Source organism: Arvicanthis niloticus, chromosome 9, assembly GCF_011762505.2.
Source record: "Arvicanthis niloticus isolate mArvNil1 chromosome 9, mArvNil1.pat.X, whole genome shotgun sequence".
NCBI lineage: Eukaryota > Metazoa > Chordata > Mammalia > Rodentia > Muridae > Arvicanthis > Arvicanthis niloticus.
In genome coordinates, this window is record NC_047666.1 from 71,759,933 (window position 1) to 71,831,627 (window position 71,695).

Below are 71,695 nucleotides of genomic sequence, written 5' to 3' on the forward strand. Positions count from 1 at the left end.
AACTGTGCCTGTTGCCCAGGTCTGCCTAGAATGTACTCAACCAGCACACCTTTTAAATTCCTCAACTCACTAGGGGTGCCCTTTTGAAAAGTATGCAAAATAATGGCATTTTACAGCTGGTTTTAAGCCAAGGAGGTGTGTCTCTTCTACTCCCTGCTCAGTGGCATCGGTTTGGTGGTTATTCAGCAATGGTAGAGGTGTGTGTACTCTGTGGATATCAGTGAATGCTGCAGACCATGGACAGTCAGTCTCTGATGCGCCACTGAAAATGGCCAAAATGCAGGTCAGTACAGCTCAGAACGGTACATCTGAGACACAGAATATAGGGCAGAGATCTGGCTGGAGGAACTCAGAGTCTGTAAACAGCATGGAGCTGTCCAGAAGGTCAGGTTATGTCACAGGACAGATTGTAGCTGTGATTCAGAAACTGTTGCATCTCCATTCCACTCTGGGGACCAAAGTCAGAAGATCAGATGTCTTTCTTTTTCTTTTCTATCTGTATTTGAACAGGGTCTCACTATGCAGCCCTGGCTGGCCTGGAACTCGATATGTAAAACAGGCTGTCCTTGAATTTACTGAGATCAACATGCCTTGTCTCTTGAGTGCTGGGATTAAAGGGCTGGGCTACTACAGCCAGCCTTCAGTTGAATTTTTAATCTTGGGGTCACCACAAACTCAACTAATCCACTACTGTGCTTGTAACAGGGTCCCAACACTGCAGGGCTGGGCTGGGGTGGGTGGGAGTTAGGCAGTGAGGCCGACAGACCATTCTGTTGGATAGAGAGCTGAACTGGGAAAGCCCAGTCCAGTCTTGTGCCCCCTCAGCCATCCCTTTCTGGAAAGCACTTTTAAAACTAGTGAATCTGAGTCTGAAGGCCAGGACAGCTCAGAGTCAAACAGAGCACAAACCACCCAAATCCACACCCAGAACACCACTGCTGGGGCTACAGGTGAGAATACAGGGCCTAAGGCAACAAACAGGAAATGACCCTCATTAAACTTGTCAGGCCCCTTTTAGCTAAAGATAGAAGGTTCATTCTCAGCAGCATCACAAGTTTGGGGTCAAATGGCTATAAGAGATGCCAACTCAAAAAAACAGAAAAGACAAATGCATAGTGAGTTTTGGGCCAGACAGGACTATATACAGAGATCTTGTCTTAAAATAACAAAACAGAAACAAAACACTGACAGAAAACGGCTGTTCAAGCTGGAGCAGCAAGCCCAACAGCCACACAGGAAGAGAAAAGGACATCAAAAAGACACACCAAACACCCCTTCACTTCACTCCTCGGCTGGAAGGCAGGCCTCTTCTGTGAAGGCTGAGAGGAGATGCAAACTGGGAAAGGCCCGGACCTTGTTAGAGTAACTCTCACCGTTTACTAGCCCAAAAAGGAAAACCCATGAGAACAGGAGCTTTTTCTGCCAGAGAGACTAGGAACCCTGCCTAGCATGGGAAAAATAAAGTCTTTGAAAACTCTAAAGCCTCCTCCTGGAGTGGGACAATCATGAAAGGGTCTGGAGGACAAATGAAAAACAGCTAATTTGAGAAAGACAATTCAAAAAGCTAGGCATTCAGCTCAGTGGTTAGAGCGCTTGTCTGGCAGACAACAGCTCAGATAATCCCCAACACTACACAAACAGGGTGTGAACACCAGCAATCCCCAGCACTCAGGAGGTGGAGCATCAGAGGTTCAAAGTTACCCTGAGCAGGGTTCCAGGGACTGTGATAGACTCTCAAAAGGAGGGAGAGGGGTGAGAGGGAGAGAGGGTGAACCCAACAAATGAGTCACCAGACAGGAATTCATTAAGCAGGGGGCGGGTAGCCAGGCAGACTTGAGGCATGGAGTAAGAAAGATTATCATCAGGTCTTTCTTTGTCAATCTTCTGCACCTTCTTTGGTTTCCGGCCATCAGGTTCCAGGGATCCTCTCGTGTCACCTCCCCGGTGCTGGGTTTAGAGATGGGAACCATAGCCAGGTCACCATGATTACACAAAAGAACACTATCCACCTTACTGCAATGTCACTGAAACTTTTCCTTAAAGGAGTGTTAGTCTTCTGTATCTAAGCTTTGGTGAGTAAACAGCTGGAAGGCCTATTACCTGTTGCTTCCAACCCAGATGATGTCCTCAGACCTCCAGATCTGCCTCCTCAGCCCGACACATGACATGCACTTGGTCACCCTGCAGAACCAAGATCCGAGTCCTTCAAGTCTGAAGTCAATCCAAATCTGATGGAGAGTCGCTAATGCAGTGTCTTTGTTCTGACTTGGTCTGGTTTGGTTTTTGTTTTCCCACCACTCCTGTAGCCAATCCTGGCCTAACTCTCTTGTCTCTACCTCCCACACGCTGGGGTTATAGGCATGGGATACTGTGATGGTTGGTGTGGTCAATTTGACAGAATCTAAGATCGCCTGGAAGATGGGCCTCCAAGTGGATCTATGTAGGGGATTATGATCCGGATTGCTTTATTTAAAGTGGAAAAGCCTGCCCACCATGGGTGATACAATTCCTCCTACAGAAAATCCTGGACTGAATAAAAAGACAAAGTGAAGTGATCTAAGCAAGGGTCTCTCTCTCTCTCTCTCTCTCTGTCTCTGTCTCTCTCTCTCTCACGCACGCACGCACGCACGCACGCACACACGCACACACACACGCACACACACTCACACCTCGTCACAGCACACATAGAGATCAGAGTTCAACCTGTGGGAATCTGTTTTCTCCTACCTTGAGGGTTTAGGAGATCAAACTCAGGTCTCAGGCTTGGTGTCAAGCACCTTTAAACATTGAATCATCTCACTGGACTCCAAAAACACTTTAAAAAGAGGCTTCTGAGAAAGAACAGATAGCACTTCTTGACTTTGGGAAAAAGTCCAGAACTGCTCAGATTGTAGCAGCTCAAAAAACTAAAGATGGTCTGAGAGGCCTGAGGTCGATGAGACAGGCCTGAGCTGATTTCATTCCACACCAAGTTTAACTGTCTATTTAACCCTGCACATGTGCAGCCACTCAGGGGAAACGAGCGTGTATTGCCATGAAGACATCTGCACATTCTCTGAACCAAATTATGAAAGCCGCAGAGGGGAGGCTGGAGCTCAGTCTGTATAGTGATTACTGAGCGTGCACAAAGTCCTGGGTTTGCTGCCGGCAATGAAAAAAGTCAGGTGTGGTGACGCGTGCCTGTAATCCCAGGACTGAGGATGTAGAGGCAGGAGGATCAGGGAGTTCAAAGCCAGCCTAGATACATGAGACGCTGACTTAAAAAGAAAGAAAAGGAACAGAAAACGGAGAGGCCACGGTAAGTGCTGTGGGTTTTGGTGGTCTGTTGGGGCTGTTTGAGCATGGTCACATTTGTAAAATGGTTTAAAACAATATTTTGAGTAGCGATTTCGCGCCTGTAACGGGTATTATTTGCTGGGGAATTTCCTCTGATGTTTAGAAGCTTTGCGTTTTGAGCACACTGATTGATTAACCCACAGCTGAGTCTGGGTCCTCTGCAAGCTTGGCTGTGTGGTTGCTAAGAGACCAAGATTTCTCTGAATTCCGATGAGTAGCTTGGTGACGAGAGGACTCTACCCGTTACCCACAGCGCCCCCAAGCGGCGTCCCGCAGAACTGCGTCCGGGTTCTTCAGCCTTCCTTTCCTGATGAATTTGAACAAAGGCTTCCTTTCAAGGTCTGCGCGCAGCGAGGACAATTTTTCTCCAACACATGAATTGTGTTGCAGTAAGCAGAAGAGACACAGAACTGGTTACCAAATTAAACATAAATATTAAATAAAATTTATTGGGGGAGGGATTCAAGAACCATATAGCAGGTGTGTGGTGAGGACAACTTTCTGGAGCTGGCTCCTTCTGTTCAGGGACAGAACTCAGTCAAATTGGTGGCAAACACCTTTCTTTACCTGCTGAGCCATCTCACCCACTCAGTTTGCCAGGAATCACCCTTAACTTTATTTATTAGCTTGATTTCAATCTTCTAAAAGGTAATAAGAGGCTTCCTTCTGCTCTGGGGGAAAAATGTATGTAATTTAAATTAGTATTTTTAAAATTTATTTTTATTTTATGTACATTGGTGTTCTGGGTGTATGTATGTCTGTGTGAGGGTGTCAGATCTCCCGGAACAGGAACTAGACCGTTGTGAGCTGCCATGTGGGTGCTGGGAATTGAACCCAGGTCCTTTGGAAGAACACCCAGTGTTCTTTTACCATTAAATTAATATTGCATTTATTTGTTGACTTTTTATGAGACATAATCTCATTTTGTAACCTAGGCTGGCCTGGAACTCAACTATTAGAGTCCAGGCTGCCCTCAAACTTAGGACAGTCTTCAACCTCCTAAGAGCCAAAGCGTGAACCAGCAAACCTGCCTAAATCTTTGTAATTTTTAAATCGGGGGGGGGGGGGGGGCGCGGGTAGGGGCATGTTGGGGACTAATCCTAATTCTTATATGTTAGAGCATCACTTTGCCATTGGGTTATCCTCTTCCTCTTCCTTCTCCTTCTCTTCCTCCTCTTCCTCCTCTTCTTCCTCCTCTTCTTTTAATTTTAAGACGGAGAGTGTGCTGGCATATGACTTTAACCCCAGCACTCTGGAGGCAGAGGCAGGCAGATCTGTATGAGATCTTGCCTGGTCTACATAGTGACACATAACCCCCTCAAAAAAAAAAAAAAAAAGATTACATTTTTAAAAACATAAAACAGAGCTTGGTGTGGTGCTGCAAACTGGTGTAACCCCAGTATTTGGAAAGTAAAAACAGGAGAGTCAGGAGTTCAAGGCTAACCTTGTCTTTATATAAAGTTCTAAACCAGCTTAGGCTACTTGAGACTGTATCAGAAAAAAAAATCTGTAAGTAAATAAAGTTGGGCAACTGTGACGGTTATTTTTTGTCAACTTGACAGAAGCTAGAGTCATCTGGAAAGAGGAACCTGAAGTAAGAAAATGTCTCCATCAGACTAGCCTGGAAGCAGATGTCTCCATCAGACTAGCCTGGAAGCAAATCTGTTGGAGTATTTTCTTGACAGGTGATTGATAAGTAAAGCCTAGCCCACTGGGTTGGTGGTCCTGTACTGTAGAAATAAGCAAGTTCAGCAAACCATGGGAGCAAGCCAGTACATAGCATTATTCCCTGGTCTCTGTTTCAGTTTCTGACTCCAGATTCCTGCCTTGACTTCCTTTCATGATAGACTGTGATAGGGACATGAAAGGGGGGGGGGGGGGTGAGGACCTTTCCTCCCCAAGTAACTTTTGGTCATGGTGTTTATCACAGGAACAGAAGCAAGCTAAGTCACTTGCTTGCTGAGTGAGCTTGGTATGAGTATGTATACACACACACACCATACATACACACACACCATACATACACACACACCATACATACACACAATAACATTAAATTAAACAGGGTCTGAAGAGATAGCTCAACAATTAAGAGCATCGGCTGTTCTCCTAGAAGACCCAGGTTCAATTCCCTGCATCCACCCAGCTGCTCACAACCATCTGCAATTCCAGCCCCAGAGGATCTGATGTCCTCTTCTGGCCTCCACAGTCACCTGTACACAACTAGAATACACAGACTGACTGTACACACACACACATGCATACACACATGCATACACCCATGCACGCGCACATGCGCACAAATAAAAATACAATAAATCTTGAAAATAAATAAATGCCTGGCAATGGGCAGAGGCAGGTGGATCTTTGAGTTCAAGGCCAGCCTGGTCCTGGAGGACAGCCAGGACTATAGAGAAACCTTGTCTTGAAAAGCAGAACAAAAGCAAAATGAAACAAGCAAAAAAAATCAATCAACCACTCAAGGAAACAACTTAGAAGGGCCTTTTCTACTTTAAAGTCTGAACCATAAAGTGCAAGGGCCAAGTGAGACGTGTCTGACTCAGTTCATTTGAGCGACATCTACCAAGCATGTGAAGGAAGAAAGGGGAGAAAGGAAAACACTAGTTTTGTTTTATTAGCCTTTTGCATTGGTCCCTTGAAGGAAGCATCTCAACCTAAAAGCATGCCTGAGGATACTTTTTTCTTGTCCCTTATTGTTGACAACAGTCTCACTATGTGACCCTGCTGGCCTGGAGCTTACTGTATAGACCAGGCTAACCTTGAGATTCCAGATCCTCCTGCCTCTGCCTCCTGAGTGCTGATAAAAAAGGTATGCAAGCATGTTAGCTTCTGTAGATGTTTGCAGAGCAGAATCTAATTGTTCTGTTTGGAGTTTCCCTTGCCTTTGAGACTGGCTCTACCTATGTAGCCCTGGCTGGCTACATAGACCAGAATGGCCTAAACACAGACCAGCCTGTTTCTGCCTCCTGAGTGCTGGGATTTGAAGTGTGTGCCCCACACCTGGCCTGCACTGATGTTCTTTGTCATCAATACTAAACATAATCTTGTACTATTTGCTGGTGTTTGTGAGACAGGAGGGAGAGACGACCTCTGGATTTCAAATCATTCGGCACCAGAGGACAAGGAGCCAATCTATATGGCTAAGAGAAAGATGTGAGCCAGCTCATTAAACTCCATCTTGACATCATCAGAACAGCCAGCTTATTTCAGACTGTACAGTTCTACTGAGGTTGTGATCAGGCCTACAGGGCATGTATGTCTAGGTGGGGGCCGCTCATGTTCTCTAAGAAGACAGCTGAAATGGTGAGGAACACGCCACAGGGTTGTAGGAAGGCCTGAGTCAGAATACCAGCTGTCACACTCCAGCCTGACAAGCTGCCTCACAGAGAAGTCCAGTCTCATCATCTGGTAAACAGAGACAATCAAACTCATCACAGGTAAGGCTGAAGCAGGATCACCTTGAATATGTAGCCAGCCTGGGCTATAAACTCAATTAAAAACAACAAAAAAAAGAAAACCCATAAATACATCCTGGAAATATTGTGGAAAGGACAAGCTAATACAGGTAAGACTGCTACACAGTGAATTATTATATGCAGCTCATGCTGCCTATGAAAATGCAAACCAGGCTTGTCTGTAAGTCCTTATTCCATTAAAATAAATTCCTTTTGTCTTGTGCTGTTTTGCTTTTGACACAAAGTCTCAGCCCAAGCTGGTGTCCATCTTGGTGTGTAGCCTTGGACTCCTCTTTCTTCTGCCTCCATCTCCAGGGGGCTGGGATTAGGAGTGTGTGTTACCATACCCAGTAATGAAAAAGAAATGATTCTCTAAATGTACTGGTTCATTTCTAAATAAAATATAGATTGCAAACAACACCTGGGAACCAAGGAACAAGTCATGAGTCACGCGGACAATGGAGAGTTTGAGTAGCCAACAAGTTGTGGTTCAATCCGGAGAGAGAAGGGGTTGTCTGACAGAGATGAACTTCATGGGGCTGAAAGGATAGCTCACCATTCAGGATCACATACTGTGCTTGTACGGAGACCCCCAGTTTGATTCCCAGCACCTGTTAGGTAGCTTACAAAGGTCTTAATTCCAACCTCAGGATCCAATGCCCTTTTCTGGCCTCTGTGGGCACCCCAACACACGAATGTGTGTAAGTATGGGGAAAAAAATGTAATTACAATAAAAGGCCTCATGTCTGAATTTATAGGAGAAAATGAAATCAAATCTTGCCCTTGGTGATCTTGTGGGTCACAGTAGGGCCACAGTTGGAGGTCTCTGTGATTGATTTCCTGTGAGCACAGGAAAGTGTCATTCCTCTCTTTGGCAAGCCTACCAAGGTCACTTGCTCCTTTGCCTGCATATGACTCAGAGGTTGATATGTGTCCTAGGCACAGTGTGGATGGGTCACAGGTATGAGGGAAATAGCATAGAGTACTTTCAAGGCTTAGTCCAGTAAGAAGGTTCAGTGGGAGAAGGTGCCTGTAGTCAAGTCTAAAGACCTAAGTTCAAGCCCCAGAACCTACCATGATGGAAGGTAAGAACTGATTCCTGAAAGCTGTACTCTCATCTCTACCAATGCACCCTACCACCACCACCAATAAACAAAATGAATTTAAATAAAAGAATGTTTAAGACTTCACCAGTTGTATGGATTAGGATGAAAACAAGAATAGGCAAGGAATGTAGATGACTAAGCACTCTCTCCCAAAGAATGATTAAACTTGTCACAGCCAGCTTCCCATGCCGCCCTCCACCCCTTTCCAGAAGGTAATATGCAAATGCGTACTGTGCTGCTTGGCTGGGAAAAGTGAGTTGTTTTGTGGTTTTTGTTTGTTTGGTTGGTTTTGGTTTTTCAAGACAGGGTTTCTCTGTGTAGCCCTGGCTGTCCTGGAACTCACTCTGTAGACCAGGCTGGCCTCAAACTCAGAAATCCGCCTGCCTCTGCCTCCCAAGTGCTGGGATTAAAGGCGTGCGCCACCACTGCCTGGCTAAGTAAAGTATTGAAATATAATGCTTATGGGATTTCAGTGGATTAGTAGGCCACAGGTAGAAAAGTTGAGCAGGCTGCCAGGCAGTGGTGCGCACGCCTTTATTCTCAGCGCTTGGGAGGTAGGGGCAGGCAGATTTCTGTGAGTTTGAGGCCAGCCTGATCTACAGAATGAGTTCCAGAACAGCCAGGGATACAAAGAGAAACCCTGTCTCAAAAAAACCAGAAAAAAAAAAAGAGAGAAAAACAAAGAAACAAAGAAAAGAGAGAGAGAGAGAGAGAGAGAGAGAGAGAGAGAGAGAGAGAGAGAGAAACAAACATTCAGTAGGGAAAAGAAAATAAAAACAAAATATAGCAAGACAGAACCAAAAATAGAAAACTGTGTGTATTAACCTGATGATAGAACAAAAATAGCAAAGGGTTTTCAATTTTTCTTTTACATTTACTGTGTGTGTGTGTGTGTGTGTGTGTGTGTGTGTGTGTGTGTGCTCGCACGCACGTGCGCTTGTGTGTGCTCATGTGCATGGGTGCCACAACACTTGTGTGGAGATCAGAGACAACTTGCAAGAGGTGGTTCTCTCCTTCCTCCATGTGGATTACAGGGATTGAACTCAAGTTCTGAAGCCAACTTACCTGCTCAGAAAAAAACTTTGAAACAAGCAAAAAATATTTAAATTTTTAAAAACTTTTATGTGTATGAATGTTTTGCTTACGTGAATGTCTGTGCACAAGTGTGTAGTGTTCCAAAGGGGCCCGAGGAGGTCATGGGATCCCCTAACCATGGAAACACAGATGGCTGTAAGCTGCTCCATGGGTGCTGGGGTCCTTGACAGGCCAAGCTGTGCTCTCAACCAGAGCCACCTCTCCGGCCCAGCAAGGAGGGTTTATGGCTCTGATAGCGGGAGTACTACTGACCAGCAAAAAGCAACCAGAACAAAATCCACAGGAACCATAATCAACAGTGAATACATTTTACAAAACGGAAGTTTAGTGAAAGCTAAGTAAATCAATTCTCTCTTTATAGTTAAAGCTGTTTAATCTCTGGCACATAACAGTGAAAGAATTCTTAGAAATTAGACAAAAGTGTTTGGTGGATTTGAGTTGATGGGCCAGGCAAGCTTCTTCTCCCTGGCCTCACGGTCAAACGAGTCATAGATGGAGTCTTTGGTTATCGTCCTGCTCACGGGAGGGATCTCCGAAATGCCCACATAGTTTCTTTTGGCCATCCTTGAGCTGGTCGTGATGGTGTAGGCATTGCTGCGGTAACATTTCATTGAGGACATGCAGAAAGTCTCTTTCATCCCTCTCCGGAAATTGGCATTATAAATGGAGTACAGAGTGGGTTTCGAGGCCGAAGAGCTGAACGATACCCACGTGACTGCCGTGAAGACAAGGGAGCTCTTCCTGTAGTCTTGCTCATGGGGGTGCCAGAGCTGGGCCACGTGGAACGGCAACCAGGAGAACAGGAACACCAGGTTCAAGAGGAGAAACATCTTGACCGTTTTCACCTTTGTCCTGGGGACAATGTTCATTGTCCTCCTCAGGGTCCGCCCGTCCGTGCCTATTCTCCAGATATACTTTATGACCTTCTGGTAAAACAGGATTATGAGGATAGAGGGAATCACAAAGCCCACCAGGAAGTGGATAACAGTGTAGGCAGTTCCCTCCCAGGAGGAAGGAAAGAAGTAGTTACAGTGACTGTCCCAGTCAGAGCCGTAGAAGAAGAAGACAGGCGTCACAAAGGCTGCATCCAAGACCCAGGAAGCGGCGATCATCTTCTTGGCCTTCTCCCGGGATACCTTGAAGCTCAGCGGGTAGACGATGGTATAGAAGCGGTCGATGCAGATGGACAGGAGCACGTAGATCTGGACACCCGGGGTGAGATACTGGAAGTAGCGGACCACCTTGCACATGGCGGTCCCGAGGGTCCACCTCCCGGTGGTGAACTGCAGCACGACAAACGGCATGCTGGCCACACTGATGAGAAGGTCAGCACACGCCATGGAGACCACAAAGTAGTTGGTGGTGGACTGAGTCCTCCGGCTCCGGTGGATGACCAGACACACCAGGGAGTTGCCGAAGATAGAGAACAACCACAAAGCGCCGAAGAAGATGCTGGCTGTGGCCACCTCTCCAGGGTTCAGCTCGTACTGAAGGTCTGTCCTATTGCTCATCCAGCCGTGCTCCTCGTGCTCCTCCATCAGGCCATGGGGCCGCAGGCCCTCAGCCGCTTCCTCGCAGCTGCGGTTCTGAAGGGGCACCAGCAGGGTAGCAGTCACCACAGGTGGCTGGTCGGTCTCCATTCTGTGAGCAAAGACCATAGTCACTCTTTCCCTCTTAGTTCTAGATAAGATAAGAAGAACGATGCCTCCTGTTAAGGCAGTGTAAATGTAAGCTGCTTCCTAACCGGACACTCCTTGTCATAATAGTTACTGGGATGTAGAGCACTACGTCTACTGCTGGGTTTCACTGAGCCAGTCTCATTCACTGAGTCATGTGCTCCACTACACTCACCCCCAGAACATGCCTCTCTCCTCTCCTGCTAGCCTGTCTGCTCCCAGAAAATCTTGCTTCTACTTCATGTCTCTCTCTCACACCTACACACAAATAAGTATATGCACCTGCACACGTGTATATGCACCTACACACATATGCATATATCACTGATTTTATGTAGCTATTCAAAATGTAAGATCCAGAGATGAGAGAAACCAAGTGATAATTGTCTGCCTGAGTTCTTCTGTTACTAGGATCTCTGCTTCCATCCACTTTCCTTTAAGTGGTGTCATGTCATTTCTTATGGCTGTGTAAGACTCTACTGTGGACGTGTGTGCATGTGTGCGTGTGCACGTGTGTGCATGTGCACGTGTGTGCATGTGCACGTGTGTGTGCGCGTGTGTGTGCATGCATGTGTGCATGTGTGCGTGTGCATGTGTGTGCATGCATGTGTGCATGCGTGTGTGCACGTGTGTGTGCATGTGTGCATGTGCATGCATGTGTGCGTGTGCATGTGCGTGTGCGACATTGTCCTTATTCATCCGCTGACAGACATCTAGGCTGATTTCATACCTTGGCTGTGGTGAGTTGTACTGCAGTAAAACGTAAGTGTGCAGGCATCTCTGTGACAGACTTAGAGTCCTCAGGGGTTATCACTACGAGTGGTAAAACCACTACCCACCTATTTGACACTGAGCCTGGTGGTCCTTGTCAATATTAGGACTTGTGCACTGGTAAGTAAACATAACTTTTTTGATTATGTCACCCTGCTAGGCCTGGAACTTGATTCTCTACGCGCTCAGTAGTTATGGGTGTTACCATGCCCACATTTATTTAAGAAGTAAACAGAGGAGAGTGAGGAAGAGAGCTTTGATGTCTGCACACAAGTGCACATCACACACACAGACACATGAATACTTTAGGAGGTATGGTTTGAAGGAAGCTACAGAAGCTGTAATATCCACGCACTACTTTCCTTTTTATTTTTACATATATTTTATATGCATGGCTATTTTCTCTACTTGTATGTATATGCACTGTATGCATGCCTGGTGTCTTCAACAGTCAGAAGGTGTCAGACCCCTAGAACTGGAGTCACAGGCAGTTATAAACCATGACATGGATACTGGGAACCAAAGCTGGGGCATCTTCATTAACAAATGCTTCTAACCACTGAACCACCTCTTCAGCCCTTCTACTGTATTTCTGACACAGGGTCTTAGACTTGCTAGCTAGCACCTCCTAAGGGTCCTCCTGTCTCTGCTCTTCACCATGAAGATAACCGTTCAGCAGTGTCCAGCCTTTTAAATGGACACCAAGTTAGGTTCTCATGCTTGCATGGTTAGTATTTTACTGACTGAGCCATCTCCCCAGCCCCCAAAGTATATGTTCTCTAAATGCTCTGCAATCAAACTGACCTGAGACTTCCCCATACTTGCAACGAGAGGTCATATTTTCTGCATTCGTGGGCTGAAATGTGATCGGGTAGTGGATTAGCCTGTCCAGAATGGCCGTGGTGCCCTGTTGATTCAGCATGTAATCCTTCTGTACGCTTTCCGAGTTTGTTTTGCTCTAGTTTAGCAATACACTAGAATTTCCCAGAGACCTCTAAATACAGATGCCTGGGTGCCATCCCCCAGCCCTGGGATTCTAATTTAATGAGTCTGGAACACAGAGGGCATCAGGGTGTTTCAAGAGTTCCCCAGGTGACCCTAATGTTCAGCTGTGATTAAGAAACAGAACTTCAGATGGCTTTCCATGTTTCTGTCTTCCCCCATTGAATTATGGGTCCTGGAGGAGGTGCTAGCCTTTTTTCCATGCTCCATGGAGTCTAACTGTAGTACTCTGCATTAATAATCGCTTATTAAATATTAACTAAATTGGACCATAAGGACAGAGGACTTAAACTCCTCCTACCCGTAGTCCTGCTACACTTCAGTGGGGGTGGACAGAAGATCATCTGTGGGTCACTGGAGACATAGGAATAGAGGAAAAGACAAGTACTGAGAAGAGATGGCAGGTGACACTGAAGCCACTGCTACACTAAGGCAGAGAAAAGGAACCTAAGAGACCTCAGACAGGTCTACCCCGAGTCAGAGGGAAGCCTGCTACTTTCCCATCTGGAGTGCCAGAGTAAAAGTTCTCAACAGCTTCTGTTAGCTTGGAAATAAATGTTCTTCAGAGAACACTTCTGAAATAAAAATGGCTGTTTAATTAATAACTATATCTAGAGTCACCTAAACATGGTAATTTTAGAAGTGACAGATACAAAAAGGTACAATGTATCTTTGTTGTTCTGCTAGGATATTCTCCACTCCCATGCTGGGAACTGAACCTAGGCCCTAGTGTACACTGGGCAAATGTTCTACACTGAGCTACCTACCCTGGGACATCCTTAAATGGGCCTCCCAAAAGATAATGTCTCTGGAAAACAAAACAAACCCATGCTTGCTTTTGCTGGTTACTATCTGAGTAGTGCCAGACTACTCAATGTAACAGTGTGAAGTTATATGTTACCTTGAATATTCCTGTCTACCTCAACAAATAACCCCAAAGGTTAGGTAGGCACTTGCTGCCTTGTAGGAAATTAACCAGTTCTGTGTCTAACCAGTTGATACTGTTTAAATGCTAACTTTTTTTTTTTTTAAGATTTAATTATTTATTATATATACAGCATTCTGTCTGCATGTATGCCTGTGGACCAGAAGAGGGCACCAGATCTCATTAGACATGGTTATGAGCCACTGTATGGAATTGCTAGGAATTGAACTCAGGACCTCTGGAAGTGCAGCCAGTGCTCTTAACCTCTGAGCCATCTCTCCAGCCCCCTAACATTTTTTTTAATGCCTCTAAGTCTGTGTTCCTTCAAATGCTCTTGGAAGTACCCTTATCTCGACGTTTCCTTCAATGGTAAGTGAATAAATCTTTCTTTCATGTTCATCATGTTTATGTAAGTTACACATTTAACTTTTTGTAACTCATATGTGGTAGAGAGAAAAGACTGGAAACTAATGAGATGAAGAAAAGGACCACAAAGAATAGAGGGGTTGTTGGTCATGATAGTACATGTCTTTGCTTTGAGGCAAGTGGATCTCTATGAGATCAAGGCCAGCCAGAGCTGCATAGTAAGACCTTGTCAAAAGAAAAATACCAGAGGAGCACACTTGATAAACGTTGTGTCCTATGGAGGGATGATCCCAGCTAAGCTGACCAATGGCTAGTTGTTTCTGTATGCATGCAACATACACCTAGAAGTTTTTAAACTCTAGAAACTGGGCTGTAGAAAATGCTCAGTGGATAAAGTGCTAGCCATATTAGTATCAAACAGGAGTTCTGGATCTCCAGAACCCACATAAATGCGCAGTGGGCACAGGCTATAATTCCAGCACTTAGGAGGCAGAGCCTCGGGATTCCCAGGACAAACTGGTCAGCTAGATTAAGCAAACCTGCTTCAGTGAGAAATCCTGTCTCAAAGAGTGACCAGAGGAAGACACCAAATGCCAACTTCTGGCCTCTGCATGCATGCGCACACGCACGCACACGTGTACACATGATACACATGCACATACACCACACACACACATACACACTCATGCCATACATAAACACATACATAAAAAATCCTAACAGTTGACCTTTTTTCTTCCTGAAATATATATACATTTTATTACAAATATTCATAAACATTTTTACTTTATAGGAAACCCATTCTTATATCTGAGATTTATTTAAAAATTTAACCTAATAGTTCTATTTAAAAAGAAAATCCAATCTTAGAGTTTTCAAAATGCTAATTTCTACATACTTTAGTTTAAAATGTTTTCTATAGACTAGTAATATAGACTATGGCACACCTACAGTTATTTGAGAAAATAGCAGTAATTCAATTACAGTGGAACTCTGACAGCAGACATCACTCACAGTGAATGCTTCTTGTGGTCCAGGATGGCCTATGTGGGATCCTCTCAGCCAGATGCTATCACTAGCCTGTCTCACAAGTGAAAAGAGCCTCCAGTTTTACCCTAGGTCATACAGTGGAAATGGTGATCACTTCACAGTTTCAGTCCAAACCAGCTTTGTGCCCAGGGAAACCACAAGGGGCCTGATCTGAATCCAGAGGTCATATGGGCTGTGCTTGGGGGTCTTTCTGGACTCCTCATCCAAAAATAGGAATACAAAGTTATTCCCCATAGCCTCTTGTCTATCCACAGAGGCGTACGTTCAATTGAAATTTGTGCTATATCCATCCTTAGGTGAGGAGCTACTGACAGCTGATGGTGACTACGGGAGGTGTCTACTGAGATACACTGGTTTTAGCTGGCTGGGCAGTGTTACAGCGTTGATGATTACAGGAGCCTGAGAATAGCACCTTGACAGTCATTTTGCCCAGAGCTCAGCCAAACTCCACAGTGTTGGACCCCAGGCCAGGGACTCAGGACAAGGCATGTAGACATCCCCTCCACCCCAAACACCGAGGGAAGGGCCATCCTTACTTAGGTGTCTCATGATGAACAATACACCAACTGTGTATTTCAGGCAGCCCTGGCCTTGGATCGCCCTCTAGTGCTAAAACCGTGGCAACGTAAAGACCACGGACTTGAGTAAACCCAGACTTAGTGCTGAAACAGCAGCACCCACAGTCACACAGGCCTATTTAAACCTAATGACAAAGTAAAAGCCATGCCAGAGCATGAAGACAGGGATGGAGAGCTAACCTTTCCATGTGCAGCCCACTCACAGGAACAAGCCGCAACAACTTTTGGGAACTAGGGCAGAGGTGCAGCAAGGTGGCTTAGCAGGGTAGTGTTTTACTTGAAAGTCTGATACTTGAGTTCCATTGCCACGACTGAAGTAAAGGGGAGAGAAGCAACTCCAAGAAGTCCTCTGCCTTCACATGTGGGCCATGACACATGAATATCACCTTCTCCAAAACAATAACAAGTAAAAACTGGTAAGCAGAACTTATAGGAAACAACAACAACAAAGAACCTGGCTGATGATATAGCAGCTATGCAGGGTTTTCTTAGCATACTCAAGAGTCTAGGGGAGGGGAGGAAATACTCAGGGTATCATGATTCACGCATGAGGGCCCAGGAACTAACCACAGAATAATGTGTGGGCATTCTCAGATAAAGAGTTACTTGACTAATTTTCTAGGGATGGAATCTTAGTCTTATGCAAATCTTTTCCACTTTAACATTTAAATGGGCATGGCGGTGCAAGCCTTCAATCCCAACACTTGGGAGTCAGAAGCAGATGGAGCTCGGTAAATTAGAAGCCATCTAGGTCTACATAGTGAGTTCCAGGCCAGGCCAGGCAGGGCTGCATAGTGAGACTCTGCCGAAATAAATAAATAAATGGAGAGAGTGAGATAGAGCATGGGAATGAGAGAGAGAGAGAGAGAGAGAGAGAGAGAGAGAGAGAGAGAGAGAAGAAGAAGAAGGAGGAGGAGGAGGAGGAGGAGGAGGAGGAGGAGGAGGAGGAGCAGGAGAGGAGAGAGAGAGAAGAGAGAGGAGAGAGAGGAGAGAGAGGAGAGAGAGAGAGGAGAGAGGAGAGAGAGGAGAGAGAGAGAGAAGAGAGAGAGGAGAGAAGAGAGAGAGGAGAGAGAGAGAGGAGAGAGAGAAGAGAGAGAGGAGAGAGAGAGGAGAGAGAGAGGAGAGAGAGAGGAGAGAGAGAGGAGAGAGAGGCGAGAGAAGAGAGAGGAGAGAGAGAGAGAGAGAGAGAGAGAGAGAGAGAGAGAGAGAGGGGAGAGAGAGTAAGTTACAGGCCAGCCTAGGCAACACAGTAAGTTACAGGCCAGTCTGAACTACATTGTGAGTTGCAGGCCAGCCTAGGCTACATAGTGAGTTATAAGATAGCCTAGGCTACAGTGTAAGAAGACACTAAGTAAAATAAACAGAATAGAGAGACTGTAAGAATAAATGAATAATTGACTATAGTAACAAAGTTGAATCTTGCTTAATTACTTAAAAACTCCCAACAAATTTGGAACTGAAAAAACACATGACAACACAGTAACAGCCAAGCACAACGAGCCAACAGTAAACAGTTCAAAGTGGGGAAAGGCTGAACCCCCTCTGTAAAACCTACAACAAGGTTGAACCCCCTCTGTAAAACCTACAACAAGGTGAGGGCGCCCGCTTCCAGCACTTTCATTTAGTGAAATATGAAAGTCCCAAGCAGAAGAAAGAACAAGGACGTACCAAGGCAGCCAGGAGCAGGTCAAGCTGTCAGTTGCTGACAACATGCTCTCATGTGAAGAAAAACTAAACTTCCCTGAAAACCATTTGAGCCAGTGAGCAAAACTACAGGGTTCAAACTCAACACAGAAAAGTCCAATCACATTATACACACCATCAGCACATTATCTAGTCTAGAATTCAAGAAAGCAAACTCAGTTATAATGGCTGCAAAACATTATCCAGGAATAAATGTAATCAAAGATGTGAAAAACGGCTGCACTGAAAACTGCAGAATACTGGTCAAAGAAATAGAAAGAGATTAGGAAGCACGAAGGCAAGGACAGGGGGATGATGGAGGAGGAAAAGAAAGGAAATATACTTTGTGTTCACAGACAGGAAGAACCAGTCTGCTAGATGTCCATAATGCTCAAGGTGGTCCACAGATTCAACACAACCTCTACCAAAACACCAATGATATTCTTTATTTTTTTTATTTTTATTTTTATTTATTTATTTATTTATTTATTTATTTATTTATTTTTTGGTTTTTCGAGACAGGGTTTCTCTGTATAGCCTTTGGCTGTCCTGGAACTCACTTGGTAGACCAGGCTGGCCTTGAACTCAGAAATCCGCCTGCCTCTGCCTCCCAAGTGCTGGGATTAAAGGCGTGCGCCACCACCGCCCGGCGATATTCTTTATAAAGTTAGGAAAAAAACAAAATTTATATCAAATCACAAAAGTCCCCAAGTAGCCAAAGCCAAGTTGTATTAATCAAGTCAGCATGGCATTGGCATTAACACACACACACACACACACACACACACACACACACACACACACACACGGAGGGGAGGTCTGGGGGCAGAAGGACTGGGTTAGATGTTCCACAGGTCAAGGCATTTGCTGCCATGCCTGATAACCCGAGTTCCATCCCTGGAACCCAGAGTAGAAGGAGAGAACTGACAGAATCCTTCCACATTCCTGCCATGGCATGGCATGCAGAGCAACACCCCAAAATAAGTGTAATAAAAATTAAAATGGAGCATTAAACACACACACGCCTACAAGGAAACTATACAACTAAACCCAACCGTTGTTTACAAAGGTGCGCAGGACACACATCAGAAGGGCCTGTCTTTTCAATAAACAATGCTGGAAAAACAGAATTATCTGTAAGAAAAAAGATGAAATTAAATTCCCATTTCTTGTCAGGTATAAAAAACAACTCAAAACGGATGAAAGTTTGAATGCTAGACCTGGACCTGAAACTGACACTTCTCAAAGGAACCAGGGATGCCTGAGGATGCTGGCACTGGCAAGAGGTTCTAAATGGCATCCTAGCTAACGCTGTGAAGTTGACACAGCCTCAGAAAGCAGTTTCAAATGAGAACGCCCAGATCAGACTGGCCTGTGGGCACGACTGTGGGACTGTCTTGATTATTCATGGAGGTGGGGGCCCAGTCCTCTGGGGGAGGCCAAATTCCTTGGCCAGGACTTCCTGGGCCGTATGAGAAAGCTGGGTAATAAGCATGGGTCAGCAAGCTAGCAGTAAGCAGTCTTTCTCATTCAGGTTCTTGCTCGAGCTCCTGCCCTGACTTCCCTCTGTGACAGACTCTAACCTGTAAGTTGAATTAAACCCCTTCTTCCCCTAAACTACTTTTGATCAGAAGGTTTTATCACAACAACAAAAAGTTAACCAGTTAAAACGGGATGCTGATGATACAGAAAGAGGCAAAAGTCAGATGCATGGATGGAGGCTGGAGAGATGATGATGGCTCAGCAGTTAAAGGACACTTGCTACACGCCTGCTGTTCTTGCAGGCCAGAGTTCTTCTGTTCTCAGGACCCACATCTGGCAGTTCACAATTACATGTAACTCTAGCTACAGGAAATCAGACGCCATCTTCTGGCCACCTGTTTGTGCAAACACATACATGTATACATATAGACAGAAATAAAAATAAAATAATCTTTAAAAAAAGAAAAGAAAAAAGGGGGAGCCCTTCAAATTACAAGGCTCTGCTAGACTTGTAGGGAAGGTAGAGGACTAGAAGCTGCACTGTGGCGTGTGCAGAAGAGTCGGGATAAAAACTGATTGCAAAGAGGAAACGCATGGGAGTTCACCAAGGGTGTGAAGGGCAGCCGGACAGTTCGGAGAATAAGAAGAGAAACTCAGCAAAAAGAACAGAGCTGCCCAAGGACCTGAAGACTGACAGTCAAGGTAAGAAGCATGAATCAACTTGCCACTTCCCCCAGAAATGAGACATCCCAGGGACGCGAATGTGAAGAACAGGGCAGCTGGGGCACAGGAGGACGTGCTGGGGCGGTGGGCCCTACAAGAGGAGGTAGCCCCCCTGAATAAGTGCTGACTCATCAGTCAAGAATCACTTTGTATTTGATAGACCTGAGTCCAGGCTCAGTTGTAGGTCAGCTTATGGGCTGACTATCAAGTCTGGGAACCCTGCAGCTCCGGTGTATCATGTGCACAGCTACACCCTACGGGAGGCTGGTGAACGTTGGCTGTCTTGAGTATGAAGACAGGTAGGTCCGACTGTACAGCACTCAGTGCTGTGGATGCCTCCCCTACACCTGACAGCTAGAACAAAAGCCACCGCAGGAGACTCTAGGGAAGGTGGGAACACCTGCCCATACAAAGCTAACTATGGCAACAGAGACCCCTGTGGTGCACCAAAGGAGAGTACTAAAGACAGCTCTGGAGGACATCTGACCCTTGTCCACTACAGGCAACACTAGCACACTTCCACTGCCCCTGCCCTCACCCATCTGACACACCCAGAAAGAAGGGGCTCCAAAATCGTCTTCCCCTCCTATTTCCTGTTCTCTTCTTTTTTTGCTGTACATATTTGCTTGCTTGCTTGCTTTCTTTTCTTTCTTTCTTTCTTTCTTTTTTTTTTTTTTTTTTTTTTTTTTTTTTTTTTTTGTTTCTCGAGACAGGGTTTCTCTGTGTAGCCCTGGCTGTCCTGGAACTCACTCTGTAGACCAGGCTGGCCTCAAACTCAGAAATCCGCCTGCCTCTGCCTCCCAAGTGCTGGGATTAAAGGCGTGTGCCACCACTGCCCGGCCATACTTTATTTCTTATGTGGACACATATGTATACGTTTGCATGTGTGTATGGAGGCAGGACAATCTCAGGTGTCTTTCTCAGGAATGCTGTCTAACTCCTTTGTGACAGTGCCATCATTGATCCGAAGCTCATCAGTGAAGCTAAAACGGCTGGCCAGCAAGGCCGTCGTGTCTCTACGTCTCTAGCACCGACATTCCATCCACGATACCCAGCATTCTTACCAAGGCCAGCATTACACAGGCGCTAGGGAGGAACTCAGGTCCGCCTACTTGCAAAGCAAGTGCTTGATTTCACTGAGACCCCCAAGCTCCTCTATTTTATTATTTTTTTATGTTTTTGTAGCTCGTTTATCAAGACAAGGGTTCATAGCTCATGCTGGCCTCAAATATGAAATGTAGCCATGGATGACCTTAAACTCCTAATCCTTCTGCCTCTGCCTCTCAAATCCTGAGATTACAAGTGTGCATCCAAGCCTAACTTTTACAAGAGTTTGTTTGTTGGGGCTAGAGAGATGGCTCAGTGGTTAAGAGCACTGGCTGCTCTTCCAGAGGTCCTGAGTTCAATTCTCAGTGGCCACATGGTGGCTCACAACCATCTGTAATGGAATCCAATGCCCTCTTCTGGTGTGTCTGAAGACAGCGACAGTGTACCCACATACATGAAATAAATAAATAAATCTTTTTTTAAAAAAGTTTGTTTGTTCCTTCCAGTGTCTGGGGCCCAGTGAGCCACCTTATGGGCTATGTGCATTTTACATATGAAGAGGTTATAGAGGCCAGGGGACGAGTGCCGGGGCTTAGGACCAGGGTACTTAGGCGGAAACTTTACCTCCCGGGAGGTACGGCAGTGTCCATAGACACTGGGTCAAATGTTACCAGTATCTGGTGAGCAGAGTCCAAGGATGCTGTGAGGCATTCTACAGTGAACCAAAGAGTGATCTGCCCCAGTGCTGACTGTGGTGAGAGACTGCTCCAGAGGAGCCTTTCTCGGTTACAACTCACAATCTGTGTGGCCTCTGGCAAGTTAACTATCCCTGTGCTTATTGTTCTCATCACTAAAATGATAGTAACTACCTGATTTGTAGTCAGAATATGAGAAAGGGGCTAAGCTAGGTGTGGGCTGCGTGCCCATAGTTCCAGCACTTGGGAGGCAGAGACAGAAGGATACGGAGTTCATCTCTAGCTCCAGGCTACATACACACACACACACACACACACACACACACACACATTTAAAAAAATAAGAAAGGAGCCAAAAACAATATCTAGAACAAAGCAAGGTCTCAACAAATAACTACTTTTAGTGATACACACTGAAAAAGAGTAAGAAATACATCAGGATTTAACAGGTTTTCTTGGTTAATACTCTACTTATTCCCAATTTACTTTAAAAAAAAATATGGAATTTTGCCAGCATGTATGCCTGTGCATTACTTTCACGCCTAGTCACTCTGAGAGTCCAGAAAAAGGCATCATATCTCATGAAACTGGAGTCACAGATTCCCACCATGAGTGCTGGGAACTGAACCTGGCTCCTGTGGAAAAGCAGGTAGTGCTCCCAACCACCAAAGCCATCTCTCCAGACACTAGTTCTCCAACTTTTGAGAACCATGTTTTTATTAGTCTGATACGTAAACACATTCTTTTTAAAGCCGGGAAGAAAGAACACTACTGGCAATATACTAGGATCCAAGGGAACTAGTTTAATGCTGGCTACTAGCAGTGATTTTAGACAAATCGGTTAATGTGTCTGAGCTGTGGTTTCCTCACTGGAAAACAGGGCTGATAATGTATACCACAGAGTTGCTATGACAGCTGCCAGGGGTCTGGGGGAGTCTTTTGCATGAAGGTTCCAGGAGATGCCTCTTTAAAGTTTCTGTCAAGGGAAAGTGACCACAAACAGAAAATAAAATCATGACAGCAACTTTCCTTCTGCTTTTAACCTATCCCCTTAGAGAACACACCTCCATTTCATCCCACCTTTTGCCGTAGCTCATGAAGGATACACTACCTACATTCTGGCCCTTGCCTCTATTCCCTGCCCCTTTGATAGAAACACTCTAGGGAGAGATGAAGCTACACCTTACAGATGAGACCTAGCTATCACTTTCTCAGATTCTGCACCTGGGTTTGCTCTCCACATAAACCCCCCAAATCAAAACCGAATTATCAGGGACTCTCCTCACAGCAACAACTCTCTACTTTCTCTTCTACCTTCTGTTCAATCGAATTCAGTGGGTTACGCCTCTCAGAGTCAAGAGAGCAGGGAGAAAGCCCCGCTGGGTCCCACAGCCATGCTGCCCTATTTATGTGCAGTCGCAAGTTGCACAACCGTCCTTCCAACAGGCTGCTGTCTATGCTGTGTGCCAAGCCTAGCAGGTGACACAGGAGGGAAGGAGGCTCTGTGGTCACTTTACTCTAAAGCTGTCTTCCTGTCTTTAATGATTTAATTAGATAGAAAAATAGTAAAGGCTGTATTATGTATCTGATCCTGAAGGTGACTAGTTTAATCACAGTTAGCTTGCAAACCTGAATTCAAATGCTAAGCAAGCTTTCAAAAGTGCCCGGGCAGGGCTGGGAATGCAGCTCCAGCACGTGTGAGGCCTGGTTTGACCACAATGTTGCAGAGGGAAAACGCTTGAGACAGTTTTTCATGTGGGTTCTAACTGCCACATTTTGGGCTCAGCTTGAGTTGACACTTAGGATCTCAAAGGTCCCTAGGAAAAGGTCTACTCAGTTCTGTGACTCTGTGGACAGTGTTCTGGGAAGTGGGTGCCACACAGACTAGATAAAGGAATGCATGGAGCAGAACACTGGAGATGCTCAACTCAACCTGACGTGAGCAGTTTAATGGCAGGAAGTGTTAGACAAACATCTGAGCAAAGGGAAAGACTGCTGGGGCTGTCCCGGTTTATCTCTCCACAAAATACCACGAAGACTTCATCTTAGGTACAAATGAAACTATGAGGAGGAGCAGTGAAGAATTTATAGATACCATTGAGCTCTGGTTCACAGTGGGCCTAGCTAGCATACATAAACTCCAAGCATAGTTTTGATGGCTGCCAAGTTCTTACTGCATATGTGCTGCTTCACTAAAACATATGCAAATAAAATAGACTCAGAACTAGGCATGCTGGTAGATGCCTGTAATCCCAGGATTGGGAAGGGGAAACAAGAGGATCAGTTCAAGGCCCGTGCCAACTATATGGCAAGTTTAAAGTCAACCTAGGCTACATGAAATCCTGTCTCAAAAGCAAACTAACCAGATAAACAAATAAAATAGGCACAGGCCCCAAAAACTGGCTCTAGTAGAATTCTGCTAAGAGTCTGGAGTCTTCCCATGGCACACTCCCACATGTGTCCTGAGAGCTTGCCACTCTCTAGTCCACATTTCAGGTTAGCTGTCCCAGGGAAATGTGTATATCCCAGAGGACACAGCCATGTTCAAAGTGCTCCGCGATGAACTACGCAGAGAATGACACTTAGGACCTCAAAGGTCCAAAATGGAATGTTTTGGAAGAAGAAGTCTGCAAGTCTTTCCACTTTATATTTTAGACCTAGCGCCTCTTTCAATTCTACACAGCCTGTAGGATTAAGATCAGCATCTGACTGTCAATCAGCTTCTTCTTCCAGAAGAAAACCCACCCAGGATCGAGGAGAAAGATCTTTTACCTTTCTTTTTTTTTAAGACAGAGGCTCACTCTGTAGCCCAGGCTACCCTTGAATTCTTGGTGGTCCTCTTACCTCAACTACTCACAGTAAGGAAACCCTTTACCTCAGAGACTCCTCTGTGTGTGGGTGTGTGTCTGTGTGTGTGCATGCCTGTGCAGGGCAGAGGTAAACCTCGACAAGCCCAAGAGACCCTCCGGCTTCTGCCTCCCCTGCTAGGATTACAGGTGCACAAAGCCACATACAGTCTTTTGTAACTTCAGTGTTGACTATTCGAACTCAGATTCACATACCCGCCAAACACTTTATACACTGAGCCATCCCCCAAGCCCCAGAAATCCCTAACTTTATTTAAAAGTATTAGTAAATTCTTTTACCCTTAAAAACCTAAAATAAGGCCTGTGTATAGTGATAAACACCTTTAATCCCAGCACTCAGGAGACAAAGGCAGGTGTATCTCTGAGTTCAAGGCCAGCCTGGTCTATAGTGTGAGTTCCAGAACAGCCAGGGCTACACAGAGAAATCATGTCTCAAAAAAAAAAAAAAAAAAAAAAAAAAAAAAAAAAATCCTAAAATAATTTGCAAAGAGATCTTTGTTTTAAAAGCATATTGTTTTAAAACAGCAAACTCAGTCAGGCATTGTAGTTAATATGCATAATTTTTAAGTCTCTTTTTGAGACTGACTCTGAAGCCAAGGCAGACTTCAAATATGTGGCACTCTTCCTTCCTAGGGGCTAGGATTACAGGCATGAGCCATCACACCTGTCTTGATATATTAACTTGAAAATCAGATGCCTAAGGCGGGCTTATTACTGGGTTCCAAGAATGGGAGAATATTTCTAGGTTTGATTTACAAGTCTACCATAACATAATCCCAGATTTATCTTTTTCCTTTAGACATCAGTGATCACCATAGTAACGCTGTGTTTTACTACTAGATATCTATGTAGCACAAGAGGGAAAGAACAGGCAATTACTTACTAGGTTATTTGGGGCACAGAACATGACTATTGGGATAATTCAAAATTAAATATAGATTTCACTGGGGATCTGTTTTAGCCAGGCAAGCTGACTCAATCCAGTAGCGTCAGCTGAGCAAAATTTGTAGCCCAATAGACTATTGACATCACTTGAGATAACACAAACAGGCAAGCAATTCAGCTCAGTGATTAAGAACAAGGACTTTAAGATTCAGAGTCTTGGGATTCAATTCTTGTTCTATTGTGTGCTACCTAAGTTACCCTAGGATAGCTGCTGAACTTCTCTATGCCTGAGTTTATCTCTAAATTACAGTCTGTACGACTACTTACATGCTCGGAATGATTGCTTGCACATACCATGAACATTCTCAAGCACCTATGAAATGAAATTCAATGTGAATTTGCTAGCTCTTCTTTCTCTCTGACCTGAGCAGAGATGCTGGAAGGAACCACGATGAGTGTGTGGCAGATCCTGTGAGAGCTTCCCTACTGTTTCCATAACATGTGGGATTCTGTGGCAGTCTGGTGTCCTAAGGCAGAGCTCAGGGAACAATCATTGGTGCTCTTGGTATTGGAGACATCAGAAGGGTGAGCTAGGAGCACAAAGGAATGGCAGGACTGCCCACTCGGGCTCCCTGAGCTACAGCCAGTAACCTCTGGCAACACGGGCACAGAACAGCAGCTCAAAGGGATGAGACAGGATTTTCTTAGAGTGACAATGAAATCTAGCTCTTCTGAGTAATGATCCTTCCCCCTTCCAGGATTAAACAGGGAGAAATCCTTTCACCAATGAGTTTATTGTTTTATTACCAATTACTACACATGATTTTCAACCAATTTTGTTTTCCTCAATAGGACCTGACTCTGGAGAAATATTTATTTTACAGAACTACCTAGACATCTTTTCTGGACCTGTAACAAATCTAACACCCCTAACAAGCATCTAAGCCAGGACAAAAATCTCCAAATTTCCTGAAAAAAAAAAAAAAAAAAAAATAGAAGAGCTGGTATTGTCCCTGTGAGCCACATTTCAGCTGTGAGAGAGGAGCACAAGCGCATACATACCTTCATCGGGACTTGATTTCAGAGGCAGGCTCCGTGGGTCTTCTTGGTCAGGAACAGCTCCCAGACACGACTTTGGAGGATGCCATGAGCCACCAGGAAACCTTTGGAACACATTCATATCTCTCCTCTGCCTTCCCTCAGCCCTCAGCCTGCTTCCTGGTAGCAAGAGAAGATGACGCTGTGAAGACTCACTGCTGAACCTTCTTCCCACCCCCAGCCCCACTCTCTCAGTGCCCCTCCCTTCTCCTTTCCAGGGCTCTGGAATGTGTCACATGGGAAACGGATCATGTGGCTTGAGGGGGAAATGTGGCCATCTTCTCTCTCCCTTCCCCCACCCCTCTTTTCAGGAGCAAAGCAGCAGAAATCTCTGACCTGATTGGCTCTGATCAGGAAATCTCATATGAAAAGGGAAAGATTCAGCCACACAGACCTCCGGCTTTCCTCACTTTCTTTTTTTCAATCTGGTAATTTTATCCTGCGCTTTCAGAGTTGCTTCAGAGATTTAGAAAATCATGCCTTCTTTCCAATTCCCCAACCCCTTTCTATTATCAGCATCCGGATGTGTTTCTTAATCTATCTTGGGGGGCACCCTTAGAGCACATCTGGGCGATGCAGTGTTCAGCACCACGGACAGCATTGCGGTCCTTAAAGCCGTTTGTCTACTTCAGGTAAATAAAAGTATTTGTTAAAGCTTTCCCCTGATCTTGTATCTAAATATAAACTATCCCTAGCATATCTAGGGCTCTAACTTTCTCTACTGTCACCTTACTACACGTAGACTCCTAAAATCAGTTTTTTATTTCACTAAATCTGTATCTGCTTTATAGCCTCTGCCCTGCAACTTAAGTTACCCCTTAAATATACTCTTATGTTTTTCTTTTTACAGGGTTGGGGGTTCAAGACATAGTTTACTATATGTTCCTACATCTCTGCTTATGGGAAAATCCCCATCAACACACAGGAATGCTGGGGTGAGCAAGCCTAGATGGTTTTAGCTCTATCAGTGGGCTTCAGGCAGAGCTGAACTAGAAGCAGGGTAGAAGCCTAGTTGCAGCTGTTTTGTGTGGGTCTATCCTGCTTTGCTGACGTCCTGGTTGCCATGGTGCTAGGTAACTGCTGAAGGGGACTATTGCTTTCAAAACCGGTCACCATGGGACCCTGCTGACTAAAGAAAAGGGAAAAGGACTGAACGGCTTTCAGTTAACAATTACAGAGCCAGACCCACCTGCAAACCTCTTCCTGACTGGACTGCTGTTGCCCTCACACTGCCAGGATTCTAGGAACCCATAGTTACACTAAGACAGGAAGTCCTCCCATCCCCCCTTGCTTCTATCCTTAAAAATGTATTTGGACTGAACTGAAAATACCAGCTCTGTAGAGCATGTGCAGACTGCTTCCACAGAGCAGTGGGGAGAACATAGAAAAGGCATTTCTCTTAGAGACTCGATGCCTGCCTTCCAGAAGCCACTTAGGCAGCTCCTAAGAGCATATTGCAGAGATATCTGAATGCTGACCACAAGAATCACCTTGCAAATGTTTTGCCATTTTATAAGAAAAATAAAAATGCATTTATATACAGACTGCTAAATTTTTTTAAAACATAAATTCTAATTTAAACATAATTGGAGGGCATTTGGATTACCCCAAATCAGGAATTTAAAGTGGTTTAGTTCATTGTGTAAAGTCCTTTCTCGACAGTTCAACTTCATTCCCAGGATCAACTCCAGAAAAATGCCAGAGGCTGATGATGAATCTTCTCTGCAATCACTCTCCTTGTTTTCTGAGACAGTCACTTTCTCACCAAACCTGCAAGTCACTGATTTGGCCAGCTGGCCAGCCAGCCAGCCCCAGCTTTGGCCTGGAGTGCTAGAGAACCAAACTCATGTCCTCACGTGCTTGTGCTGACCGAGTCATCTCACTAACTCTGTAGTTTCTACTTAGTTTATGAAAGGGGGCAGGTTTATTTCTTTTAATGTAAGACTCAGAATAGTCTTGCTATGTAGCCCAGGCTGGCCTCCAATTAATGATCCTTCTGCCCTTGTCTCCCAGTACTGGGTTTACAGGTCTGGGCCCCACACCCAGTTAGAAATTCAGCTCTTAATTTTAACATTTGCCACAGTTAGAAAATGACCATAAGCTGGGTAAGTCTGATCTACTTGTTTAGTTTTGTTTAGGTTACACTGTCCTCAAACTCATCATCCTCCTGTCTCAGCATTCTAAATTGCTGGGATTATTGTCATTTACCACTGAGGTAGGCCCTATATATGTGTCTGGCCAGTCAGCAGGATGTTCAGTATTATAATAGCACCAAGAACAACTGCTGGGAGTGGTTATACCAACCTATTCCTGGATGGCAGGAAGATAACAAGTGCAAATCCAGTCTGGGATACATAGCAAGACTCTGTGGGATACACAAAGCCTCAGTTGTGGCTCAGGCCTACTATCATCTCAGTACTTGGGAAGTTAAAGCAGAAAGGCCAGCCTGGGCAATGTAGAAAGGCCTTACTAAAAACAAAGCACTACACTCACCCACTGTTACATCAAAACTTCCAAGGGTATATTCTTTGAACTTATAAACCCGTTGAGGACCAAACAAAAGAAGTGAATGGTTTACATAACTTGGTAACAAATCCTTTTAGTCACAGGAACAGGATGGCTTGCTTGTAAAGGTGTTTGCCACCAAGCCAGACTGCCTGAGTTTGAGCCCTAGGACCCATGTGGTAGGAGAGAACTGACTTTCATAAGTTGCCCTCTGGGACTGGAGAGATGGCTCAGCGGTTAAGGGCACTGACTGCTCTTCCAGAGGTCCTGAGTTGAATTCCCAGCAATCACATGGTGGCTCACCACCATCTGTAATAGGATCCAATGCCCTCTTCGGGTGTGTCTGAAGACAGCTACAATGTACTCATATACATAAAATAAATCTTTAAAAAAAAAAAAGTTGTCCTCTGACCTCTACACACACAACCTAGTATGCATGTGTACTCAAAGATATACACAAACACAGTAAGTGCAATCAATTTTTTTTTTTTTTTTTTTTTTTGGTTTTTTTGAGACAGGGTTTCTCTGTGTAGCCCTGACTGTCGTAGAACTCACTCTGTAGACCAGGCTGGCCTCGAACTCAGAAATCCACCTGCCTCTGCCTCCCAAGTGCTGGGATTAAAGGTGTGCGCCACCACCGCAATGAATTTTAAAATTAAAAATAAAGAGGATCTTCCCAACTGCTTCAAACATTACCTGAAAGAAAACCACTACCCAAGTGTCCCTGGAAAAGTCATTAAAATGCCTTTTTTTCTTTTTTAACTTCTCTGTCTCAAGTCTTCAGGCCTTAGGCTTGAAACTTTCTGTCTTGTCCACACCAAAACCAGACTAGTTTCGCAAAATGTTCTTTTGGGGGTTTTGTTTTGTTTTTTAAGATAGTCTCCCTGTTGCTGTGTCTCATCCACTTCCTGCCTATCATGGTTAAGTACCAGAAACCTCTCAGGAACTGAGGAGACATTTCCATGGGTAAAGTACCAGCCCTACAATCATGAGGGCCAGGGCTCAGATCTTCAGTACTCATGTAAAAAGTGGGAAGCAAGAATCTGCAGTCCCAGAGCTGGGAAGGCAGGGTCCCGGATTCCTCGACCTCACTGGCCAGCCAGCCCAGCTAGCCCGGTGAGCTACTGACTCAGTGAGAGACTATCTCAAAGAATAAGGTGAGCATCTAATATGTGCATAGACCGCACATGCGCATGTGAACATGCACATGTGCACATGCGTGCACACACGCGCGCGCGCGCGCGCACACACACACACACACACACACACACACACACACACACACGCACGCACACAGGCTGAGCACCAACACTCACCTCTCTGCTTCCTGAATACAGACAGAATGTGACTGCCTCAACCTCATACTCATGCCTTTCTCTCCAGGCTAAACTACATCCCTTCAAACCTGGGCAAGGGCAAACCCTTCCTTCTTCAAAGTACCTTTTGTCAGGTATTCGGTCACAGAACAGAAAAGGAAGTCATGCAGCACCTCTCCAAATCAAGTTACTCGCGCCTTTCTTCTTTTATCTTTGGTGCTGAGGGCTAACCCAGCTGAAGGGCACGCTAAGAATTCACATCTGCCTTTCCACCACATACTACTTTAATTTTCACACACAGTACTTCTATTGCTGCATTTATTGCATTTCAATCTTTTGGTTATAAGGGTTGTTGTTATTATTGCTATTTTTTGAGACAGTGTTTCATATAACCCAGACTGGCTTAGAGCTTGCTTGAGTCACGTCAGGTGACCTTGAACTGCTGACCCTCCTCTCCTGCTCTGCTTCCCATGCGCTAGAATAAGAGGCACGAGCCACCATGTTTGTCACACAGTGCATCTTGTTACAAGACTTGTAGGGAGGATCCTCACCCAATCAATCTTCACAACTTCAAGATTAAAAAAATTTTTCTTAAAATTTTTTTATGAGTATTTTGTCTACATTCATGTCTGTCCACAATGTGCATACCTAGTACCCAAGGAGGCCAAAAAAGGGTCCTCTGGAACTGGAATTACAGATGGTTGTGGACCATGGTGTAGGAACTGGGGATCTAACCCAGGTCCTCCAATGCTCTTAATTGCTGAGTCCTTTCTCCAGCCCCCACAAAATTAAAAAAATTTTTTTTCAAAGCCAACTAGGTACTCAATAACCTTATGTTCCAGCATATTAAAAAATGTGAATTTGGGTATTACCATGAAGCAAACTAATTTTTATTTTTCATTGTTCCTTTAAAACTATCTTGTGTATGTTGATTCTTTTATCCTTGAATTAAAATGTGAGTAGTCCCATTATTCTTCCTGGATATTTTTACTTAAAACACACTACTAGTTAAAGTATTTTGTCTTGGTTTTGGTTTGGTTTCTGACACAGGATCTCATGTAGCCCAGGCTAGCCTTGAGGGCTCACTATGCAAGCCTGGAATGACATATACATCATCCATGAGGGGACTGAACCTATGGCTTCATGCTAATTACACTCTGCCAGTTGAGCTACATCGTTCCAGCCCCCTTTTAAGGTTTTTTTTTTTTTTTTTTTTTTAACTTTCAACCTGCTTCTTTCTTTACCCTAGCTCTCTTGTCTTTCTACCCAACTCTGAAGAGTATGTTCTTTAGCCACTTCCGAATTCTAGTGCCCACCTCTGCTGTGGACTCTGCCTCTTATCCCAACAGCGCTTAGCCATTGTCTCAATGCTCTTGCTAGAAGTGAGACACACAAGCCTCTGTCTTTTCCCCATACCCACTTTAGTAACCTCCCTCTGAACACCTTTCCCTTTCGTTCTTAGTCTGAAGTGCAGGGAGTTCCTGATGCTACACTTATCAGATTATCACAGACTGATGTTTTCTAATCTCAGCTGGGTCAACTGTGGTTAGAGGGAGTCTTTTGTTGATATGTTATTAGCTTCCATACCCCCAGGATGACACTGCATTTGGTATAGGAAGCTCCAACTCCAATGACGGCACATACAAAATAACCTCAATCTTTACAGTACCAACCCCCAAATCCTTCCTGTAGAAAAAACATATTACCAAAAAAAAATCCATTGCACCAAGGAAGGTACTCAATAGAACTCTATTTCTTTACTTTCTTCTTTGTTTTTTTTTTTTGGGGGGGGGCATGGAAGGATTAGACAGGGTTTCTCTATGCACCCTCAGATCTCCTGGAACTCATTCTGTGGCCCAGGCTGGCCTCAAGCCTCCCAAGTGCTGGGGATTGAAGGCACGAGCTACCACCACCCAACCCTAGAATCCTATTTCTAACATCTCTCTATAAATGTCTATTTCCTCAGGTGATGGGATGGGATGAGAGCTGTACACACACTGTTCACAGTTTGGGCTGAACCCAGAGAGTTTCTTTTTCTGTTCTAACTATCCCTAAGCCTAGGCCTGGAAGCTTCTCGCCTCTGTACAATCTAATCTTCCAAGCTGACTAATTCAGTCCAGTTTCTCTGGCTTCTGACTGAATTGCTCTGCTTGGTCACACATTTTAACTTTGGCAATCTGCTCTCATCTTCTGGCTCTTCTCATTCTCTAGCTCATGTGTCTTCACTTGTGTCTAGCTTGTTTTTCACAGCTTGCCTCTGTATAACTGTTCAGACATAAAACTGCCATCCCCCCTCCTCCTCTCTGCTCTTAAGTCGACCTTCTTTCTTGTGCTTTTCTCATATGAGCTGGATGTGTCCTATCTCTGACTCATTCTGTCAAATCTTTCTTTGATTCATCACTCTGTCTGCCCTTCTGTTAGATGTCACTTTCAAACATGGCTGCTTTCTTCTACAAACTACCCTTTCCTTTATTGTTAGGGATTAAAAGTGAATACTAAGAGCATGTGTAGAATTCCAGCCAGATGATACTGTAATCCAGGGCATGTCTGCATTCCAGCTGGATCATATAGACCTAGAAGGTCTTTGGACATGAGCCTCTGCCAGAGTAGTCATGTTGCTGGATTAAAATTCCTCTACACGCCCTAAAGAAGCAGATAGATGGACTGGGCACCCTTGTATGAAGGACCAGAACTTCATATTAGCATAGTATGAAACTTTGAAAAAGGCCCAAAAGACATCTTTTTACATCTAAAAAGAAAACACAAACCTACCAATTGTTGTTTTTTGTTTGTTTGTTTGTTTTTTGGTTTTTCGAGACAGGGTTTCTCTGTGTAGCCCTGGCTGTCCTGGAACTCACTCTGTAGACCAGGCCGGCCTCGAACTCAGAAATCCGCCTGCCTCTGCCTCCCAAGTGCTGGGATTAAAGGCGTGCGCCACCACTGCCCAGCCTACCAATTGTTGTTAATTGGGGGTGGCAGGTGGTGGAACTCAGGGCTCTATGAATACTAGGCATGTGTTTTACCACTAGGCTTGAACCCCATACTTCCTAACTGCATTGTCCCCCAATTAGACTCTGTCTTGTCTTGCTCCCTATTGGAAAGCACTGGTGGTCTCCAGCAGCTGAAAATCAGCCAGGAACCTCAAGCATTATTTGTCTTTGGCTCATGAAAACTCATAAAACTCATCTGTGAAGGGTGGTGAGTGGGCTGCCTGAGGAGAGGGCTTGCCCCACAAGCCTGACAATCTGAGTTTGATCTCTGGAACCTACACAAAAGGGAAGGAGAAAAATGACTCCAGAAAGTTGACCTCTGACCCCCCACAGCCATGCATGTACACTCCCTTCCCCCCTCCACACACACAAACACATCAATAATAATTCAAGTTTAAAGAAGAACAACCAAAAAAGAATCCAATCTCTCGTGCATTTCTGCCTGTCCCACAAGGACTATCTTTCACATGTATGCTTGATTCCCTAAAAAAGTGGGCCCCACTCAAAGATAGTGTCCAGGGTAGAATTGACTTGGGTTAAGAATACTTGCTGCTCTTCCAGAGGAACAGAGTTTAGTTCCCAACACCCAAATCAGGCAGCTCACGAGTGCCTGTAATTCCAAATCCAGGGGAATCCAACACCTGTGGTCTTTGGGGGACCTGCACTCACATGCACATAGACATATGCAGACACACACACACAAACATATCATTAAAATTTTTTTTTAAAAATGCATCCCACATGGCAAAGATATTCTTGGTCATAACTACTACATCAGGGTCCTGTCCTAGTGTCCAACAATGGTATTTTCAACTTATGAATTACTACAAGTCAGAGTTGTGGTACTAGCAAACAGTTTATGTCTAAGAAGGTAGTTTCTGGGGCTGGGGCATGTAGCTCGATTTGAACAGTGCCTGCCTACCTGCCTAGCACGTATGTACAAAACCCTAGGTTTGATCTCCAGAACTTCAGAAAATATGTATAACAGCACTTATTCATAATCCCAGCACTTGGAGGGTGAAGGCAGGTGAGACAGCTGCTCTGAGGCTAGCCTGGGATACATGGGATCTTGTGTCCAAAATCACACAAGAAAAAAAAAAAAAAGAAGAAATTTCTCTCCCAGACATCCCCCATCCCCAAGTGATTTTGTTTTCACTGAAAGGCTATGAAGATAGGCTTAAACCCTACTTTTCCCATCTGTCAGTAACAACAAAACCATCGGTGTGGGCAGATCAATCTCATACCTTAGATAGGCTGTGGGAAGCCTTCATAATCAATGCCTCCTTTAAAAAAAAAAAGGCATTCCCACCTGCCCTCCGGGAGAGAAGACCACCCATGCACAAACACTTTAATCATGCCTTCCCCAATCAACCAAGAAGAACAGCTCCAGGTGGCAGAGAAGCCAAGCTATCTTTTTGTTGCCCGAGCTAGATCAAAGGGCCAGTTAAGGAGGTTCAAAGTCTTCCATACAGCAAATTCAGTGTGTTCCTGCATCCACAGTAATGACAACACTAACTGCTCCCAAGTTAGTATGGTTATTCCAGAACCTATATCACTGTGTCTGACTGGTCTGCTCATCTCAAGCCCTTGCCTTTATTCCTCCAGAATCTCTTCAAATACACAACTGTGCAGATCAAGAGGGCTTAAGCCATAGGTCTAGTTTCTTTTCTTTTTCAACAGAAACTCTATAAGCAGTAGTTCTTAACAACAACAACAATAATAACAACATCTTAAAAATACTGATGGAGGGTGGGCATGGTAGTGCACACCTTTAATCTTAGCACACAGATGCATCAACAATAATTAAAGTTTAAGGAAAGAACCTAAGACAAGAAACCAATCTTTATGCATTCCTAACTGTCCCATGAGGGCTATTTTTCACATGTATGCTTGATTCCCTACAAAACAGGACCCAATCGAAGATAAGTGTCCAGGATGAAGAGATGACACAGATGCAGGTCTGTGTGCTGGCAAGAGAATCTCTGTGACTCTGAATTCTTGGTCAGCCTGGTCTACTTAGAGAACCTGTCTCAACAAACAAAAACAAACAGAGGCCTAATGGGCCAAAGAGATGGCTCAACAGGTAAAGGCTCTCTCTCCTCCACAAAGCAAGCCTAAGAGGCTGGATTCCATCCTAGCACTCACATGGAAGCTCACCACCATCTGTAGCTCAAGAGATCCAATGTCCTTTTCTGGCCTCTCAGAGCACCAGGAACACAAGTGACGCACAAACATATAATGCAGGCAAAACACCACCAAGGTAAAATAAAATAATTTTTTTAAAAAGATACCCTCATCCTTATTCTCCTTACCTTATAAATACAGAAGTGAGGCTCTGAGATGTCATATGGTATGACTGACATATCCAAAGATCAAGCCTCAGGGTTCTGATCCCCATGTTCTATGACATGACACTTAGATGATGGATGATCCAATACCCAAAACCAAAAATCCTATTCCATTGTACCCATACGTTTCCTGTGAATTCAGCACATACAGCTCACACAACAGAATACAATCTGTAAAATACAGTGCTTTAGAGAGAGAGAGAACTTGCTGAGTCTACCATGGCTGGTTCTGTCATCCCTCGTTCCTTCCTCTCTCCATCCCCTCCCCAGGCTACGTCCCAGCTAGGTTCAAGCAGTCCTCCTGACTCATCCCTGGGTAGCCGGAACTATAGGTGTATGCCTCTATACCTGGTTTCCAAGGGCTTTCCTCTAAATGTTAATAATTACATCCTTCTCTGTCATTGCCAGCTTTAATCCTGAGACATTCCATTCTTTGTTTTCTTATAAAGGAAGCTATATTGTTTAACTATCAGCTACCCTGTTGGGACTAGTCAAATTATAGATCCTAGTATTGTATCAGTCTTCCTATATTTTCTTTATAGAGTACACAAAGGATCAAAATATTTTCAGAACCGTACCCAACACACACTTGAAGTGTCAGCTATTCAGGAAGTTGAAGTAAGAGGACTGAGTCTAGATTTTTTTTTTTTTAGTCCATTTAGACCAGTCTGATCAATACAATGAGGTAACTCTTTCACACAGACAAGGAGAGAGAAGTAAGAGTCAGCTCCCCACATCCATGGGTTTCACATCCTCAGATTCAGCCAAAAAGCAGATATAAAAATACAGAAGAAAAATTTGCATCTGTACAGAATGCTTCTCTTGCCATTATTCCCCTATACAGTATAGTAAGGCGCTATTTACATAGTATTTACATCAATTTACATATCACAAATAATCTAGAGATTAGAAGGATGTACAAGGGCTATATGCAAATAGTGTGTACCTTATTACGCAGGGGGCCTGAGCATCATGGATTTCGTTACCGGAAACAATCCCTGAGGATTGGGAAAATGACAAGACTGGTTGTACTGCACTGCTCCCAACATTAAAGTGGACTGGAAGAGCTCCACGACTGGAAGACTATAGATTGAGAATACAAAATCTGTAATGAGCCAAGTGACTCATCTGAGTGACTTGTTAGCCAACTTTCATTCCTACTGAACCGTGAGGTTGGTGGGAGATGCCAGGCATTCTACTGGAAAGAGGACATTTCAGGTGTTGGATGGTACCTTTGAGACGTTACAGGGCAAAAATCCAGTTTGTGCAGGTGTTCCATGTCCCCTGAGAGAGAAAAGAGGCCAAATCAGTCAGACCCGTCCACACTTGCAACATTCTAGAGTCCAGATTATCTGTTTTACCCAGTCCCAACCTCAGCTCTTGCTCATTGACAACTTCTAAAAATGTCTCTGTTGCATTCAAAGACATTCCCCTTTTACCTCGCTGTCATCGACTAAATATGCGACACTGCTGCCTACTTGCTTATTAATACGCGTAAATGTTTTTAAGCCAAGCCTCCTCTCTCAAGCAGGTGATACTGCCTTGACTTCTTCCATTTTTAAAATTTCGAATCTTCATCCTACTTTGTTAACCCAGTCCACAGTCACAGCCTCTCAAAGTCTTCGAGGAAAAAAAAAAATCCGTTCGTCCCAGATTTATCCCTTTATGCCACTCGCAGAGTTAGCGTTCCACACAACTAAAACTCAGTAGTTTTTAAAAACCGTGATGGGTCCTCTCCCATTCTGACTCTTTGATTCGCTGAAAACTCATGACCCATACACGAACAGAAAAAGGGGGGACGAGTTACATTCAAGTGGAATTTCGACCGAAAATCCCTAAGGACTTGATGCTGTGGGCGTGAGTAGCCGGTTCCAACCCGACAGACATCCCTCGGGGGCCGAGCGGGGCCACCTGTGACCAAGCAGGAAGTTTTGAAAGGTTTGCGCGCCAAAAAAGCCCAACGCATGCGCACACGATCACGGGAGGGGCGGTGGGTGGAGTCACGTCCTGGCACAGGATCTCGCGTTGTCTGGGAAAAGACCAGCGCTGAGGTTTCTATGTGGCGTCGTGAGGAATGCCACCTCTCCTTAAATCTTTCTTCTTCTTCTTTTTTTTTTTTTTTTGTCTTTTCTTCCTCGCAGTCTCAGTGTAGACTGTGAGCAAAAGAGCTCAAGGCCGACTATTCTGTGGGAGAGTTATGGCTGCCACGGTCGCGTAGCTGGTGCCTCAGAAACAGCGAGAGTAACAGAAGCCAGATAGTCGATCGTCTTAAGACACTAGGGTGTGCTTTGGCGTTCCCCCTTTTTACTATGCAAAAAAAGCAAAACAAAACAAAAACCTCCGCCCCCACCCCTTGACCCACAGCGCCTGCGCAGTGCTTGTTTACCGCGGGGCGAGCGCAGGCCTCTTCCCTCCGCCCAGAGCCTGCGCACGCGCATGCGCGGGTGACGTGGATTTCTCCGAGAAAACCGCGCCCGCCTGTCCCGGGACTACAGAGGGAGCAGCGGAGTGTGCAGTGGAAATCTCGGAGAGCTGAAATGAAAACAACAACGCCCAGAAGTCGATGTCGCGTCAGAGTCCTGAGCACAAATGACCCAGGTGCTGTGTACTCCAACATCGCTAAAGTGAGCAGCGGAGCATGAGAGCGAAGACCGGCGGCGCTGACGCCTAATTAAAGGATGGACTTTGTATAGCAGCGATGCAAATAAGTCTGACCCTAAGGTCGCCGAGTTCGAGCAATTCCTGCATGGGCCAAGACTGATTTCTTGTAACAAACTCAGAAAGGCGGCCATGCAAATTTTGAAACTAGAAAGAGCTGACACTAGAAGCAATAGCCCTTTAAAGCAGAAGCCAGTTTTTAAGATTTTACGTGTCCCTTCAAAGTTCGCTTCAGATAGACAGTGCTCATAAATTACTGAGAAGTATAGATTATTTTAGATATGATTATCCATTTGCAAGTAGAGGCAAACTGATTTGTGAAGGAATTTCTATTGATACATTCTAGTATGCCCAAAAAACATTAATAACTGGTAACTCAGCTAAGCCTGGACATTTTCCTAGTTTTAAAAAACAATAGATTTTTTGTCAATTTTATTAGACCCTAATTATTTTTTGACTGATGAATTTGAAGTCTTTAAATTTGTAACATTTTTTCTACCAGAAAAGTGAGATTTAAATCAGTAAGAAGAGGGAAATGTATGTATGTGAGCAGAAGAGACCAGCTTTTGAAGGCCTTTCATGCTTTCAACATTAGTCTCAAGAGAAACTATCATCGCACCTCTGGATTTTTTTATGTTCAATATAATAGTAAAATTTAGCATAATATTTTGGACAATTTTTCTGTACAATCTGGGTATGGTAGTACATTGGGGGAAAAAGGTTCTGGGGTTTGTAGGTAGGTTTCAGTTGGTAGGCTCCTTGCCTAAAAGCCATGGCTTTATCTAGAACTGAATAAAATGGGACCTGGTGGCATATGCCTGTGTATTCATTCCTCCTATAGAGGCAGGATCAGAAGTTCAGGATCATCCCCACCTACATATTTAGTCATAGGACAGCGTGGGCTATATGAAACCCTGTCTTAAAACAGAAACAGGGTATCTATTATAGATAGGAACAATAGCATACTTGAGGTAAGATGGTAACCAGTTTTCCACACCTATATTGAACTGACATTTTCTTCATAAAAGAAAAAATACAGAGTGAATGTATTTCCTGCGAATATTTATGGCTAGACTAACTCAAAAGAGGGCTTCCTTTGTCAAGACTGACAGCTATCATCAAAGAACAGATGGCATCGGTTGGTTAGTTGGTCTTTGAGAGAGGGTCTTGCTATGTAACACAAGATGGCTTCAAATTTGGAATCTTGCTGTCTCATTCTCACAAGTGCTGGGACTACAGAGGTGCACCACCACAGCCACCCTAAAGGACTGTATTGAACATTATAATATGGCTCTAATGGAAATTCTGTATGAACGTTAGAGGAAGACGTCATCAGGGCTGGAGAGATGGCTCAGTGATGAAGACCAATTGCTGCTCTTGGTGACAACTGGGGTCCAGTTCCTACTGCCCACATAACAGCTCATAACCTCTTACAACTCCAGCTCCAGGGGATCCCATACCCTTCTCTGGCCAGTGTGGGGTCTGCATGTGAGGCATACAAATGCATGCAGAAACCAATTTTTTTTCTTTTTTCTTTTTTTCCCCAAGAGTAGATAAAGTCTGATCTGGTAATGCATCTTCAATGCTAGTTCCTGGGAGGCTCAGACAGGAGTTTCAAGTGTTTAAAGTCAGCCTAAGGAGCACAACAAAACATTGTCTCAAACAAACAACCTGGCAATGGATAACAACAGAAAACACAAAAAGACAATTAAAGGTTGCTAGAAATACCAGCTCTAGATGTCAAGATGACTCAGTGAGTATAGGCATTTGCCACCAAGCGGTGATGACCTGAATTTGATCCCCTGGATGAACACAGGAGACAACCTACTCTTAGACATTGTCCTCTGGCCTCTACTTGTGGGCTGTACACTCAAACACTAGATGTAAGACATTTATTAGTGTAGGACTGGTAAGCGATCAGACAAAATTTCTTCATTGAAAAGGAATCCTTTGGTGAACAAAAGAATCAAACCAGAGTAATGGTCAAACCACTTAGTCTTCTGTGTAACTTAGAAAATATGCTTAACAAAGTTTTTGCAATCACTAACTGAAAAAATTGACAGTGTCATTTCTACAGCCAACTTTTTGGGCATGTTTGCCTGTGATTGCCATGACCTTATACAGTACTAAAAAATCGGCTGTCGTTTGAGTCTACATATTGATGGAATACATACATGTTCTTGGTATTTCTGGTGAGGGGGTGAGGAACTTTTTCTTTTTAAAATCTTTGCTGTCACTTTGAGCTTTACGCTCTGAGTAATGCAACACCCTTGTTATGCTTTAAGAAGGAATGATGCGAGCTGGGCATGGTGACGCACGCCTTTGATCTCAGCACTGCAGAGGCAGAGGCAGGAAGAGCTCTGTGAGTGTGAAACCTGCCTGGTCTACATATGAACAGCTAGGACTACACAGACCCTGTCTCAAACAAAGATAAAAATAAAAAGAAGAAGAAGAAGTCATACTGACGGAGGAAAGAACCTTCAGTGAGAGAAGCAGCTGCAGGAAGAAGGGTAGGTTTGGATTGTTACTATTTAGGCAAAGCTCACTGAGGACCTTGCTGACCGCTCGTTCTTCTGATAGGGAACTCTGTCTTTGCCTCCCTTTGCCCTTTTTATGCATGGTTGGCTTCATAAATTTACACCTCTGATAAGAAAAGAACCCTTCTGTTATCTTTCCTGTGTTAAAGAATCTTTTGTCAGTATCCCAAGGCAGTTGCCACACCCCCTAAACGTGTTCTCAATCTGAAATGTTCCAGACAGAAGGAAAGAAGCATGCCTATTATCCTAGCACTCAAGAGGCTGAGACAGGAACCAGCCTGTGCTACTTAATCTTTAACATCTGTAAGGGTGAGGAGTGTGGGTAGCTTACAGCATTCGTCTTGAAGTCATTCTCAGAAGGACAGTTTCCTTCCCCTATGACTTAACAGATACTCTTCTGTATGTTATTGCCCAGAACTCCATTATATATTGAATTCATATATTGGACTGCAAGTAGGTACATAGAAAATAGCGTTCTGCCAAGTCAAATTGTAAGCTGATCATAGTGCCGCACACCTGTTGTCCCAGCAGTTCGGAGGTAGAGGCAGGAAGATCAGTTCAAGGCCAGGTTGGATTATGTGAGACCCCATCACAAATAAGTGCCTCTATAAATAACAAGTTTAGAGTTAGGAGTTAGGCCATTTAAACTTTGCCTAGGAACCTTAAAAACAGCGTGCTGGTGAGAAGTACACAAGTGGCATTTGAACTTACTGTCATAGCCTGCCCGCTGTGCTAGAAAAATACCCATTCTTGTTGACCAGCATGCTGGCTATGGAGCACTGAACTGTGCTGATCCAAATTAAGATGGACTGTAAACATAGAATATACAAGATTTCAAGAAGTCAGAGTGAAAAAGGAAATATAAAAGTCTTGAAGCTGGGTGTGGTCAGTCATCTGTCATCCTGGGACCTGTGAGGTGGAAGTGAGGAGGGCTGTAATTTGAGACCACACAGGTCTATAGAGCTAGTTCCAGGCCAGCCAGGGTTACATACTGAGATCTTGTCTCAGCAATAACAATTGATAAATTTTATATTCATTACATGCTACAATGACATTTCATGTGTTTCTTTTTGACTTCTACTTTGTAAAAAAAAAATGTGGCTATTAAGAAAAAAACCATTTTTTTGCTTGTGTGTCCTATTTCTATTAGACATTGTCACCTCAGAGCCTTTAATTATGGAGCAGGTGCTGCTTCTTTGAGTGCCTTAAGGGCATTTGTTGCAATGGACAGCAGCTTTAGGCTAAGAGTAGTGATATATGCCTGTCTGAGCCAGCCTGGGCTACAGAACAATATTATTTCTCTAGAAAACAAAAACAGTGTAGCTTCATCCATACCTAGTATCACAGGCTGGCAGACCCAAATGGAGAAGAGCATGAAACAAGGATTGCAGTTCAAAGCTTGCCTGGGCTACAGAGGGAGTCCAGGACCACCAGCCTGAGCAACTTTGTGAAACAGAGTCAACATAGAAAGCAAAACCAGGACTGGGAAAATGGCCCTGTGGTAGAGTGCTTAGACTGTACTCAGTCCTAGACTCAATCTCCAGTACTGACAAAAACACTAAAGCAAACAAATACAGCTTAAAAAGTTCAAAACCTAATCCAAAGTTGCTTTAAAAAATGGATAGGGAGGGAGGGGAGGGGAGAGGAGAGGCTAGGGCGGGGCAGTATGTGTGTGTCTGTGTGAGAGAGACTGTGTGTGTGTGTGTGTGTGTGTGTGTGTGTGCGCGTGTGCGCATGCATGCGTGCGTTCCTTGCATACGCTAGTCAAGTACACAAGTACTTCCCTGACCTTATTTTGTCTTAAGACAAAGGCTTACTATACAGTCCAGGTTAGACTTAAACTCACTATGTAGCCCAGGCTGGTCTCAAACTTTCAACAATCTTCCTGCTTCAGTTTCTTAGCAATAGGATTACATATGTAAACATCAGGCCCATGTTTTGTTTATCTGTTTTATGGTTCTTTTCTTTTCTCTTCATCTCTTCTCTCTTCTTTTCTTTTTCTTTCTTTTTCTTCTTCTTTTAATCTTGAGACAGAGTTTCTCTGTCCTGGAACTCTCTAGGCTGGCCTCAAACTCAGAGAGCTGCCTGCCTCTGTGTCCCAAGTGCTGGGACTAAAGGCTTGTGTCACCATTGTCCCGCTGGTCCGTTTTGTTTTTTTGTTTGTTTGTTTGTTTTAGGATAAGCTCTCCCAGAGTTAACCAGACCTGCCTTGAACTTGCAGTCCTTCCTCAGTGTGAACAGTAGCTGGGGTCACGTGGGTGTGCACAGTATCTGGCTAGACAGTGCTTTCTTGATCAGTCTACAGCCCGATGTACACAGGAGAAAGTGGTTTCACACCTTCATTTACGCTTTGCAGGCTTACCACATAACTCAGGGTTGTGAGATGAATAAAGGTTTTTGCTGTTTTGGTGCTGGGGAATCCAATGCTGTCTTGTCTCTTTTTGTCCCCTCCCCACCCTCCATGGAGTTGCACTCTGTACCCCAGGCTGTCCTGGAGCACACTGAACAACCTGACCAGTTTAGAACTTGTGGTGATCCTCCTGCCCCAGCTTCTCCAGTCTCTGTACACGTTAAGATATATTCCCACCCCAAGAGCCAGTGGCATTTGACTCACTTTTCACACCCCATCAAAGAGTCCAACAGAGCTCTCAGAATGAGTAGTGTTAACTCAACAAGTCAGACTGAGTGTTAGAGTAGGCACATGGGAGTTTTCCAATTTTATTTTAAGCAGTTACGACTACATCCATGGTAAATAAGGACCTAAGATGTATCTGGGTCCAAACAGTGACAAGTCATGCATAGCTTTAAAGGCTTATTTATTTTTATTTTATTTCATGTGTACGGGGTTTTGTTGCATGTACTGTGTGTATGTTTGTGTTTGCTTGCATATGTGCCAGATGCCCTTGGAAGCCATCAGAGATTCCCCCAGAACTGAGGCTACAGATAGTTGTAAGCTACCATGTGAATGATAGAAAATGACCCCAGATCCTATACAAGAGCAACAAATGCTCTTAACCACTGAGCCATCCCATCAGGCCCCTCGATGACTCATATTTTGAGACTTGTTTTCTTTATTTTCCTTTCTCTCTACCCAGTGCTTGCTTGCTTTCTTCCTCTGTTTTAAACACATTTACTCTTTTTTTTTTAAACATTTTTTCATGTGTTTACTTCTGTCCATCGGTAATCACTTAAGACACACCTGCAAACCCAGTATTTGGAAAGCTAAAACTAGAGGATCTCAAGTTTGAGGCCAACTTTGGATACTTACAGAGATTTTCAGGCCAACCTGTGTTATATTTTAAGATACTGTCTCAAAAGAAAACAAAAGAAAAATGTAGAAAAGAAGTCATTAAAGATATATAACAAGTCCAAAACATTGTATCACATTAAAATCCCGTCACAAGCACATTCATACAATAATTACATTGAACTTGGTCATTGTGTGAATCCTGGCCATCTTGTTAGGTCATTCCACATACCAGTTCTGTCAGAAAAATTTGAATGCCAAAGAGAATCTACCACTTAGGTCAGAAGAACTGTGTTTATTGGAGACTCTACATTTTCTGTAGCTTTTTTTTTTTATTTTTCCAACAATTATTTTTTTTGTTATTCACTTTACATCCAGATCACAGTCTTCTCTCTCCTCTCCTCCCAGTTCCACACTTACAAATCCTTTCCCCCACTGCTCTCTCCCCTTCTCTGAAGAGAAGGGGAGCCCCCATTGGGTGCAACCTCCACCCTGGGATATCTAATCCTAGGTAACATCCTCTCCTACTGAGGCCCAAACAGGCAGTAGAGGTAAGGGGAAGGAAATCCAATGGCAGGGAACAGAGCCGGAGACAGCCCTTCCCCCAACTTCACTTGTTAAGGGTCCCACAAGAAAACCAAGCTGCACATGTGCTACACATGTGTAGGGGTCCAGGTCCAGCTCCTGCATGCGCCCTGGTCTGTAGCCCAGGCTCGTTGAGCCCCATGATCTCGGGTTGACTCAGTAGATCTTGTAGTGTCCTTGGGCCCTCTGGCTTGCTCACTTCTCTCCCCTCTTCCTCAAGACTCCCCAAGCTCTGCCTGATATTTGGGTCTGGGTCCCTGCATCTTCCTCCATCCTCTGCTGGATGAAGCCTCTCAGGAGACAGTTATGTTAGGTTCCTGTCTGCAGGCATAGCAGAGTATCATTAATAGTGTCAGGGGTTGGCTCTCTCATGAGATGGGTCTCAATTTGGGGCAGTCACTGGTTGGCTGCTCCCTCAGTCCCTGATCATCCATTTGTATTTCTCCATATCTTGTAGGCAAGACAAATTTTGGACCTCTCTCTCTCTCTCAAGTTATGTTTGTCAAACTACTGTACCCACAAGAGGTCAGAGGACAACTTTCAGGAGTTGGTTCTCTTCTACCATGTGGTTCTCAGGGACTGAACTTCAGTTCATCAAGCTTGAGAGTAAGAGCCTTGACCAGCTGAGCCATCTCACTGGCCCCATTGTTTTGGGTTTCATATGGTACATCTGAGCTGTCTGTGGCGCTTCTTTGTGTCTGTGATTGCAACACCCAACAAAATGCCTGACATGTAGGTAATCAACAGATACGTAAGAAGAGAGTGAATATGCCTTTGATCAATCAGCTGGTGAAGTTCTCTGTCAGCTGGGTTGGGTTAATTGTGTTCTAGTCTCAGAGATGGAGAGTTAACTACTAAATCTGACCTGCCTCTGACTAGAAGATGGATAGTGTCTGTAACATAATTTGGATCTGCCTCTGACTAGGTCTGGGAGATAGGGTTCAGTTAGGTCTTTTGTATGAAAGGAACTCTCTCACTTGGTATCACAGATAATGTGTGCAATGTACAAAGTGTTCATGTGTGCCACAGGAATGTTAGTCATACTGCCTAGTTCTTAGAACATGAAAAACTGTCTTACAGGACATTACAAAGGTCACATGTTTTGGGGTGGGTATTGTTTGTTTGTTTGTTTGTTTTTGTTGTGTTTTTTTTAATTTGGTTGTTTTGTTTTTTCAAGACAGGGCTTTTCTGTGTAGCCCTGGCTGTCCTGTTTGGTCACTATGAGACCAAACTCAGAAATCTGCCTACGTTTGCTTCCCAAGGGCTGGGATCAAAGGCATGTGCCACAACCACCTAGTTATAAGGATCATACATAAATAGGAATAATAAATTAGAAATTTGGGGAGCCAATCGCCTTTGTCATAGAAGTCCATGATTAAACATTCTGTCACATAGATACTGCTGGTCCCTATACATCCTCACTCTGCCTGGCCTCTTGTTATCTCTGATTCTCCAGAAGAACCTCCCAGTTCTAGTTATTTTGTATATATTTATCTTTTTATCATTTTTTTTTGTGTATGAGTGTTTTGCCTGCATATATATCCATGCACCATGTTCGTGTCAGGTGTCCATGGAGACCAGAAGAGGACATCAGAGCCCCTGGACTAGAGTTACTGATGGTTGTAAGCTGCCATGAAAGTGCTGGGAATTGAACCCTGGTCCTCTGCAAGAAGAATAAGTGTTCTTAACTGCTGGGTACACTCTCCACCTCCCTCGGTTCTAGCTCTTACGAGTGTAAGATTGGCTTATGTAGTCGCCATCTTACTTTTCAAGGGCAGAGTGTATCAACCACTACACTCTGCTCCAATATTAGTCTTATCAAGATCAACTAAACACTACTGGAGTTCCCAGCCTTAGTTTTATTTGACCTATCAGTTGCATTTGTTCAAATGCGCTCTCCTCTGCCTAGAAACACTTTTAAGTTTAAGTGCCCTAATGCTTACTACTTGTGTTTTTAACCCCTCTAACTCTATCCTGTAGCTTCTAAAAAAAAAAAAAAAAAAAAAAAAAAAAAAAAAAAAAGCAGCTATCTACCTAGGGTAGCCTTGAACTTGCTGTATAACTGAAGATGGAAATGTTCTTGAACTACTGATCCTCTTGCCTTCACCTCCCAAATGCTGGGATTACAGGCCTGAACTACTACATCCAGTTAGTCCTATGGTGTTGACATCACCTGTGTGCTTAAATTGTCAAATTCACACTTCCAACAGAGATCTCTCTCCCCTGAATTCAACCAAGGGCCTATTTAAATTTCCACCTGGATGTTCATAAACATCTCAGATTTAATATTTAAAACTGTTTAACATTTGAAGCAACCCTCCTATGTCTGTCTCCCCAATACTCCGATTCCAAGTGACTCAAACCCAGTATGTTTAAAGCAAAATTTGCTGCTCCTTTCCCATCAGCCCCCTCCCGCAAATGGTTTCATGATTTAGGCCAAAACCTTCATCCTTATGGACTCCCTCTTATACACAGATATTTAAGAACTCCAGAAATTTTCCCTGTGTCTTCACAAACACTGGTACCACCTTGGTCTGGGACTTCATACCTAGAGTATTTATTACAATCTGTCAACTGGTTTCCCTACTTCTCTCTTGCCTCTTTGAAGTACTTCTCACTCAACAGTCAAAGGCATTCAAGTTGGCCAAAGATGGATTGAAACTCGCCTCAAAGACAACCTTCTTCAATTGGAATGAAACTGAGTCTTTTCCATGGTTTATAAATTGTACATCATCTGAGCCCCTACTTTCCTCTCTGATCCATCTACCACCCAGCCCTCATCACTATGGGATCATGGATTACTGGCTCACGTGTTGTCCCTCAACCACCTCAAGGACATTCTGAACCTCTGAGACTTGAGATTTGCTGTTTCCTCTGCCTGGAACACAGAAACGTCCATGGTCTATGGCCTCCTCCTTTCTAGTCTCCACTCACATGCCACTTTATTGGAGAATTCTTTCCTGCTGATGCAGCATGGGCCTTCGTTCCCCCCTGCCTCTCCCCTCCTCATCTATTTGTCGTTTTTTTGGCACTCACAACAACATGACGTATTACACTTATTTATTTGTGTATTGTGTGCCTTCCACACTTGAGTGTAAGGACCGTTCCATGACAGCAGGGACTTTGGTTACTTTTGTTCTCCACTGTGTCCCCAGAGAGTCTGGCATCTGCTATGGGCTCATTAAAAATTTAATGAATAAAGAAATGAACAAATAATCATGTGAATGATTATTCAAAGAGACTGATCAGAAACAGAGAGTTGGGAGTCCCCAGGCTTTGTTGTTGGCTTTGTTGTTGTTGTTTTAGTTTGGGTGTACCTTTGAATAAACTGAAGATCTAGGTTAGACTCACAGGGTTTTTTTCTCTATGATTTCTCAGTGTGAAGTAGAGAATGTACTTGAGGGAGGCAGGTCGGTGGCAAGGACGCTCGTTATTTCTAAGTTTCGCCTTTCACTTGCAATTGACATGAAAAGTCAATTATGTTCATGCTTTTGAACTCATGTTCTTACATTTATTCCTAGTCACAGGACACTGACAATACTGCTCAGCTTGACTTTCTTTACTACATTTTCCATGACAGTATTTTTTTCCTATGTGTAAAAATGGCCAAATTTTTAAAACCCTGTCCTTACCTTATTTAAATCATATTTTAAATTTATATTTGCATTTACTTAATTTTATGTATACAACTCCTTTGCCTTCATATATATATGTGCACCCCACTCATGTCTGGTGCCTACAGAAGTAAGAAGAATATGTAGGGTCGCTTGAAGCTAGACTTACAGGTGGTTGTGAGCTGTTCTCTGGTTGCTGAGAATTGAACCTGGTCCTCTGTGAGAGCAACAAGGGCTCTTAACCACTGAGATAATTCTCCAGCTCCTTTTGTTTTGTTTTTGAGGCAGGGTCTCACTCTGTAATCCCAAGCTGACCTGCAACTCACTATGTAGCCTAGGCTGGGCTCAAACTTGTGGGCCTTCCTTCTGCTTCAACCCCCTACCATGCCCTGCTAACTTCTTCTTAAATCTAGTTTTCTTCCACAAATTCAACTTTCTCTAAGGATCTGAATCTCATTTTACTCCAGAACTTAAACAAAAAATTGTTTGTGTGTGCATGTATGATGTGTGTCTGTGCACATATGCCAGGATGTATGTATGGAGAGGTAGAGAGGTCAGAGGGCAGTTCTGTGGCCTTGGCTCTGTCCTTCCACTTTTGTGTGAGTTCTAGAGATTGAATCCAGTCTATCCGCCTTGCAAGGCAAACACTTCTACTTGTTGAATGACTATCTCCCAGCTCCAGAACCTTCTGACTAGTTCTCTGTTAATGAATCCCAGTGGCCTTGCAGGGATGCAATGTACAAACTCACCAAGTCGTTGCATCTCCTGAAATTAACTCCGAAGTCACCTCCAGAAGATGGGTACCCTAGTCTGAGGACCTTTGGAACACTTAGTCCTCTCGGAGTTTCATCTGCATGAGATGGCCATCGTGTCTGCATCCAGACCGTGGCCATCACAGGCTCAGCTGCAACAAAGCCAGAGGAAGCTGCTTCAGATACAGAAAGTACTTTGTTAATCATGGACGACCAGTTCTACAAACAGAAACCCCTAACAGTGATTTGGAACAAAAGCGAAGTAACTGTTCTATTCAGATTGGACTTCGTCTCTGAGGCAGGGAATAGGATGCTCATAGCAGAAGTCAGGTCCACAGTGCCATGCTCTCTTCTTACCATGTTCACACGTTCTTTTTCTTCTCTTCCTGACACTCTGAAGATAGACTCTGCATCACACACTGAAGACAGTGTTCTTAAAAGGGTACTTCTCATCCCAAGTCCACATTGCCTTATTAGTCTTTAACTCACCGTGATCTGTTGCCGGTGTGTGCAGCGGCCTCCCAAATTACCTCCCCATGTAACCTCTCCAGGCTTGCCACACCCAGCCTTTTCTTTGCTGTCAGACTCCACTTCCTAAGACAAAGATCTCATTGTCCAAGACACTTTGGGCCCCTTAACAGTTACTTCCCTGTGCACAGCTGAGGCTGGAGGCAACAGAAGGCAAGTGCAACCACACCTTGGAGGTTCAGGAGATCATGTCAGGCTGCTTCCAACTCTGCTCCAAATCCTCCTCCTTGGTCTTATGGCCTTTCTGCCTCCTATCTGTCCTCAGCTCTGCCTTCCAGTTCCCTTTGCATTGGTTCAACAGTGGGATTGTATGCCCAGCTTTTCAGTTTGCTCCATCCTCCAACACTGTTTCTTAGATGACCCTCAGTTTCAACCTCTGGAGATCACTTCGTCTGATCAATCCGAAGCTCTGGACCCTAACACATGCTCAGGCCCAGGCACGCTTGCATTCTGGAGACAAGTTTGGACAGCGATCTTGTCACCCTCTTCACAAGTTCCAGTAGTACCTACCACTGAAGAAGGAAGACAGAGGTTGTTTCTGCCTGTCTTTTATTGCCTGTGACTGACTGTCACTGACCTCACTGGTTACCACCTTCCTCCTGATATATGCTCATAATTTTATCAGCATTTTCTTTTATGCTTGATTTTTTAAAAAAAGATTTATTTATTATGTATACAGTGTTCTGCCTGCATGTATGCCTGCAGGCCAGAAGAGGATACCAGGTCTCCTTATAGATGGTTGTGAGCCAAGTGGTTGCTGAGAATTGAACTCAGGACCTCTGGAAAGAGCAGCCAGTGCTGAACTATCTCTTCAGCCCTTTCTTAATTTTTTATTTTGAGGTGGGGTCTGACATAACCCAGACTGGCCTCCAGCTCTCTCTGTGTAAATCGAGGTTGCTCTCACATGATCCTTCTGCCTGGATTCTACCTCCCAGGTGCTGTGATTACATAAGTAGACCACTATATCCACCTACTTCCCTCGGGGGCAGAATTTCACATATCCCAGGCTGGCCTGGCCTCAGATCCTTTAGCTAGTTAAGGCTGGCCTTGAACTCTTGATCTTTCTGCCTCTATCTCCCAAAGGGGTTGTAGGCATGTTGTACCCTACCGAGCTGACATTTTTTTAAAAATTGTAATGACATTAATTTAATATTTATTTATTTGTGTATATGTATAAATGATGTCTATCACCGTGTACCATGGAGGTCAGAGAAGAAGTTGTAGGAACTGGTTCTCTCCTTCCATCAATTGAGTTTCAGAGATTGGAGACAAGCACTCTTAACCAGTTGAGCTATCTCAACGGCCCACATTTTTCTCATCCTTTGAGACTCTAATGCACATGGCAGCTCTTCTTGGATCCTGTTTGTCTATGTGTTGCTTCCTAGCTCTAGTTCTTGTGTTTGTGGCGGTCTGCACAGGCAAGAACTGACACTTATCCGTCTCCTAATCCCCCACAGTGCTGAAACAAATGCCCTGGGAATTGCCACACATGTGGTAAGGTCATATTATTTCAGCTCCTTTACCCTCCTGGTGTCTTCCCTTGTCACCTGCTGTGAACAGCTGCATTCTGGGGCCCACGTGGTTCAGTGTGAGCTAATGGTCCTGTTGACACTCACCCCTTCTTTTGCTTTGTCCACAGCACAGGTGTCCTTGACTGCATCCAGCAAGTCCCACCCAGAGCTTCACTCTTGTAGTTATTGGACCACATTCTCTTGTCATAGACTTGGCATGCCTGTTTTCTCAAGTCCTCAGGCCTCTGTGGAAAACCACTTTCCCTGGCCACACTGTAACACTTTCAGTGCTTTCCAATTCTCTATTGTTGCTCTTCCTGAGTGTCTCGCCTACATATGCACACCTTGTGTTACTCAGTGTTTATCTTCTGTCCCCTCCCCTTCTCTTACTACAATGTAAGCTGCAACTTAATTTCCAACTGGGTTTTACATCCCCAGTAGCTAGGATAATGCCGAGTTTATTGGAGATGCCAATACGTGTGGGGGAAAAGACCCCAAACAAGATATGTGGTAGTAACCCAGATGCTGAGGCAAGAGGATTGCAGCAAATCCAAAACCACCTTGGATTACACGTGAAACGCTTAAAAACAACAACAACAAACCCAACAACAAAAAAAACCAAAACAACCCCCCACAACAAAGAAACAAGTAAGAACAATGAGAATCACCTCAGTTGGTAGGGAGGTATACCTCCCATAATCCTAGCACTCAAAGGGAAAGAGAGGCAGGAGCAGAGGCTGATGCTGGAAAGGAGGCTTGGTGGGTGTATGTGTGTGTGTGTGGGGGGGCACTAGGACAACGAGGAGAGCAAGTGAGCAAGAAAAAACAAAACCCTGCATGTTAATCGAAGGAGCACAGTAAATAGTTGTTAAGATGAATTAAAAGTGTCAGAAACAGGGCACATCTTTCCCAGCTCTAAGAATAAGGCTTGGGGATGTGGGGTGAAAGTTGTCCTGTATGGGTTTGTGGTAGGAGGGCAGTGAGTCTGCTCTTCAGACACAGTTGGGGCTCATAATTGCCCTGGGAGAGGATCGCACCTGGGAGCCCGGCTGCTGGGAGCTGCTTGCCAGCAACCCCCCCACCCCCCCACTTTTGGGACACTTATCTTCCACACAGGTGTTCTAAATTGTTTTGGTCTTCGCCTCATTCGCTAAACTCCCCAAAGTCTCAGCACCCGGGGGGGGGGGGGGAAGGGGTGGGGGTAGAGCAGGGCGTTGCATGAGTGACATTCTCAGAGCTATGTAAGAAAGCACCCGGAGTGGAAAAGATGACCAAACTTCACAAAGGACTAGGGGGTCTTGGAAAAGCAAACTCTGATGGAGGGCAGTGTGTTGTGGGGCTTTATTTTACCCGTGCGAAAAATTTCTCCCTGGTTTACTTTTCCGCAGGTCCTTAACTTTCTACAAGGGACTGTGCTCTCCTCTTCACCTCTTCCTTCACGACTCCATAGTATTTCTTCTTTCTTTCTTTTCTTTTCTTTTTTCTTTCTTGTTTTACTTTGGTTTTGGTTTTTTTTCTTTTCTTTCTTTCTTTCTTTTTTTTTTTTTTCTCACTTCGATGCTACTACAGTAGGCGCCTGCCTTCTCAGTATTTGCCTTACGATCTTGGGTGCCTTGATTGTAAACAAAACACTTTAGTAGTGAGGCCGGCTAAGCTCAGCCTTTCTGCTGGCAGCCAGACTTCTTAAGGTGGAGTGGCCAGGACTGCTTTACGTGTGAGATGAACAGATCAACAAAATGGTTCTCCTACAGAATGTTCAGAGATTCCGGCTGTGCAGGAACAGAAGTATTAAGTTTCTACTTTCATACAGATATTATTGTGATGAAAAAAAAAAAACCTTCTGAAGTGGATTGTAATCTCTCCATTTTTATATAAGAGCATTATAGTTCATACAGAAAGAGACAAAGAGGAGCTCCTTGCAGCCTAGCAATTATATTTTGGTTTAGTTTAAATTTTTTTTGGGGGGGGGGGGTATCAAGACAGGGTTTCTCTGTATAGCCCTTACTGTCCTGGAACTCACTCTGTAGACCAGGCTGGCCTCGAACTCAGAAATCTGCCTGCCTCTACCTCCCAAGTGCTGGGATTAAAGGCGTGCACCACCACCGCCCAGCTTGTTTAGTTTAATTTTTGAGACATGGTCTTAAATAGCTCAGGATGGCCATGAACTCTCTGTGTAGTTGAGAATGACTTTGAATTCCATTACCTCTACAGTACTAGAATTTCTAGCAATTTAAAATTTTTATGGTATTGGTGCCAAGGATGGACATATATCATGGACATCAAGGCTCACCCCAATTTTACTGAGCCTTCTTCCCAAGTTCAGTAAATTAAATGTAGGGGTGGGGGGAATAGCTGCAAGACTGGGAAGACAGTTCAAAGAGTAAGACACCTGCCCACCTGCCGTACAAGCCTGACGACCTGAGTTTAATCTGCAGAACTCATGTAAAGGTGAAGGGGGGTGGGGGGGGGAAACTGACTCAACAAAATAGTTCTTCTGACCTGCACACACGTATGCCATGATGAAATTGTCCACACATGTGCACATGGAGCACAATATTGCAATAATAACTTTTTTCAATATAGTGTGTGTGTTGGGGGGGGGGTCAGAGGTCATAGTACACCTTGCAGGAGGAGTCAACTCTCTCTCTCTATCATATGGATTCTGAAAACTGACCTCAGCTTGTCAAGGCATTTTGGCAAGCACCTTAACCTGCTGAGCCATCTCTTAGCCTACATCTAAAAAAAAAAAAAAAAAAAACAAAAACAAAAAAACAAAAAAACAAAACAAGACAACCTGAACACATAGTCCCAGTTACTGTTTTGTTTTCAGAGTCAGAATCTACATAACTCAATCTGACCACCAACTCAGCTATGTAGTCAAGAGTGACCTCAAATTCCTAATCCTCTTACCTTGCTGAGGCAGGATGGCACCAAGCCCAGCATCCTACTTGGGAAGCTGAGGTAGAGGCCAGGAGTTCAAGGCCAGCCTGATTAACACAGTGCAAAACCACCTCAAACAAACCACCGCAGAAGAGGCAACTTCCCACCTTGGCCCCAACTTCAGCGAAGAAGGCCTGGCTTTGGAGTCCACCCTGGATGCTGCCTTCTTCCCTACTCTCTGGAGGCTACCTGTCTTTTTGGAATCTGCATTTCAACTGAACTTGTAGATGGTGATACCAAAGAAAGGCCTGTGACAGCTGCACTAGATGACAGTGGCATCAAGGAAACATCTGTGAGCAGCCTAGGCCTGGAAAGAGCCATTCTGGATCCTTGTAAGAGAGGAGGGCCTGCAGACTGCAATCCATGCACATTCAGACAAAACCCGGAATACTGAGTCCACCAGGAAGGAAAGGGACAGAAAATGAACCAGCCTGAGAATGAGGAGACTTGCATCTAGTCCTGACTCTGCCACCAACTGAATGGGAGTCCCCATTCAGGAAACCCGAGTATCAATTTTCTCATTGGTTAAAAAAGAGGATAAATCTATCTAAGGGCTTTCTGGACTGTTACATTTTGAATGTAGGAGACCAGGCAGGCGCACACACGCTCACGCTCACGCGCGCACGAACACACACACACACACACACACACACACACACACACACACCCTGGCAGACAAGATGTGGCTAAGAAAATAAGTCAATATTCAGTCTTACACCATAGGAGCATAAGAAAAGTATGCTTCTCCAGGACACTAAAACAGGAATTTAATTTCCAATAAAATGTACTGTGATTAGCACAAACCAAGACTGTTTGAGAATACTAGTGGGTAAAGCTCTTAAAATCTCAATGAACTCTGAGCTAAGACAGGACTGCCCATTCTGTTTTAACTTCTATCACTCTGCTCAGCAGTGATAGCGAAATTGAAGTTGCCTAAGGAGAAGAAAGAAAAAACAACCCACCCAAACAATATTACTAGATGTTGGTAATAGCATGCTGGTGTATTATAAATCACTTGCAGATCCAGTTTTGGATCCTTAGGAAAGTATTTTTGCCCCTTTAATGGCCTGCAGCTCTCTAAAACTATTTGCTTGTATTTGAATATTGTTCTGAGTAGGTTGGAAGCAACGGGCTGTTGGGAGAGAAAAGGGGAGGAAGGAAGGAGCTGTTGTAGTTGGCGTCTGGACTCAGGTGGAGGAAACGGCTTCAACTCAGGGAGAAAAAACCGAAGAGTATAGAGGCGGAGTTCCCACACGCAGTCTATAGTAATGGCTTTCACTGTGCTTGGGAACCAAGAAAATCAGAGGTGCCTTTTTCAAAATTTAGTGTCTGGGATGGCAATAAAGAGAGGCTTGAGAGAGAGCACTGGGGTGTTTTCAATCTCGGGATCCTGACGGTAAGAGTGCTTGGATTCAGAAACACCCTGATAAGAGCCATCAGTCCTGGCTCCTTTTTGGAGCTGCCTCCCCGCTTGTCCTACATAGCAGAGACTTCTGGGGTCAGGCTAAGCGGCCGATTCCCGCACCCCAGCTAAGGCACCCTGCCGGGTTGGGGGTGGGGATTCCAGGCCCTGAGCCAAGGTTTCCTGGATGTCCCGCATACCCGCCTTCATTCCCACCTCGGCCAATGCAGGTGGCCTGAACTAGCCACCGAGGCTCCTAATAAGCCGCCAGTGACCTCGGAGCCCACTGGCCCAGGCCCTGGGTTACGCGGGCAAAGACCTGGAGGTCGCAGTCGGGAGCGGTGGCGCGCCTGCCAGCGCAGCTCTGCAGCGCCCCGACCTAGATCCCCGGGTCCCCGCCTGGCCGCCGCGCTGGCCCCTCCCCAGCTCTCCGGCCGTTAGCTAGTTTGTTTGTCTTATTTTTAATTTCTCTGGGGCCAGCCAGAGCAGGTTTGTTGGCAGTCGTACACCTCTGAGTAGTCACGCGACCAGCCAATGTCCTGGCGGCTCTACGGGGAGGCGGCGCGCTCGGGAGCGCGGAGAGGCGACGGCGCCGCGCCCGGGGCCACCTTAAGAGCGCGCTCGCCAGCCTGGGCGGAGCGGCTCCCGGCGCGGAGACCAATGGAGCTCCTCCTCTGTTTAAATAGACTTGCAGTGTCAATCATCTTCTTCTTCGTCAGCCTCCCTTCCACCGCCATATTGGGCAACTAAAAAAAGGAGGGGGGCTCGTGCTTTCGGGGTGTTTTTCCCCCCTCATCCCTTGTCCCGACTCACTCGCGGCTCCGAGACTCGCGCGGCGGCAAGGTTTGGAGAGGGGCAGCGTTCGCCAGACCCACGGGCTCGCCCCAGCCTACGCTCCGACTGTTTGCCACCTCCTCCTGCCTCCTCCCCTCCCTTCCCCGCCCTCCAGTACACTTGATCACTGAAGCCTCCAGCTGCGCGGCCGGGGCGTCCCTGCGCCTCTCTCCCCCAGACCTGCGCGCTCCTGCGGCTCGGGCGGTCGCTCGCCTGGCTCTGCTCCACCTGACTGTCTGCGTGCCGTCGCAGAACTTCGAAGAGGGGTTTGCTCTGCGGCCGGGGCGTTTCGCTTTTGTTCGGTTTTGTTTATTTCATTTCATTTTTTTTTTTTTTTTTCGGAGAGAGAGAGAGGTGAGGCGGTGGTCCACACCCGCCCGGGGAGGAAGATGTCAAACGTGAGAGTGTCTAACGGGAGCCCGAGCCTAGAGCGGATGGACGCCAGACAAGCGGAGCACCCCAAACCTTCCGCCTGCAGAAACCTCTTCGGCCCGGTCAATCATGAAGAACTAACCCGGGACTTGGAGAAGCACTGCCGAGATATGGAAGAAGCGAGTCAGCGCAAGTGGAATTTCGACTTTCAGAATCATAAGCCCCTGGAGGGCAGATATGAGTGGCAGGAGGTGGAGAGGGGCAGCTTGCCCGAGTTCTACTACAGACCCCCGCGCCCCCCTAAGAGCGCCTGCAAGGTGCCGGCGCAGGGGAGCCAGGATGTCAGCGGGAGCCGCCAGGCGGTGCCTTTAATTGGGTCTCAGGCAAACTCTGAGGACCGGCATTTGGTGGACCAAATGCCTGACTCGTCAGACAGTCCGGCGGGGTTAGCGGAGCAGTGTCCAGGGATGAGGAAGCGACCTGCTGCAGACGGTACTGACTCTTTGGAAAACTTAAAATGTCTGTCTGTCTATCTGTCTGTCTCCGTAGCTCCTCTTTGCTAGACCCTATTCACTTGCTTTTTCCAGCGTGTTCTGCTTTAACTCTGGGAGATCCAGCTTGTTTGACGCTTAGGTTTGAAATACCCCCTAGCCGACTGCTTGACCTGTTTATGATTTTGAAGTCAGAAGCCGGAGATAGTAAGATGTGATAACTTCCCCAGCCTAACGCATTGAAGTTCCTCCCCTCCAGGCAGCTGTAGATATGTGACAAAAGTTAGGACGTTTACCAACTGCCTCCTTCTTGGCTAGGGGGAGAAAAAGCGATGTGGGGTGTAGAATACTCCTTATGTTAGTGGAAACAACCTCATTTTGTGTCCTTAGAGGCTACCGGGGATGACGGGTGCAGGGGTCGTGGGTGGAGGTAGTGGGTTGTTCATCCCTTGACTCTTGGGCCAACTTCTGTCAGCCATTGTTCTCGATAATAAAGATGGTTTGTGTGTATTCTTTTAAAAAATTTCCCCTTGCCCCCCTCTTAGATTCTTCTTCGCAAAACAAAAGGGCCAACAGAACAGAAGAAAATGTTTCAGACGGTTCCCCGAACGCTGCCTCTGTGGAGCAGACGCCCAAGAAGCCCGGCCTTCGACGCCAGACGTAAACAGCTCCGGTGGGTTAATGAGGAAGAACACAAAACTGACACCCCAACTGGGCTGAGCTCCCCCGGGGGCCTGCAGACCCCAGGACTGCTGGTAGATTAGTTGCCTGCCAGGAGGAATTACTTTCCTAGATCAAAAAATCAACACTGGGGAAGGCTGGAACCACTCGAGGGGACTGTAATACAGTATTTGTATCCCAAGATATTTACGTTAAAATGGAACCAGAATGAGTGTCCCAAGCAGGTACTTGCCATCTAAGCCCTAAAGGATAGGGAAGGTCATATCTTTATGAATCCTACTAAAACTTAGGCTGGGAATGGCCATTTTTCTTTCCAGTCTCACTTCATGAGAACCCATTTCCCAGAGGTTCGTTTTGAGCCAATAACCTATTTTAAACCATTAAAACCATAGAAAAATGGCAAATATAATTACATTTATATTCTTAAGAGTAAAACTAGGTACTCGGGTACTCGTAGTGCACATTTGGTTAGGAGTGTGAATAGGTCTGCCGTGTCTTGCGTTCTTTTTATCTTTTGCGGGTTTTTTTGTTTTTTTGTTTTTTTTGGTTTTTCGAGATAGGGGTTCTCTGTGTATCAAACAGCCCTGGCTGTTCTGGAGATTGCTCTGTAGACCAAGATGGCTTTGAACTTATAGAGTTCTGGCTGTCTCTGCCTCCTGAGTGCTGGGTTAGAGGCATGTGCCACCACCTTCGGTACTTTTTTTTTTTTTTTTTTAAATCATTTTTATTAAGTTATGCCTTTCTTTGTATGCTGGTAAGTTTTGGAGAGTGAGAAAGGAACTTCATACTTAAAAAAAAAAATTAGAATGGAAAGTTCAGAAGTACTAACGATCCCACAGAATTTCTGATTTTAACCCTGAGGTTACAAAGCAGAAGTTAAATGAACAGGCAGAGGAAGCAGTCCTCCAACACGTCAGCACCGTATGCTAATTGTGCTGGAACAGGATGGTTTAGATGTTTATAGGGGAAATGGATTGTAGATGTTAGGACCAACTGAGAAGGTCCAGCACAAGTGTGGATTTTTCCATGTGTCAAAATCTCATCACCCCACTTGCCTAATTAGAGTAACCCAGCCCCTAAATTTACATAGATTGACTATTCATATGATTTGACTACATATACTAGTTTATAAGCTCCTAATGAACAAAGACATCAGTCTCTATTTCTAAAGCTCACTCATAACACAGCATATAAATAGATCTTAACGGTTTATTATTAACTTTCCAGGTCCTCATTTATTGAAATTTAAAAACTAAATGAAGGAATATAGAAATGACATAGGGTTCCAGTTTGTTGTGCTTATAAATCATAATCTCATGATATACCTGCCACAGACATAGCATTTTTTTCAGAGTTGATGGAAAATGGCCATTAGAACAACTTTCCAGATTAAACCCTCTATAAAGTGGGCAAATTGGATGGAAGTTCTTTCTAAATGGCTATCCCACCTGTAGCTTTAGTTGGTGTGTGTGCCTTGTGGCCTAGCTTTTCAGATGAGCCTCCTGGATTTTTACCTGGCCTGTTCTAATACAGAGGCATTTATTTGCCAAGCAACCATAAGACTCTAGTCAAAAGCACTCATGCAAATATGTTGCATATAACTAAGAAATCGCAATTTTGTAAGCATTCATAGACCTTGGGGGTGGGGTGCCTTTTATAATTGCATTTCCAGGTATCTTTTCAAGATAAGGAAAATATGCTACCCTGAAGTGTTATGGTTCCAAAATTTCTTTTCTTTCTCACCCTCTTTGACCCAGATTTTATAGATGGAGTTTCTCAACCTCTGCACTGTTGACATTTTGAGCCAAATTATTCTTTGTTGTGGTAGGCAGTCCTGTACATTTTAGCATGTTTGGCATTATCTCTGGCCTCTCCAGCAGATGCCAACAGCAATCCTCTTCCCGAAGCTGTGACAATCAGAAATGTCTCTGGACATTTCCAAATGTCCCCTGGGGCATGGGAGGGCTTCACAAAATTGCCCACTTGTTAAGGACCCTCTAACACCACACAAAACAGAACAAAAATCCAGTGATGATAGTATGAGAGATAACTGTACTCTTCAGACCTTTAGTGCCTATATTTATCCACCATCACTGAAGTATTTGTTAACTAAAGTAGTAACAAAATAATTTCTGTACTTTGGCAATGTTACTCTAGTGTCTTCTCCCTAATTCTTTTGTTTCTTTTGCAGAATTAAGAATATTTCCTTGTTTATTAGATACATCACTGCTTTATGAAGCAAGGAAGATATACATGAAAAAATTTAAATACATATCGCTGACTCCATTGAATGGACATCCTGTATAAGCACTGAGAAAGCAAAAACAATAACACTAAAAATTTTAGGCACTCTTAAACCATCTGCCTCTAAAAGCATTGGATGTAGCATTGCGCAATTAGGTTTTTCCTTATTTGCTTCATTGTACTACCTGTGTATATAGTTTTTATCTTTTACTAAGTAGCACATAAACATTAGGGATGGGAGGGCAGGGTGGGGCTGAGGAATCAGCGTGGGGGTTGAAGAACTTGCTTCAATTTGTAACAAGGAGAAAAATATTTGACTTGCATAAAGAGAAGCAACTTGGGTGGGGGGAAGGGTTTGGATTCCTTTCTTTAAAGATGTAGTGTCCCTTTCGGTAAGAATGGATCCTTTCTTTTTAAAATAATCAGAATTTGAATAATCGCTACAGATAGTTGCTATTTATTTTTTCACGAAGCTTATTTTCATTTGGGAGTTCTGAAGATTCTGTTATGTGGCAAGAAATGGCTTAAAAATTTTTTTTTTCTTAAAATTGGAATTTACCAGTTAATTGTTTAGCCATAATCACCCCAGGTAACACTGGGCAAAAATCTGGGTTGCATGATAGGGAATTCTAAATTCTTAGAATTGACTATCTCAGATCATATTTGCTGAGTAAATTTCTTAGTTTTCTTTTCACAGTGAACATAATCCTAAATCCTTGGATATTTTTAGAAGTCTATAACTTTACACAAATGATGAAATAATTTTTAATTCAAAGTTTCTCACCCTACTTGTTAATTTGCCTCAAAGAAAAGTTGTTTTTAAAAGAAAAAAAGGACACTTGTAGAGTAGGTGAAGCGGACACTACATCTTTAAACAGTGTTTCCTCATTGCCTGTGTATGAGAAAACCTTTGAAGTGTGCCTGTGTACATAACTCTGTAAAGACACTGAAAATTATACTAACTTATTTATGTTAAAAAGAGATTTTTTTTTTAATCTAGACAATATACAAGCCAAAGTGGCATGTTTTGTGCATTTGTAAATGCTGTATTGGGTAGACTAGGCCCCCCCCCTTGTTAAATAATATGGCTATGCTTAAAAGTTTGCATACTGAGCCAAGTATAATTTTTGTAATGTGTGAAAAAAGATGCCAATTATTGTTACACATCAAGCAATCAATAAAGAAAACTTCCATAGTTATTTACTGAGTGCAACTGTCATGTGCTTTACTGAGCTTGAGGTATTCAGCCTGGCATGCTCCAAATACAATGGGAAAGGAGAAACATCCACAAAATTTAGGCCTACATTTCAGTCAGATGATTTGTGTGTGGGGGTGGGTGGGGGGTGGGGGTCTGAATATACTTAGTGGCCATTTTCATCTTAGTCCTATATGGGTAGACAAAGCTTATCTGGAAAGAGGAAAAGCCACATTTTCATGTAAGACTGTCAGCAGTCCCCATTTAGTTAAAATATTTATGTTTTCTAGGATATGAGTGTGAGAACCAAAGGGGGGGGGGAAGGACCCTTACATAAGTGTAGTCTGCTCACACATCTGCAGTACTGAAGATGAAAGTGAGGCAACGGCTTTTCTAGATTCTCTATTTACACTTTTGAAGAGGCATGAGGGATGAAAATCAATGTCCTGACTCCCACCCTACCAACCTTGTCCACAATAGCCCAACACACAAGTCCTTAAGAACCACGTTCCTTGGTTAAGTGAAATTGGTCATACACAAATTTCTCAATTTTTGAATATTTATATTACTGTTAAATGCATCCAAAAAAATAGTAAAAATACTAAAACAGAGTCTTGTGTTCTCATATCTGCTCAGCAGAGATGCATTTTTTTTTTACTTAAAAAAATACAGAAACGGGGTATTTTAAAAACCAGGTTTATCAAAAATAATCCTCTAACACTCTTATTTTTTAAATGTGGCTAAGGTGTAAAGTAAATTATAAGAAAATTTATGGGTAAATTGTGAAAAATCCAAATTTGGGTTAAATTATTCATTGAAATAATACCATTTATATCACCATATCCAAAAGGGATTATAAACAAGGTAGTTCTAGCATTTTTGACTAGGTTTTTTGTTTTCTTCCTCTTTCCTTCTCTCTCTCTCTCTCTCTCTCTCTCTCTCTCTCTCTCTCTCTCTCTCTCTCTCTCTCTCTCTCTCTCTCTCTCTCTCTCTCTCTAATAAGGTTAGCGTTGGCTTTTCTTCCTGTGCGGGATGCGAAAATAGATCTTTTGGCGGCTGGGCCAAGTCCTTCAAGTAGGTATTATTTTAATTAAAGACTAAGGTGTTTTTGTGGTTCTGTTTAAAACATAATATAAAGGGTGGCTTGCAGGAGGACCAAGAGTCAGAAAATCAATCCAAATTGGGAAAACACACCTCTGCTGCTGCACGGACCTCATTTTTTTTTTTTTTTAAATGTGAATTTTGAGAGACTGCATTTTAGGAATGGTGGACCGGGAAGAGGTGGATGCTCTCTGCGCCAGGCAGGTCCACAGGAACGCACCCCCCCCCCCCGCCCAAGTCACTGTGCCCTCCATCTTCCGAACCCCCGTGTCAAGCCTCCACATACAATCTGGTGGTTCAAATGGTCCTTTTCCCGGGACCTGGACTCCCGCACCCGCCGCGAACGTCCCTTTGCGAGTTTGCGGCCGCCGGCGTCAGCTACCGCTACCCCACTACCCTGGCCACGGCCCGGTAGTCTCCCCAACTGTCCCGCAGCCCCGATCCCGCTCGCTCGCTGTGGCAACTGCTGGTCCGGCTGGCTGGCGCCTCGGGACCAAAAGTCTCTAATGTCGCCGGCTACTTGCAAGTCCCGCACTGCCAGGGTGGCCGCGCGCAGTTCCCGCGCCCCGGGCGCCCGCAGGCCGCAGAAAGCGGCCGCGCCTCTCCGCGCAGCCGGGCTGGGTTACTTCTCAGAAACCTTCCTTCCTCACCATCGATCCTCCAGAGGAAGAAAATCACTATGGAAGGCCCATGACCCTTCCCAGAGGACACCCCGCCGTCCACTGAGTTCTGGGGGTCTTGCCTGAAGGGACCTATTTCCCGGAGTTCGTGGACCCTCCAGGGCTGCAGCCCGCTCCCACCCCTACCGCAGGGCTCCAATGATCCGCAGCCCCGCGGATTTCGAAAGCCTTCCCGGCTCGCTGGCGGCTAAGGGACCGTCACTGGAGCGCGCGGAACCGTAGAGAACCACTGCGGCTTTCGGGGATCACCCCTGCCCCTCACCCTGCTTGCAAAGTGCCCCCCATCATTGCATCCTTGGTTGTCCAAAACCGCAGACTCAGGCAAGGAAGAACAGGGGGAAATGTGGATTTGGGGAGGGGGGCGTGATGGGTTAGACTGGGGGACCATGGACATTAACTAGTGGGAGGGAGCAGTCGGCCTTTCAGGTCACTGTGCCCACCGCTCTGGCCGCACTGAGCGACCTTTCCTAGGAACCAGGGAACTCTGCCTTCGCCATTACACCATCATTACCAGAAAACACGATTGCTCTTCTAGTGCTTTGGACTAAAAAGTGTTCTGTTTATAGAAGTCCACTTAGGTTCCTTTATCTGTTTTTTCAGAGTATGGATTCTTTTTCTTTTGCCATCTTTCACCTGAGCCACACCCTACTCCTGCCCCCCCCCCTTTCCTGGCTTAAAAAATAATAAAGCAAAAAAAAAAAAAAAAAAAAAAAAAAAAAAAACAAAACAAAAAAAAAAAAACACCCAAAAACCAAAACAAAAAAACTTGCAAACGACGCTGAGGGGTAAAAGGGCCCAGGAGCCTACTTAGAAACCTATGGGGTCGTCTCCCTGATTTCACTCGCGTGGGTTGTAACAGGGTGGGGTCAGTCACAGGCGGATCCCGGAGAACCGAAAGTGCACTTATTTCCACGTAAACTCAAATCTCAAGTCCCTCGGACCTCGATCCAGGTCCCAGACTTATCATGCATAAGGACCCAGCAAAGGCAGGAACCAGAAAATAGAAAATCTTAGAAAAAAACAAAACAAAACCCAAAAACAAAACCCGTATCCAGGTTTTGGGCGCGAAACCTCGACGCGCCTCTAAAAAGGAACGTTAAGAAAAAGGCCGGGAGAAGGGCGCGCAGTTCGGGCGCCGGCCGGGGGATTGCATCATTTGCGGCTCCCCCTCCAGAACCCGGGCTGAGAACCGCAGCCACCATCATGGCGCTCGGGTCGGGACGCGGGAAGCGCGTCCAGGCCGCGGCCACTGAGCTTAGATAGAAGTATTTGCAAACATGCTGTCTGGCCGCGGAGCACCGGTCTCTCGTCCCCTCCTTCCCTTTGTGTGCGTGTGTGTGTGCATGTGCGTGCGTACGTGTGTTTGCGTGTGTGATGTGTGCATATGAAGCAAGAAGTTGAAGTCTAAGTCAGTCTCTCAGTCTCTCTCTCTCTCTCTCTCTCTCTCTCTCTCTCTCTCTCTCTCTCTCTCTCTCTCTCTCTCTCTCTCTCTCTCTCTCTCTCTCTCTCTCTCTCTCTCTCTCTCTCTCTCTCTCTCTCTCTCTCTCTCTCTCCCCCACCCCACCCCCGTCCCCCCCAACACTCCCCCCTCCCCGTCCCGAGCTGGTGGTTGTAAACTTGATTGGCATTGGCTGCGCCCACTGACCCCTGCACTGAGTCCACTGAAGATTTAAGGTGGATCTGAGAGGCTGCAGCTGCAGGCGGAGCCTCGCTCTTAACTTAGTTTTGGAAGGAAAAAAAGCCTAAACCGTGCGCCTGCTGCGTTTTACGAATCCTTCGGTCCACAGGTCCGCGGGTCCCCGCCCAGCCCGCCGCGCTTCCCCCGCCCACCTTCCCCTGCTTCCCCATTGGCTCGCGCCTGCAGTTTGAATTTTTTTTTTTTTTTGGATGCTTGTTTTCTTGTTAAAAAAAAAATTACAGTACGGTAGATCATGTGATGAGACTTAGTTGGGGAGTCTGAGGTGGGGTGTTTTAGCTGGTTTGGTTGCAGGCAGTAGGGAGTAGGATGGGTGGAGCTTTCTGTTACAAAAGTTGCCCCCCCCCGCCCCGCCCGCAAGTGCCGTTGACAGAGTGCAGGCGGGAAGCTTCGGCTTGGGTAGAGATGTAGCATCAAACATTCACGGATGTCCAGGGAGCACAGGCTGCTGGCCAGAGGTACTAGGAAGGTACAGGCGGGAGCCCGACGAGGATGCACCTTCCCCTGTCTTGGAAAGGTAGATTTGGGGAGGGCGGGAGAGGGTAGGTGTCCTAGAAATGAGTATTTACCCATCATAGAAATAAGCCAACCAAATACAAGGTGTGGTTATAGACTCTATATTAGAGCAAAAGAGGTGTTATTCCAGGGGTTGGAATGTCAAAATCTATCAGGATAAAGGCGGTCTGTGTCATTTTCTTTCTTTTTAACCTTAAAGAAAAAAAAAAAAAAACCTGTCTGTTTCCCGGTGTGTTTTGCATAAGGAGGAGATAGGGAACATAGTGTCCTTTTGATTTCTGGGTCAGGAAACTCACTGAAAAGAGTATGTTAAGACGTAGGACAATTCGATTAGTAGCACAGGTCTAATACAAGTAATGACTTTTATTAATTAGGACCCAACTGTTTTCCTTTGCTGTGAAGTTTTTGAAACCTCAAAATAATCAAATGGTAGTCCCAAATCAGTCCTTCTCGTTATCAGTGAGGTCGAATATGCATACCTTTTTCCCCCTTTGCTTTTTTTCTTCCCTTTTTTTTTTTCCTTAAAAATTTCTTTTTTGCCAGATGTTCAGCCTAGCCCCCCAACAGCTCCTAAACCAGTATACCATGGTCTTAGTTTTTATCTACTCTGTTCTGGACCTAACCTCTCTCAGACCACAAAGCTCCATGACCCCATCATTAACCAACATGTTTGAGCTGTTTTCTAGGCTGTATTCTTTGACTCTTGTTAGAGGCTCACTGCTGGCTTCTGCCTTTCAGAGAAACCACCTAATCAGAATGGGCGGTCCATAAGGAAAAACACATGCCTATGAAGAGGAAGCTAGTCTCAGAAATAGGTCTTCATCTTGAGTCCGAATCAAGCAGGGATTGGGATGGTCCCTGGACGGGGGTGTTATAGATAAGAATCAGATACCACAGGACTATGCAAATGGGTTTTGAAACTTGGGCTTGGCCTGATGGAGCACACCTGTAATCTGAGCACTTGGTAGGTGAAGGCAGGAGGATCAGGAGTTCGAGGCCTGCTTTGGATACTTAGAGAGTTTGCAGTCAGCCTGGGCTGCTCATAACCCTCCCTACCTCAAACATAACAACAAGTGTACAAATAAAAGTGGTCATAAGTAATACCCCACTGGACAACTTTAATCCCAGTACTCATGAGGTAGAGGCAGATGGATCTCTATGAGTTCCAGGTCATAAATTAATTAATTAATTTAATAATAATAATGGCCCCCTCCCTCCCTTTCCCACCTTTCCACTTCTTGCTGGTTTTGAACCTGATGGGTTTCTGACTTAATCTCCTAACTAGATGGGACTACAAGCATGTGCTACTGCATCCATCCTAACTTCTCAAGCTAAAGTAAAGCCTTAAACTCAGCCTCTGGGACACTTAAATAGGAATCTGCTGCCATCTAGGTTGTGGGGGTGGGGGTGGGGGTGGGGGAGGTTAAGTGCTTGCTGTGTGCATGAAGACCCAAGTTTGGATTCCTGGAACTTATATAAAAAGCCAGCACTGGCAGTACACAGTTTTAATCCCAGAGCTGGTGAGTGGACAGAGAAAAGTAGATTCCTGGCTTCTGAGTAACCAGTCATTCTAGCTAAAATGGTGAGCTCCAGGTTCAGTGAGATGGAGGGCCATAAGAGATGCCAGTGATGACCCCTGCCTCCACATGGGCATGCTCGGGTGCACCTATGCATGACACATGCATGCACACACAAAAAAAATCTACTAGCTAACATCTTTAATCTTTTAGTAGTGCTAGGTTGGAGCCAAAGAATAGGGTATATAACTGCTGACAGCAGTCCCAGACTACAGGAGCAGAGCAGAAAAAGTACTGCATATTGAAATATCATGACATTGTGCATTATTCACACGTTTGTGGTGTTACCGGTGCAGACAAGCCAAGTGTGCTGCCAACTGTGTGAGAGTGCAGCCATCCAATTATGTACAATTCTTGATAACAATAAATTAACTGTAAAAGAGTTGTTCTTTGGTCTCTGACCCTTCAGAGCACATTACTGTCATCAAAGGAGACAGCAATTCTATGCATGCCACTGCCCCTAACTTTCACCTTTCAGGAAGACAGGATGAGAGGTAGATGTCGTACTGATTATGTTTTTCACTGCCTGGGTAGAAGCCAGAGCCTTGTGCGTGGTAGGCAAGCAGACTAAAATTGAGTGAATGGCCTTGAACATAAGGTGTAGCTACACCTACAGCTTCAAGTAGTCTTTCCTCTGCCCGCCACGGGCTTGAATTACGGTTGTACATCATCACACCTGGCTGAGGTGATGATAAACTAGATCCCACCAGGCTAATGCAAATGTTTGGAACTTTGTTTTGAACAGTAACAATTTTTTTTTAAAGTAAATAAATAGAAAGGACGGGGATATGGCTCAGTTGGTAAAGTGTTTGCCTAGCATGAACCGGCCCCTGTTGTGATGCCCAACTCTATTTAAACCTGGTGCATGCCTGGAATCCTGGTCCTCAGAAGGCAGAGGCAGAGGCAGAGGCAGAGGCAGGAGGATCAGAAATTCAAGGTTATCTTCAGCTCCACAGCAAGTTAAGAGGCCAGACTGTCTTATGTGAGACTATCCCAAAACGAAACAAAACAGCAACCAAGCAACAAACAAAAATGATCTCACAGATTAAGCACATAAGGAAAATAATTTAAAAATATTTGTACAATGTGTTTTACGCTAGATGTTATTCCAAGTAGTATTTTGTTGTTGTCTTGTTTTGTTTTGTTTTAAAGACAGGCATAGTTTGCATAGTGCTAGGTGAAGCTTCATGTCGTTCTTGGCTACACAGTGAGTCTGAGGGCAGCTTGGGTTACATAGCAAAAATAAAAAAGTGAAAAAATTAATGTTACATAAAAAACAGTATATTGTAGAAGTTAATTTATTATCTAAGGAAAAAAAATGTTTAAAATAAATGATGTTTGGTCCAGTTGTCCACTGTGGTAAGTCCACAGTGATATGTAGCAGTGGTCTCCACATATTCCTTCCTGTTACTCATTAATTGCCTCAGGGCAACTCTCAGGCATGAATGTTCTAGTCTGGGGATGAGTCGTATGCAGTTACACCATTTTATATCTGTGTTTGTTTTGAGACAGCCGAGTGACCCTCAGACTTACTATGTAGTTGAGAGGCCTTAAACTTGGTCTTCCTGTCTGCCTCTCAAATGCTGGCATTACAGGCAGACACTGCCACACCAGCCTCCGTTTTGTATCTTTTCTGCTATGTTTATTACTCTATTTTATTCACCGGGTAAGCTATATTAAACAATATTTTTACTTTTCTGGGTTTAGATGTTTGGATACACAAATATTATTGTTACAATCACTTGAAGTATCCAATCTAGAACAAGCTGTTCAGAGTGCAGGCTAGGAGCTGTAACCTACTCTATCCTGAAGCCTAGATGTGCAGCCAGCGAGGCTCTACCGCCTGTAGTCAGCTTCTCGGTGTTCACACAACGCTAACAACACACTGGTCAGAAGGTGTCCCTGTGATCAGCAACACATGACTGAAAGTCTGATGAAATCAGACTCGATCCCCATAACTCTCCTGTTCTGTGAGGAGAGACAGGGAAGTCCAGTATACTAGGAATAATTAAAGAAACAAACTTTGAGGCTCGAACAGGTCACGTTTACTAATGCTATTTAAGGGACAAAAAGATGGTGGGGAGATGTGGAATCTTCATTCTAGGGTAGAGTCTCGAATAGGAGACCTGGACAGGTAAAAAGGGAACTGTGTTCTTGGACAGGAACATTCACCTTGAAAGAGTTGATAACTCTCATTAATGCCTTTACAATTTCCTCATGATAACTTTGGTTACCTTGTATCTTCCCCACGACCCCCAGGAGTTAGGGATCCAACCCAGAGTCTTGTGCATGCTAGGCATGTCCCCTGCCTCCTCTTTCATTGTTCTTCCCTCCATTCCTTCCCCAGCTCCCACAATCCTTCAGTCTCTGATGTACCCAGGGACATATTCTTTTTAAGAATGCAGACTATGGTTTCATTTCTGGTGAAACCAAACCTCCGATGAATTCTTTTGCTCTTGTTTCTTACCCCTTTCCAGAATTTTTTCAGCTTCTTTTGTCCTATATGGATTTAAAATTTCTGATTTTAATTGCTGTTGGCTTTAAAGAAATAACAGGAGTGGCCAGATGTGTGGTACACACCTGTGGCTCTAACACGGTGGAGGTAGAGCCAGGAGGATAAGGAGTTCAAGGTCATCCTCAGCTTCGCAGTGAGTGTGAGGCCAGCCCAGGCTACATGATAGCTATGTGTGTTTTGAAAATGAAAGAGAGAGAGTGGGGGGGGGGAGAGGGAGAGAGGGAGAGAGGGAGAGAGGGAGAGAGGGAGAGAGGGAGAGAGGGAGAGAGGGAGAGAGGGAGAGAGGGAGAGAGGGAGAGAGGGAGAGAGGGAGAGAGAGGGAGAGAGAGCAAGCCTAGCAGTAATGGCAGAATGATTGTCAGTATGCACACAGGGCTCTGGGTTTGATTCTCAGCACCAAATGACAACAATAACATAATGGAATCCTTGTCTCATGTTTTTCACTTGGATAAATTCCTGAAGAATTAGAAAGACTGTAGCAGAGGGATGGGTAAGATAGCTGATCAGGTAAAGATGACACTTGCTGAGTAAAAGCCATGTTCAATTCCTGAAACCCATGTGCAGGTGGAAGGAGAGAATCAACTTCACAGAGTTGTCTTCTGTCTTCCACTTGTGTCAAGTCACACACACATACACACACACACAAATAATAATAATAATAAATTATTTAAAAATTGAAAGAAAAAAATGGAGTAGGAAAATATAAAACCATAAATAGATACAAAAAAGCCTGAAACAATTTTTAAGAATTGAGTGTTGTGTCATATGTACTTGTCAGTGTGTCCACGTGTCTGTGTGTGCACACACATGCACACATGTGTGCATCCATAGATTGAGGTCAAGTGTCTGCCATCCAAACTTTCCACTTGTTTTTCTGGTTTTTTTTTTTTTCAGACAGAGGCTCATACTGAATCTGGAACTCAGCAATTCAGTTAGGCCGGCTGGTCACTCCACTGAGGGAGGTGCCTACCTTTACCTGGAGAACCTGTGTTGACTGTGCTTTTACAGGGATTCTGGGGATTAAACTCAGGTCCTCTTGCCTGTTTTCAGGGACTTTACCAACTGAGCCATCTGCCAAGCCCCCTAAAAATTTTTTGAAAATTAAATCTCAGACTGAAGAAGGTATTTCTTTCTAAGTGTGATAGAAAAACATAAAATTCATAAAGTGAAATAATATATTTGCTGACATAAAATCAATTAAAATTTTTTTCAGTGTATCATGTACCCTAAGTAAGGGAGAGAGAGAGAGAAAGAGAGAGAGAGAGAGAGAGAGAGAGAGAGAGAGATTTCACAGTAGTGCAAATAAAAAAAAATATTTTTCTAAGTATTTTCAAGTGGATGAGTGGTTTGTGTGCATGAGGAGATCATTAGATCTTCTGGAATTGAACTTACTGAAGTTTGTAAACCACCATGTTGGGGGAACCAGACTTGGGTCCTCTGCAAGAGCAACAAATGTTCTTAACTACTGAGACATTTTTTTCAGTCCCAATAACGTGAATATATTAAATGCCAATCAACTGTACTCTTAAAAATTTTTTAAATGATAAAATTCATGTTATGTGTATCTAATCACACACTCAAAAAAGAAAGAAAGGAAGGAAGGAAGAAGGAAAGAAAGAAGGAAAGAAAGAAAGGAAGGAAGGCAGGCCCAGAGCTGCAGGGATGACTGACTGCAGGGATGACTCAGTGATTAAGAGCACTGGCTGCTGTCACACAGGATCAGAATCGAATTCCCAGGACTCATGTAGGACATTCACAACCACCTGTGACCCCAGCTCCAGGCCCTCTCCTGGCCTCTTCAGAAACCTCTGTTCACAGGTGCACACATCCTCACATAGATACACGCATGTATACATACTTAAAAATAAATATTAAAAAAGGAAACTAAATATTTAAAACAAAATTTAAAAAAATACAAACTATTAGAAAATTCGTTTGCTCATGTTCTATCTAAAAGGATTTCACACACTCGGGGCACTCAGACAGGGTTTGTAAAGTGGTTTGGTTTCAAGCTCTGAGGTCAGACTGGGTTTGAGTTTCATTTACTTTTTTTGAGATTGGGTCTTACTTAGCTGAGGAGTGCCTCTTATTACTGAACTCTGCCTCTGCTATGTAACTTCAAGGAAGCATTATGTCTTTTAAAGTTTCTTTGTTTCTACAATAAAGATACTAAGTGTTTTCATGAAGGAATTAAAAATATCTAGTGGCCTCTGAGTGTGGTGGCAATGTTTGTTACTCTGGCTCCAGGGAGGTGGAGACAGAAGGGTCAGGAGACTGAAGTCATCCTTGTCTATATATCTAGTTTAGGCCAGCTTGGACTATATGAGACCTTGTCTCATGCCTCCACCCAGTTGACTAATTAATACATGTGCAGTACTTAGCACAAGATCTGGTTTATAATAAATAATAACAATCACATATTTATAAATAATATAAACAGGGTAGCTCTTCAAATGTCCTTTTTTTTCTTACAGTACCCACAACCAGTACTATGTTGATGTTGTAAATTAATTTGTTTTTTTGAGATGGGTCTTGCTATATAACCTTGGCTAGTCCACTATACTGGCCTTGAACTTGTGGCCCTCTTGTCTCAGCCTCCAGAGTGCTTGGACCACAGGTGTAGGCTACCACATCTGGCTGTTCAATTAGGTGCGTTTTGTTTCTGTTATTTGTTTCTGTAGTCCACTCTGAACTCAAGGTGATTTTCTTGCCTTGGCCTCCCAAGTGCTTGAATTATAGGCATGCACCATCATGCTTGGCTGGAAAACAAATGTTTAAAATTGACATTTAGTAAACAGAATTGATATACCACAAAATGGCCAAAATGGTAAATTTTATGTTGTTGTTGTTGTTTTTAAAGTAAGATTAAAGAAGATTTTTGTTTTTAAAGGCGTTTGTTGGATTTAAGCCCATCCCTAGTGATTTCTGGAATGGCCTTCTTTTAGGTTTATTTGTAGTAATGAGTAACTCACCCACATACATAAACAATATTGAAGTAG

At 44.4% G+C, this 71,695-nt stretch overlaps 2 protein-coding genes across 16 annotated transcripts; one reads left to right on the forward strand and one right to left on the reverse strand.

Moving 5' to 3' along the window:
* Positions 1-9,300: 9,300 nt before the first annotated feature.
* On the reverse strand, positions 9,301-48,537 carry Gpr19 (G protein-coupled receptor 19). 15 transcript variants are annotated; one of them, XM_076940686.1, is made up of 5 exons: positions 48,411-48,429; positions 36,253-36,304; positions 35,967-36,103; positions 25,826-25,981; positions 9,301-10,693 (listed from the first exon to the last, which is right to left on the reverse strand). In XM_076940686.1, the coding sequence occupies exon 5, from the start codon at positions 10,669-10,671 to the stop codon at positions 9,424-9,426; it is 1,248 nt and encodes a 415-aa protein (XP_076796801.1). In that variant the 5' UTR covers positions 10,672-10,693; positions 25,826-25,981; positions 35,967-36,103; positions 36,253-36,304; positions 48,411-48,429; the 3' UTR covers positions 9,301-9,423. The 15 variants fall into 15 exon arrangements, 14 of the variants coding, with proteins under 14 accessions (XP_076796801.1, XP_076796800.1, XP_076796799.1 ...); XM_076940685.1 differs by lacking the exon at positions 48,411-48,429 and adding an exon at positions 37,407-37,490; XM_076940684.1 differs by lacking the exon at positions 48,411-48,429 and adding an exon at positions 36,828-37,099.
* A 7,005-nt stretch (positions 48,538-55,542) lies between these two features.
* Positions 55,543-60,615, forward strand: Cdkn1b (cyclin dependent kinase inhibitor 1B). Its single transcript, XM_034512073.2, has 3 exons — positions 55,543-56,492; positions 57,037-57,164; positions 59,364-60,615. Exons 1-2 carry the CDS (start codon positions 56,018-56,020, stop codon positions 57,153-57,155), a joined length of 594 nt encoding a protein of 197 aa, XP_034367964.1. The 5' UTR covers positions 55,543-56,017; the 3' UTR covers positions 57,156-57,164; positions 59,364-60,615.
* The last annotated feature ends 11,080 nt before the right edge of the window (positions 60,616-71,695 follow it).

What these genes read in the sequence shown, in the direction of transcription:
- Gpr19 (XM_076940689.1), bottom strand. Translation starts at nt 10,671, where the DNA reads ATGGTCTTTGCTCACAGAATGGAGACCGACCAGCCACCTGTGGTGACT.
- Cdkn1b (XM_034512073.2), top strand. Translation starts at nt 56,018, where the DNA reads ATGTCAAACGTGAGAGTGTCTAACGGGAGCCCGAGCCTAGAGCGGATG. An exon ending in GAAGCGACCTGCTGCAGACG is followed by an intron (nt 56,493 to 57,036) that starts GTACTGACTCTT and finishes CCCCCCTCTTAG; the next exon opens with ATTCTTCTTCGCAAAACAAA.